The 72089-nt window shown below is 34.6% G+C and overlaps 4 protein-coding genes and 4 pseudogenes across 4 annotated transcripts; 5 read left to right on the top strand and 3 right to left on the bottom strand.

Annotated features, from left to right (window-relative positions):
- Positions 1-2302: 2302 nt before the first annotated feature.
- On the bottom strand, positions 2303-2470 carry LOC136084438 (U2 spliceosomal RNA; annotated as a pseudogene).
- Positions 2471-18540: 16070 nt separating this feature from the next.
- LOC136083101 (uncharacterized) lies at positions 18541-19113 on the bottom strand. The gene has a single exon (XM_065802510.1). The coding sequence runs from the start codon at positions 19111-19113 to the stop codon at positions 18541-18543; it is 573 nt and encodes a 190-aa protein (XP_065658582.1).
- An 8739-nt stretch (positions 19114-27852) lies between these two features.
- On the bottom strand, positions 27853-28006 carry LOC136084456 (U2 spliceosomal RNA; annotated as a pseudogene).
- An 8263-nt stretch (positions 28007-36269) lies between these two features.
- Positions 36270-36423, top strand: LOC136084455 (U2 spliceosomal RNA; annotated as a pseudogene).
- Positions 36424-45162: 8739 nt separating this feature from the next.
- LOC136083100 (uncharacterized) lies at positions 45163-45780 on the top strand. Its single transcript, XM_065802509.1, has one exon. The coding sequence runs from the start codon at positions 45163-45165 to the stop codon at positions 45778-45780; it is 618 nt and encodes a 205-aa protein (XP_065658581.1).
- A 1670-nt stretch (positions 45781-47450) lies between these two features.
- On the top strand, positions 47451-48311 carry LOC136083099 (protein PFC0760c-like). The gene has a single exon (XM_065802508.1). The coding sequence runs from the start codon at positions 47451-47453 to the stop codon at positions 48309-48311; it is 861 nt and encodes a 286-aa protein (XP_065658580.1).
- Positions 48312-49558: 1247 nt separating this feature from the next.
- Positions 49559-50419, top strand: LOC136083098 (protein PFC0760c-like). Its single transcript, XM_065802506.1, has one exon. The coding sequence runs from the start codon at positions 49559-49561 to the stop codon at positions 50417-50419; it is 861 nt and encodes a 286-aa protein (XP_065658578.1).
- A 15693-nt stretch (positions 50420-66112) lies between these two features.
- LOC136084437 (U2 spliceosomal RNA) lies at positions 66113-66280 on the top strand (annotated as a pseudogene).
- Positions 66281-72089: the final 5809 nt, after the last annotated feature.

Here is a 72089-nt window from a genome sequence, read left to right as displayed (position 1 = left end):
AATTCTCTCTTTTGTTTTTGGTTTTCCTCATCGATTTGTTTTTGTAAAGATTTTTGTTTTAGATTTATTTCGCGCTTTTTGGATTTTGACGCCTCAATAGCAATCAATTTTATGCGGGATTTTGTGATGTCCCACCATTGATTGCTACTGGAGTAACTATGTTTGTTAGTTTTTGCCAATTCAAAATCCTTTTTTAGTTTCGCTTTAAAAGCGCAATCGCTTATTAGACTAACATTTAAGTGCCAGTAGCCTGGGCCTCTCTCATTCACTTTCTCAAGTTTTAGAGTACAGCCGAAGGCTTTGTGGTCACTTATTTTGTTTTCTATTAAAGCGCATTCGCAATTTCTTGAGATTGTCAAAGGTACATAAATTCTGTTTATCCTGCTTTTGAAAGTTTTGTCCTGTTTTTCATAGGTGAAATCACTTTTATTCGGGTTTACATATCTATAAATATCAACCAACTCGAACTTTTGGCAAAAAAAATTCAAGTTGGCTTTGCCTAAAGTATTGCTTTTACTATGTAGATCACCCCCCTTCTCTGTCTAACAGAGGGTTTTCAACCATATTGAAATCTCCCGTAAGGATCATATATTCTGATCCGCGCGCATGTTTTCTTATTTGGTTAAAAAAGTTTTCTTTTTGTTGTGGGTCATTTGGCCCGTATATATTAATTACTCTTAGATTACAGTTTTTCAAAGTAAATGTGGCTGCAAGAATTCTCCCACAGTCGTCTTGAGTGACTTCTTCGAAAATAGTGTTGTCTTTTGTTAGAATGGAAACACCTCGCTCTCTTTGGTTTCCGTTATTCCAAAGAGAGCAACCGTTAGTGTGGTGTTTCCATTCATTTGTCCAAGTGTTGTTATTTTTCTCGGTACTATGCGTTTCTTGCAAGCATATAACGTCATAGTCCGAGTTTTTGAGAAATCGAAATATTTTGTTTCTTTTGGTCTCAGTTTGGAGACCGTTCACATTTAAGGTGAGAATTCTTACATTGATTTTTATTTAAAATAAAACTTTTCAAAAATAAAATTTCCTTTTGTTTATTGTAAAGAAATGAAAAATTAAACTTATTTTTGTTTCAAAATGCGCGAAGTCGATAAATTAATGTAGTTGAAAAAAAAATAAAATAAAAAATTAAAGGTATTTTACAGTTGTTTTGTTCATTCTTTGGTAGATCTTTTTATGTTGTCGGTTTTTCAGTCGTTCGGATCGGTTTTTCTTTTTTTTTTAAATTTAATATCGGGTGTTTGGTGGTCCTCTTCCATTTGCGAATCGTCGTTTTCTTCGTCTTCTATACTATTTTTCATTTCGCGGTCTTCATATGTTCCGATAGTTTGTTGTTCTTTTGGGTTGGTGATTACTTGGCTTAAGGTATCTTCGGTTTCGTTAGGGGTATCAATTTCGGGATTCGTATTCGGTTGTTCTAATGTATTTGCATCGATTTCTATGTTCGGTTTGACTTCTGTTGGTATCGTATTAAAAACTATAGGTTCAGGTGTACTTTGACTTTCGGAGGTTGTTGGTGGTGACTGAGGGATTTTTTCTGGCGCTTGGTTTGCGTTTTCTTGAGTCGGGTTTTCAACAGAAATATTTGGTACAGCTTGCGCTGTTTGTTGGCCATTGTGCTTTGTTCTTATAGCATAACTCATAATATTCATGATGACCGGCATCGGGCTCGGCATGTTTTCCATAACCGCCACGAGGATACCTGTGTAGTACTCAGTTTCACTCACAGGCGTTTTCCTCACAACAGGCTTTGTATACACATGTCGGCTGTAGCCCAGCTGTTCAAAAACGTTGCCAATGTGAAGGTTTTTATGTTCGATAGGTAGGCCAAACACTGACACGTGAGTAACTTGGCTCGGCTCCCAATCGGGGTTTGACTGTTGAAAGATGTGATGAAGGCCGCCCACATCGAGTCCCCTCTCCAACAAGACGTTCTTCGCGGTGTCAGTCTTCATCACAATCTCCAAGACAGTGTTTCCACGAATTAATTGGACGCCTTCTAGTTCTCGTCCTAAGTTTACTGCCTCGAGGGCACTTATAACTTGATCGATGTCAACTCGTTTCCTTAATCTTGATATTAGAGTTTTTGGGAGGTTTTTTTTGTAAATTCGTTGTGTTGCTACTGTTGCGTAGGACATTTTTGAAAATTTTGGTAGGGCTTCCGCGTCCCTTCTATCTTTGGTCTTCTGTCGGTCCGGGTCAACTTCGATTTCGTCGTCGGAGCTGTATGGAGATAAAATAGATAAAATTTCGCTGCCATTTCCGGTTGCGGTTCTCTTCATTCTTTCAATAACAATTTCGGCGGTCTCTTTGATCTTTGAAACCATATCATAAAATCCAAAAGTACACAAAACTCCTAATTAAACCACTACAAAATATATTTTTCTACTTTTAAAATTGCTGTCTCGGCTAAAATCAGGAACAGATACTACACTTGATCTTAGCCATTAGGCCGAAAAGCGATCAGATAGAGCAGATACTTTTTTTTTTTTCATTGTAGTTACATATATTTCAATTAATAAATATTTACAACAGGGGACAATTTATAATGAGGGGGGAAAGATTTATTTTGATATCATCAATTTTTCCTTTATTTCTTAGACAGTATTTTTTTTATTTAATTTTTATTTATGAGAATATATAATTTTTTTTTTTTTTTTTTTAAATTATTTATTTAAAACTGTTGTGGTTATAAAAAACAAAACGAAAATCGAAAAGTCGAAAAACGAAAAAATAAATCGAAATGAAACCACAACAAGTTTTTAATAAAAATAAATAGAAAAAAATATTTCCGAGTTTAAAAAATATATGCCTGGCTATTACCCCAGGCTGTAATAAAAAATACACACACCCATCATTGCCACCGGGCTTTGCAGGACATGTTCGTGTTTTTTCCGTGAGGTTTAAAATATATAGTGCTGGCCATTAAGCCTCGCATTTATAAAATATACGCATGTCCGTCGCACCCACAGGGGCTGCAGGGGACATGCTTTTTCGTATAAAAAAAAAAAAAAATTAGTTTGTTTTTTTAAAGTATAGTTGAAAACCCTTTTTTTATAACAAGAAATTTACATTTCCGTTATTGTTTTCACTGATGGCACCGTTTATTGAAAACATTTCGTGAAATTTTTCCACATGATTTTCTCTTTCGTGTTTGTTATACATTGTTTTCCATATGGCTTTAATTTCCGCTTTTATACCCTCTACAATTCTTGCAGAGGGTATAATTTTGTTTTCTTTAACCTTCATGTTTCTTGCCCACCATAACCGTGAAGTTATTACGTGGGCAAGAGTGGTTGCAATTTTTGCGGTGTTGTCTTTCTTTGGCAAATGTTCCGTATTTGTTTAAAAGACAGCCCGAACAATGTTAAAATTTTCTTGCGGAATTAGTTTTTCATAGGTATTTTTAAAAGCCTTCCACAATGATCTAGCTTTCTTGCAATGGATAAAAGGGTGAAGTGTGTTTTCAAGTAATCCGCATGTTTTACAATTTGCGTTTCCGCGCCCTCTGTTTTTCCTCCAACTCTGTAATTTTTCCAGAGTTGGGAGTGAGTTTGTTAGTACTCTCCACAGGGTGTTTTTATTAGGGCCGTTGGCATAGGACACGAAGCTTCTCTCCCATATTTTTTTCCATGGAAGAGATTTTTGAAGTTTTGTATCCCATGCCGTTTGGATTTTCAACAAGTTTGGGTTTTCGTTTGCTTTAACGAGATGCGCGCGAAGATTTTTGGCGCTTTTAGATTTAATTTCAAAGGTTTGCTCGTTCGCTTTATTTGGTTTAATCACGTCTTTATAGTAAAAAGGAATTTTGCCTATTGATTTTGGGAAGTTGTTACTCGTGAGGAACAACCATTGTGGGCATTTGATTCGCGCGTGTTTCGCCAGATGATGCGCCAGATAGTATTTTTGGATGAAACATGACTCGTGGCAGTTTTCTTGTTCTTTAATTTTGAATAAGTGTTTTGTTAGGAGGACTAGGCATTGCATTTTAGTGTCAAGGATGCCTAGTCCTCCTTTATCAATTGGTAAATTTAAGATGTCGCTTTTGATGGGTTGCGCGTATTCGCTCTGCCAAAGGTACGCTGATATTTCTTTTTTAATCCGTTTGGCGGTGGTTTCATTAATTGGGAAGCCGTTGGCCACGAACCATACCTTGGAGAGTGCAAGAGTGTTTACATTAACACCCTTGCATCTTAAAGATATGTTCCGGTATCTAAAGCTTTTGATTTTGTTTTTAAAGCTCTCAACGGCTTTCTGCCAATTAATGCTTGCGGTAAAAGCAAGGTCAGTGTGGAAGGTTATTCCTAATACTTTGATACCTGATGCGTTGCACCAGGTTATGTTAAATAGCTTTTGATTTAACACTCTGGCCATGTTTTCATAGTGAATGTAATTGAATCCACCTAACGCCAGAGCCTTGGTTTTGTTTTTATTAATATTTGATCCCGAGGCTTCCTCGAAGTCATCTAGCGTTTTAAAAACGCATTCGATGGACTTCGGGTTCCTCAGGAAAATGGTGGTGTCATCAGCGTATTGCATGACTTTTAGTTTATTTTTTGTTCCTGGCAGAGGAATTCCGTCCACACCAGGATTGTTTCTGATGTCTAGGGCCAGCGATTCCAATGCCAGGCAGTATAGCATGAGGGAGATGGGATCGCCTTGGCGAACTCCTCTGCTGATACTGAAGGGCTTACTCAAATAGCCGTTGTTTATTATAATTGATTGGGAGTTTTTCATGGTTTGCGTTATTGCTGTTATAAAATTTTTGCCGAGGTTAAATTTTTCTAAAGTTTTAAAAAGAAAATTTCTGTCAATTTTGTCAAATGCTTTTTCCTGGTCGATTGTAATCAGTACACTATCTATGTTTTTTTCGTTAGTGTACTGTATTAGGTCTCTGACCAGGAAAAGATTGGAGAAAATATTTCTTTTCGGTACCGAGCATGTTTGCGACAGTCCGAGAATTTTATCTAGTACCTTTGACAAACCTCAATGCGAGGGCTTTTGTGATTATTTTATAATCCGCGCACAGCAGGGATATTGGTCTCCAGTTTTGCAGCGCCGTCAGATCACCCTCTTTTAAAAGGAGACTAATCAGCGCCGTCCTCTGCGACCACGACAGCTCGTTATTTACATCGAAGACATTACCGTTCATAAGATCGGTAAGTTCTTCTCCGTAAATATCCCAGCATTGTTGATAGAACTCTGCCGGGAGGCCATCTATCTCTGGTGTTTTGCCTTTGTTTAGGGACATGGCAGCGCTATAAAGCTCCTCGCTGCTAAAGGAAATGTTTAAAAAAGCATTTTGGTCGTCCGTAAGGGATGTTTTAATGTTTGCCAAAAATTTATTTTGTTTTTCCGTATTGAGATTTTTTGTTTTGTATAGGTATTTATAAAATTTTCTAATTGTTTTTAGTATTTTGACGGTGTCCGTGTGGACGGTGTCACCGTCTTTTATTTCTCTAATAATCTTTTTCTTTTGGTTGTTTTTTTCCATTTGAAAGAGAGTCTTGGAAGGTTTTTCGCCTTCCTCTGCGAGGGTTTGTTTTGTTCTTACGAACACGCCCCCGTCGCAAAGGAGTTCTTGAAGCTCTGATTTTAGTTCTTCAAGTGTTTCCAAGTCTCTCTCCTGTTTTTGATTTTCCTCGTCAATTTATTTTTGCAAATTTATTTGTTTAATTTTTAGTTGGCTTTTTTTTGCTTTTGACGCTTCTATAGCAATCGACTTTATGCGGGACTTTGTGATGTCCTACCATTGATTGCTATTAGAGTAATATAATTTTTTTGTTTTTTCTTCATCAAAATCTTTTTTTAATTTTTCTTTGAAAACGCGGTCGCTTAATAGACTAACATTCAAGTGCCAGTAGCCCGGGCCTCTCTCGTTTATTTTTTCAAGTTTAAGAGTGCAGCCGAAGGCTTTGTGGTCACTGATTTTGTTTTCTATAATCGCGCATTCGCTGTCACTTGAGGTTGTCAAAGGTACATAAATTCTGTCAATTCTACTTTTGAAACTTTGATCTAATTTTTCGTCTGTAAATTCAATTTTATTAGGGTTAATTTTCCTGTATATATTAACCAAATCGAATTTTTCGCAAAAAAAATTCAATTTGGCTTTACCTAGAGTGTTGTTATTATTGAATAGGTCACCCCCTTCCCTGTCTAGTTGTGGGTTTTCAACCATGTCGAAGTCTCCCGTAAGGATCATATAATCGGATCAACGCGCGTGTTTTCCAATTTGTTTAAAAAAATTTTTCTTATGTTGCGGATCATTGGGTCCGTACATATTAATTATTCTGATCACAAAATTTTTCAGTTTTAAATTTGTAGCAAGATTTCTCCCGTTTTCATCTTGTGTAATTTTGTTAAAAATAATTTCTTTTTTGGTTAAAATGGCCACACCGCGCTCTTTTTGGTTCCCATTATTCCAAAGATAACTTCCTTGAGTTTGGTCTTTTCATTCATTCGACCATTTCAAATGATTTTGTTCGGAACTATGCGTTTCTTGTAAGTATATTACGTCATAGTCCGAATGATTTAGAAATCGAAAAATTTTGTTTCTTTTGGTCTCAGTTTGGAGACCATTTACATTTAGCGTGAGAATTCTTACGTACATTTTTTTTAAAAAAGCAAAAAACATTTAAGTTCAAATTTAAAGTTAAAAAGAGTTTTAAAAAGACATAAATTAGGTTTTCAAACGCGCGTATATCAATAAAGTAAAGAAAAAAATCGTAAATAACAAAAAATAAATTACCCTGGTCTCTAGGTACCATCTTTTTCTTTATTAACACGCTTTGTTTTTTCCTTGTTTTCAGCTATTTTATGAGTTTTTCGTTTTTAGTTCTTACCTTTGTTTTTCTTTGTTGAAGAGGGTGTATCGCTTATTACCGTGAAGTCGTCCGAGTCATGGGTGCTCTGCATATCGTCGGGGTCTTCGTTTGTTTCTTGGGGATTCTTCGTTGGTTCTTGTGGGTTTATTTCGAGTATACTTGTTGCTGGGGTTGGTGGTGTTGGTTCAAAATTATTCGGAGGAGCTGTTGTTTGGGGAGTTTCCATTGGAGTTTTGACTTGTGGTGGTGGTGGTGACGGTGCTGCTGTGTTTTTCTTGGCTTCCGTCGAAGTAGATGGTGTTTCGGGGGGTTGCGCGTTTGGTGTTTCTTTTCGCGGTTGTTTTCTTTCTTGTCCGTTATGGAGCAGTCTTTTCTTGTACCCCATAACTTCCATGCTGGTGGGCAATGGTTTTGGCATGTTCTCCATGACTGCCACGAGAATTCCGGTGAAGTAAAGTTTTCCCTTCAGCGTACTTCTCATGACAGGTTTGGTTAAAACTAGACGATAATTCGTCTGACTTTTTTTCCCGTGAACTTCGGGAAGTCAGACGAGAAAACTTTGGTTATTTAAAAAAATTAATAATGGCGAAAAATATTTACGCTTAGCAGATTTAAAGACGGGGGTAATAAACGTTTTAAAAACCAACTATCAACTATTTTCAACAAATTATCAACAATTTTATCAAATTCGAGATACGTCAAATATATCTTGTTAACCCGTATTTTTAACTTTCAAACTAAAAAAAGACACATTATTAAAGTTTTCTCTTATTGCAGATATATAAAAATTATAATAAATTCATTTTTTTTTTCTTACTCATAAGTAGTGGCCAAATTAAGTCGGATTAACTTCAAATTTAATTTATTCAATTCAAACATTTTGTTTTGCTTTTTATATACTCATAAGTTTCGGTGAATTCTTTTATTGCAATATGGTACCCAATTTTTAATAAATGGATGATAAGTTGTTTGATTTTCAATGCAATGAATCTCAATGTTATATTGCTTTAAAAAAAAAAAAGCATACCATTAACGAAAAAAAGGTCACAACCTTCGGAGGTTTTCTTACCTCCTTCATTAAACGTGTGGATTTTATATCTTCATGATATCACACAAAAGTATTCATCCTATGATGATGAAAATTAATCTATGGGATAATAAGGGAAAAAAAACAGAGGCTGACCTAAATATAGAAAAAATCATAAATGAAAAGCTAACTTCTTCAAAAAACTATCATTGTATTTGTAAAACATGCTATACAAATGTAAAAAGAATATTGGCAAAAATACAAAAAAAATATAAATGCCATATCAAGAGGTTGTGAAATTCTTAAAGAAAACTCACAAAGAATATAGATATCTATACCAAAAGCAGAAAAAACGGATTGTAGAATATTTTCGAACTAACAAATGAAGCTTGATCAAAAAATATTTTTGAACAAACAAATTGAAGCTTGATCTTTGTATTATTATATTTTTCATCATTAAAATCATCATCTGTTTTGGAATGAAATTGACCATATGGTCTATCAAGATAGTTTTTATATTTTTCTCCTAGTTCTTTGAGAAAATACCAATAAATTGATCTCACATTAGTCATTGTTGTAGAAAAGACTAAAGTTCTTTTAGCTGAATAAGTATTCAAAAGAATATGTTGAACAACTGGGTAGAAAAATTTCTCTGGATCTCTAGAGTCAATATGTATTAGGCTGTATTTAATATTTCTTCTTTCTGGTGTAGATTATATAATAACCAAATTATGCATACAAAGATTATCAATAATAAAGTCAGCAGTACTTTTAGCTACAGTTGCTGTTGATGCCAATACTGGAATTCTTTTAGGGACAAGTGATAGCAATTCAAGAGTCTATTATAATGAGATCAAAATGCATCTGATTGTGTACTTGAACATCTATAACAATCACAGACAAATAAGGTATAAATAAAATCATGTAAATCACAAGATTTTACTTATATAATGCTATAGGTAATGTATTTATCTTTTCTTTCAATGAGTAAAATTTTATTAATTTTAATTTAATTTAATGTATTACAAGAAGTTCTGACATTAAAGTTGTAAATATCAATGTTTACTTTACATAGAAAATTTATCTATATAACAAAATCACTTACCACTTTTTCGCACAATGACTTTCATCAATTGCAACTGCAACAAGTTTCTGATTAAAGGCAGAGTCATTGACAATTGATCTATAAGTTGTTAGAATGGCTTCAGGTGAACAAAATATTACATTTGCTTCATTGTAATTTATCTAAAAAAAACAGTATACTTTTAAACAATAAACAACACTCCATAATTCAAAAAAAAATTTTACTTGAAGCATGTGTTCAAATAAAATTCAATTCAATATCAAATTCGATTCAATATCATATATCTAAATTCAATATCAGAATAATATAATATTTCATAATAAATGCTTAACACATTTAGAATTAATGAAATATAATAATGCATTTCTAATCTTCAATGCAATTTCAATCTAAATGCATTTAGCATTAAAAATTTCTCAATAAATGATTAATTATTTTCATTCACTAAAAAATATTTTACATGTTTTCTACAGAAAAATGAAATCAAAATTCCAAAATTTATGAACAATAATTCAGAAAAAAATGTACAATTTCTCAGGGTAATTTCCAAGCAAAAACTAGACCTTCTCTAGAGAAATGAAAAACTTTATTTGGTAACTAAAATAATGTATAATAATGATAATTATTACCTCTGTTTGATCATCTTCAATATTTTTCTTTGTTGATTATGCTTTATAGAAGCTACTTTGATTCCCTTTTTACTAAGTGTGTATATGTAACCTTAAATTATCTATCCCAAATCATTCTTCAGTTAAGTACGGTCATAAATCAATCACAAACCAATGCGTAAAATCTTGGAATAAATTACCTCTTCGCCTTAAATTACTTAACTCTATTACACAATTTAAAACCCGTCTTCATGCTTTTTTTTTGGAGAGATACTGTTTGTAAAATGTTGGAAATATTGTGGATCATTATTATCACTGCTTTTGTATTGTTATATATTTATTATTATAACATTATTCTATATGTGTATGTATATGTGTATGTATGTATATGTGTGTGTACATATGTATGTATGTGTCTATTTGTATATATGTATGTGAGTGTGTGTGTATATGTATGTATGTATGTATGTATGTATATATGTGTGTATGTGTATGTATTTATGTATGTGTATATAGGTATGTATTTTGTATGTATATGTGTGTTTATATGTATATGTGTATGTGTGTGTGTATATGTATATGTGTATGTGTGTGTATATGTATGTATGTATATGTGTATATATGTATACATATGTATATGTATACATATGTATATGTATGTGCGTGTATGTATATATATATATGTGTGTGTGTGTTTTTTTTGTGTGTATGTGTGTGTGTATATATATGTATATGCGTGTATGCATGTATGTGTGTATATGTATATGTTTGTGTGTATGCACACACACACACACACACACACACATATATATATATATATATATATGCATGTGTATGTATGTGTATGTATATATATATATATATATATATATATATATATATATATATATATATATGTGTGTGTGAGTGTATGTGTGTATGTGTATGTATTTATGTATATGTGTGCATGTATTTATATATGTATGTATGTGTTCATGTTTGCGTATACATATATATATTTATATATGTTATACATTTTTTGTAACAATGACTTTTATTATTATCATTACTCTTATTGTTAAATTTTGATAAATTCTAGTAATGTTCCTTATTATTATTGTTTTATATCATTATATAAATATATTTCTAATAATTACTACTATCATTTATATTTTATTATTATTAATATCAATTTAATTTGTATTTACTTTGTATTATTATAATATCAGTTATTACTAATATTATTTTTATACTATTACTAATATTATTATTAACCTGTTATTACTACTGAAATTATTTTTATTTATAGTTATTATTTATATTATTGTTGTTGGTATTATTTTTGTGGTTAACATCGTTTTATAATTTTTACAGTTACTATTATTTCTTCCTTTTCTTACAATTATCACCTTTTATCTGACTTTACTTTTCTTTTTATTATTACTATTAATTATAATTAAATTTGATAGGTGTTAACTTGATATTAGTATCATTACTATTTGTAAATATCCTTGATGTAAGATCTTTTATTCAGAATAAATTTGATTTTATTTGAATTAATTTGTTTTCTTGATCTTTCATTCAACTCAAAAGCGGAGAAACAACTAAAACTTTATTATTGCACATCTTAATAAATATTCATATCGAATAATATCAGGTGCTTGTCTTTCTCTTAACAAGTTTAAAGTGAAGGTAAAAAAGGGTAGACATTGAAACACAATTGATTTTTCATTGCCTGTTGTTTGGCAAACGAAACAATCTACGCAATTGCAGAGAGCTATTAAAGATTATTTTTGGTAATCCTTCAAAGATTTAATACAAAATAACTCACAAACTATTTAAAAGCATACTCTAAGTTATCTTTTTCGCTTGTCATATGGCTTCTGAATATCACTGATAATTTAATAAAATAAATTTTTGCGCATTTTTAAAATAAAACCCCCCGAAACATTACGATATTTCATAAAGATCAAAGCAAAGCCGCAGGAACATATTTGTTCCGGTAGATGATAAATTGCATTAGCGCAAAAACCAAAGTTTTCTCGTCTGACTTCCCAAAGTTCACGGGAAAAAAAGTCAGACGAAACATCGTCTAGGTTAAAACATGCCGTCCATAGCCCAACTGTTCGAAAATATTCCCGACTTTGAGTTCTTTACTCTCAATTGGGAGTCCGAACACAGAAACATGCATTAGTGTGCTCTGTTCCCTTTCGGGGTTAGACTTTTGGAACAAGTGATGTGTACCGCCAATAGCAAGGCCCTTCTCAAGTAGGAAGTTTCTCGCTTGGTCGGTTTTCATCACAATTTCCATAACTCTGTTGTTACGAATAAACTGAAAACCTTCGAGATAGTCATCAAGGTTTGCTTCCTCTAATGCCGCTAACACATCGTAAGAAGAGATTCGTTTTCCAAGTACGGTAAGAAGGGTTTTTGATAATTGCTTTTTGAAGGGGTTAGTTATATTTTGGGTCGTTACGCTTGCGTATGATTTTTTCGAAATTTCGGGCAGGGCTTCCGCGTCCCTTACTTTTTGGTGGTCCTGCTGGTCCGCATCATCTTCATCGTCATCGGTGCTGTAGATAGGCTCGAATTCGTCGTGAAACGGTACGACGCCAGTTTGAACTTCTTCCATTTTCTCTAATAAATCTTTGACTTGTTCCTGTAACTTCATAATCCAGTACGAAACAATCAAAAACTATTATCTAAATTAAAAAAACCAACCAAAACACTATAATCACTTTAAAAATCGCTGCCTCGGCCAAAATCAAAAGCAGATACATTTTTTTTTTTTTTTTTTTTTTTTTTTGTGATAATTACATATATTTCAATATAAAGTATATACAACAGGAGTATATTTACATGGTGGGGGGAAAAATCTTGTAAAATATTATGTATTTTATTAAGTTTCGTTTGATTGTAATTGTTAATTTCATGCTCTTTTCTTTATTTATTTATATTTTTGTTGTGGGTATTACTAAAACGAAAAGCGAAAATGAAAAAAAGCAAATTCGAAATAATACCACAACAAGTCTTAGGAAAGTATAAACAAAATAAAACATATTGTCATTTAAAATATATATGTCTGGTTATTAACCCAGGCTGTTAAAAAAAATTCACACATCCATTAAAACCACCGGGTTTTGCAGGACATGTTTGTACATCGTGTGTTTATAATAAATATTGCTGGCCATTAAGCCTGGCACTTAAAAAATATTGGCATGTCCGTCACACCGCAACGGCTGCTGGGGACATGCGTTTTCGTTTGGTTGATATTTAAAAAGAATTTACAAATATACAGATTAATCAAAACATGGTTGAAATTTCTTCCTTAAACTAGGAACACAAGGTTTTGGGTATTCTTATCGCTTATCGCGTTGTTGATTGAAAACTCCTCGTGAAACATTTCCACGGTGTTTTTCCTTAAATATATGTTGTAATTTATCTTCCAGATGTTTCTAATTTCTTTTTTAATAACCTCTACAACTCTTGCAGAGGGTATAATTTTGTTTTCTTTTAATTTCATGTTTCTGGCCCACCATAACTTTGAAGTTATTACGTTGGCCAGGGTTAAAGCTATTTTAGCAGTGAGGTCCTTCTTTGACAAGTGGTCTATATTTGTCAGAAAGACCGCACGAACTATGTTAAAGTTTTGCTCTGTTATGAGCTTTTCATAAACGTTTTTGAAAGCCTTCCATACCGATCTAGCTATCTTGCAGTGGATAAACGGGTGTAACGTGTTTTCCACTGCACCGCAGGTTTTGCAGTTAGCGTTTCCCCGTCCTCTGTTTTTCCTCCAACTCTGAATCTTTTCAAGAGTCGGAAGCGAGTTTGTTAGTATTCTCCAGAGGACGTTTTTGCTAGGTCCGCTGGCATAGGATTTAAAACTTCTCTCCCATATTTTTTTCCACGGAAGTGATTTTTGAAGCTTTGCGTCCCATGCCATTTGTATTTTTTGGATGTGTATGTTTTCGCCAAATTTGCTGACAATCGCATATATGTTTTTAGAGTTTTTAGTTTTTATTTCAAAAATTTGATCGTTGATTTTAATTATCTCAACAACATCTTTGTAGTAAAAGGGAAGGTCATTAATTGATTTTGGAAAGTTGTTTCTGGTTAGAAACAACCATTGGGGGTAATTGGTTTTTGCTCTTCTAGTTAGGTGGTGGGCTAAATAGTAGTTTTGGATGAAACAAGACTCGTTAGAGTTTTCTTGTTCCTTTATTAAAAAAATATTTTTGGTTCGGAGGGCTAAGCACTGATTTTTGGTATCAAGGATGCCTAGTCCTCCTTTATCAATGGGTATATTTAAGATGTCATATTTTAATGGTTGCGCGTAATTGCTTTGTCAGAGGTACGCGGATATTTCTTTTTTTATTTGTTTGGAAATTGTTTCGCTGATTGGGAAGCCGTTGGCCACGAACCATACCTTTGAGAGTGCAAGAGTGTTTACAAAAACACCCTTGCATCTCAAAGATATGTTCCGGTATTTAAAGCTTTTGATTTTTTTCCTAAAGCTTTCAACGGCTTTCTTCCAATTCACGCTAGCGGTGTAAGCTAGGTCGGTGTGGGAAGTAATTCCTAAAATTTTGATGCCGGTGGCGTTGCACCAGTTGATGTTGAAACATTTTTGTTTCAACACTCTGGCTGTGTTTTCGTAGTGGATGTGATTGAAGTCACCCAACGCCAGGCCTTTGGTTTTATTTTTGTTTATGTTTGAGCCTGAGGCTTCCTCGAAGTCGTCTAGCGTTTTAAAAACGCATTCGATCGACATCGGGTTCCTCAGGAACATCGTGGTGTCATCTGCATATTGGGAGACTTTTAATTTGTTTTTAGTTCCTGGAAGAGGAATGCCGTCCACATCAGGATTGTTTCTGATGCCTAGGGCCAGCGACTCCACAACCAGGCAATAAAGCATAATGGATATTGGGTCGCCTTGGCGAACTCCTCTGCTTATACTGAACGGCTTGCTCATGTATCCGTTATTCAAAATAATAGATTGGGTGTTTTTCATTGTTTGTTCAATGGCGCTAATAAATTTTTTGCCTAGATTGAATTTCTGAAGTGTTTTGACCAGGAAGCTCCTGTCGATTTTGTCGAAGGCTTTTTCCTGGTCAATTGTAATCAGGACACCATCGATATTTTTCTCGTTAGTATATTGTATTAAATCTCTAACCAGACAAATGTTGGAGAATATGTTTCTTCCCGGTACCGAGCACGTTTGCGACGGTCCGAGGATAGTGTTGAGTACCTTTGATAGCCTCAAGGCGAGGGCTTTTGTGGCTATTTTATAGTCCGCGCACAGCAGGGATATCGGTCGCCAGTTCTGCAGCGCAGTTAGGTCTCCTTCTTTAGGAAGAAGACTTATCAGCGCCGTTCTTTGGGACCATGACAGCTCGTTGTTTACTTCGAAGACGTTAGCGTTCATGAGAACGGTTAGTTCTTCTCCGTAAACATCCCAGCATTCTTGATAGAATTCTACTGGGAGGCCGTCTATCCCTGGTGTTTTGCCTTTGTTTAAAGACATGGCCGCGTTTAAAAGCTCCTCACTGCTAAACGGGATGTTTAAAAACGCATTTTGATTATCCGAGAGCGAACTCGTAATGTTTTTTAAAAATTGGTTTTGCTTTTCTGTATTCAGCTTTTTTTCTTTGTATAAGTTTTTGTAAAATTTTCTGATTGTTTCTATTATATGAACGGTGTCCGTTTGCATGACATCGCCATCTTTAATTTGGTTTATAACTTTTTTCTTTTGGTTATTTTTTTCCATATGAAAGAGAGCTTTGGAAGGTTTTTCGCCCTCCTCTGCCAGGGTTTGCTTCGTTCTGACGAAAACGCCCCCGTCGCAGTAGAGTTCTTGAAGCTCAGATTTTAGGTCTTCAAGTGTTTCCAAGTCTCTTTCTGGTTTTTGGTTTTCAATTTCAATTTGTTTTCGAATGTTATTTTGTTTGCCTTTTAGTTCGCGCTTTTTTCTTTTAGATGTTTCAATAGCAATTAACTTTATGCGGGATTTTGTAATATCCCACCATTGATTGCTATTGATGTAATTGTTTTTATTATTTTTTTCTTGTTCAAAATCGCTTTTCAATTTCGCTTTAAAAGCGTGGTCGCTTAATAGAGAAACATTTAGGTGCCAAAAGCCCGGGCCTCTCTCACTCTTGTTATCGAGTACAAGATTACAGCCAAAGGCTCTGTGGTCACTCAGTTTGTTCTCTATTATGGCGCATTCACAGTTCCTCGAGGTCGTCAAAGGAACATAGATTCTATCGATTCTACTTTTGAAACTTTTGTCTGGCTTTTCATAGGTAAAGTCAACTTTGTTTGGATTACTCTTGCGAAATACGTCAACTAAATCAAACTTTTCGCAAAAGTATCCCAAATTAACTCTACCCAGAGTATTATTTTTGTTAAAGAGGTCACCTCCCTCCCTGTCTAAATGGGGGTTTTCAACCATGTTAAAGTCACCCGCGAGGATCATATAATCCGATCCTCGCGCGTGCTTTTTAACCTGTTTAAAAATATTTTTTTTATGTTGCGGATCATTAGGTCCGTATAAGTTAATTATTCTTATTATTGTGTGTTTTAAAGAGAAATTGGCAGCAAGAATTCTCCCGCTGTCGTCTTGGCTAATTTCGTTAAATATATGTTTATTTTTAGATAGAATGGCAACACCCCGCTCTTTTTGGTTTCCGTTATTCCAAATAGAGCTACCATTTGTTTGGTGTTTCCATTCTAAACTCCATTTGTTGTTGCTTTCTTCGGTACTATGCGTTTCTTGCAAGCATATCACGTCATAGTCCGAATTATTGAGGAATCGAAATATTTTGTTACGTTTGGTCTCGGTTTGGAGACCATTCACGTTCAGCGTTAAAATTCTTACTTCCATTTTTCATGACAAAGTTTTTTTATGAGATCGAATTAAAAAAAGAGAAATTCTTATTGAAATATAAAATCAAAAACATAGGTTGGCTATTAGTAAATCAAATTTCGTAAAGAAGTAAAAAAATAAAAAAAATTAAAAGACTCTCACCGCAGCCCAAGCTGGTGTTTTACATTTCCGTGTGCTGTTCTCCTTTTCGCTCTTGCTTCTCTTTTCGTTTTTCGTTGCGTTTTTCTTTTTCTGTTCTGTTCCTGGCATGTTCCGTCGTCATTGCCAGCTTTGTCTTCTTCGATAGTCTCAGCTCCACTGCTCGATGATCCGTCAGTCATACCTTGGTCGCTATGGGTTTCTTGGATATCGATGGGAAGGACTTCAGAGGACTCCTCTTTGGTTGGTGAATAAGGTGAGTCAGGAGTTACGGTAGAGGTAGCTATCGGTTGGGTGGTGCAGGGTGTTTCAGACGATAGCGGTGCTGTCAAGGTATTTGTTGATAGTTCTTCAACTATGTGGTCGGCCGGATTTAAGGCCATTGCTTGGGTCGGTTGATCTTTGTTAATCGAGGTTATAGGCAGTGCTACTGTGGCTGTTGGAAACTGCCCAGTCTGGTTGTTGTGCTGAATTCTGACGTTGTATCCGTCTATGTTCAAATGAGTTGGAATGGGACCAGGCATGTCTTCCATCACCGCCACAAGGATTCCCGAGTAGTAGAGTAATCCACTCACGGGAGTTTTCCTCATGACAGGTTTTGTATACACATGCCTGCCATAACCCAAACGCTCAAAGGTTTTTCCGACGATCAAGTTTTTGTCCTCAATGGGAAGGCCAAACACAGATACATGAATTCTGGAGGTTGGCGCCCTTTCAGGGTTTGATTTATAGAAGATGTGATGGAGACGGTTAATAACAAGTCCCCTCTCTAATAAGAGGTTCCTTGTTGTCTCCGTCCTCATCACGATTTCCAAAATAGAGTTGCCATGAATTAATTGCAAACCTTCGAGGTCGGCTGCCATTCCTTCTTTTTCTAGTGACATCAAAATTTCTAAAATGGTTGTTTTTTTTTGAAGCCTGCATAACAGGGTTTTTGGTAACATCTTTTTCGTTTCTGAAACATCATAATTCTTTGCTTTTTCCGAAAAAGATTTAGCTGCGCTAGCGTAACTTTTCGTTAAGGTTGGTCCGTTAAGGTCCGCAGATTTCAAATTTTTGGGCAGGGCTTCCGCCTGCTTTGTTTTCGGATGGTTCCCATCGTCCGCATCGCTGTGTGGATCGTCTGAAGAACTGTATCCAATGTTGACGTCAACAACCAGCTTTCCTTCCGCAACCAATTTCATTCGCTCTAATGATCTTTTTGCAATTTCATCGGTATTTGCAGCCATTGAAAAATGCCAATGCAAAATCCTCCTTTTTAAAAATAATATTTCCAAAAAACCACTAAAATATAAATTCCACTTTAAATATCGCTGTCTCGGCTAAAATCAAGAACAGATACTTTTTTTTTTTTTTTTTTTTAAACCGTTTAACGGGTTACAGTTTTTATATTTTTTATTTATTTATATGAAGTTTTATATTTTTATTTTATTTTGTTTTTTTATTATTCTGATTACGTTTAAGTCTGTTTATATCGTTGTTTATACTTTTTTTAGGATTTATATATTTTTTATTTTTATTTTAAGTGAGTTTTTGTTCTTCTGTTATTGGCGTTAATTTAAGCTTTTTTGAGTGATAGGCTTCTTTTTTTAGATCACGCTCTTTTTGTTTCTTTTCATGGTAAGTGTGAAACTGCGAATGCTCTTTTTTTCGCTGTTCCCACTCTGCTTTTCTACAAGCTGTATATCTATACCTTTCAGTTCTTTCAGCAGTCATTTTATCAAAGTTCTGGAATTCTTTTATGTTGTAAGCATACATTTCTCCGGAATCCATTTGTTGAAATCCAGCTGGTATAACAATTTTATTAAGATTTACTATTTCGTCTAGTGCTTTATACTTCGTGTTAGCTCTTTCATACTGTAGCCATTCAAGTTTTTTATACGTTTTAAATTCTTTAAGGTCTTCATAACTGCAATTTAGACGATCAAAGTTCTTGAATCGTCTCCAGTTAAAATCTACTCTTTCGATATGGCGCATTTTAAGAAATTCTACGGAACTTCACACTCTTCTTCACTACTATCTTCATCACTATCGTCATCATAACTACCATCGTCACCGCTACTATCATCGTCATCTCTACTGTCACTGTCCTCACTACTATCATATTCATCATTACTATTATCGTCATCTCCTTTAACATTCTTAACACTATCCTCTTTTTTACTATCCTGTTTGTTATCTATATTTGCTACCTTTTTGTTTTCATTGGTTTTAATGCTATCATTTTCGTTCATTATTATACTTTCGAGGGTTGTTTTCAGTTGGGATTCTATGGCTGTTTCTAATGGTTGTGCTTGAGTTTTCTCTTTATATTCCTTTACATCGTTTAATTTATCCATGCTTTCGGTTATTTTAACATGATTTTCATTTTTTATTAGCATCAAAGTTGTGTCTAAGGGACTATTACTAGTTGGTTTGTTACAATCGTATTGTTCATTTTGCTGATTTGTCGTGCAATTTTTATGCGGTCTTCCAGCATCTTCTTGTCCGTTATAAATTGCCCTAACTTCATATCCATTTAAATGAATGAATCTAGGGATTGGCTTTTGAAGGTTGTCCATAATTACAACTATAATACCGGAGTAATATGGGGTTTTGTTTTTAGGTGTACTTCTAAATAAAGGTTTAGTACGTAGGTGCTTTCCATATCCCAGCTCTTCAAGATACTTTCCAGCTGGGAAACTGCTTTTTTCTATTGGTAGACCGAGTATTGAAATCGTCACTCTTTTACTTGTATTTCTACTTGGAGTGGAAGTGTAAAATTGATGGTGAATGCCGTTTATTTATAGACCTTTTTCAAGAATTTTATGTTTGGCTAAATCATTTTTCATTACAATCTCAATAAAGGAGCCATTACGAAACTGTTGGTACCCAAATAGGTGTTTATCGTATCCGGCCTCTTCAATAGCTAATAAAAACTCGTTGTCACTGATTTTAGTATTGACTTTACACAGAATGGTATTTTTAAAGGAATTATACTCGTTTATAGAGTTGTTGTTTGTTGTAACTTGTGCATAGGTTCTATGATGAGCCTGTGCATGAGCATTAGTAGGGCTGAAATAGCACCAATATCAGTAACTACCTCCATAGACGTTTTTGGGTCGATTTGTAACATGGTAAATAGTACTAACTATATATAATACACTCTTAGCCACTCGGACGCTCTGAGGCCAGTAGACCTCTAGGGAGGTCTAACTAACCTCTTTATACTCACACACACTCCTTTTAACTCACTGGGATCTACGATCCTTATAGCCTCTCAGTCACTCAATACTCTAAATAAAACAAATTACACTCTTATACCACTTGTCCTTGCAACCCGTGGAAGGGCAAGGTAATACTCACTAAACACTCAGAAGGCCAGTAGACCTTCTTTATACTAGTTAGGATCACTAGCTCGCCTAATTAAACTAAGAATCAAGAACAGATACTTTTTTTTTTTTTTTTTTTTTTTTTTTTTTTTTTTTTTTTTTTTTTACCAACCAACTAGAGTGACCTGAAGCTGAAACCAGACTTATACAGGGCCCTAGAAGGCGGTGTTATTTGGGAGCCGAGACTCCGTATTTTGGCCCATTTAAGGGTTTTTTGGCCCATTTAAGGGTTTGTTTAGGCCCATTTAAGGGTTTAGTTGCCACTCAGCTGAAACTGAGCAGCGCCAACTTAATGGTTTATCTCCATTTCACGTCCGGAGTGGACGGATCACCTTGAGATTTCCGTACGTAGAAGTAGACACTGAAAAAGCGACTACGCCAAGAACCTCTATCGACTGTCACTGTTTTAATCTTGTGCTGTTTCTGCTTTCTAACAACACCGAAACCAATTGAGAGATGGTTCGGAGCCGAAATAAGAACAGATACTTTTTTTTTTTTTTTTTTTTTTTTTAAACCGTTTTACGGGTTATAATTTTTATATTTTTTATTTGTTTATTTGAAGTTTTATATTTTTATTTTATTATGTTTTTTTATTATTCTGAATAGGTTTAAGTCTGTTGATATCGTTGTTTATACTTTTTTAAGATTTTTATATTTTTTGTTTTTATTTTATTTTTAAGTGGGTTTTTGATCTTCAGTTAGTGGCGTTAATTTGAGCTTTTTTGAGTGATAGACTTCTTTTTTTAGATCACGCTCTTTTTGTTTCTTTTCATGGGCACGGTGAAACTGCGAATGTTCTTTTTTTCGTTGTTCCCACTCTGCTTTTCTACAGGCTGTATATCTAATCCTTTCAGTTCTTTCAGCAGTCTTTCTATTAAAGTTCTTGAATTCTTTTATGTTGTAAGCATACATTTCTCCCGAATCCATTTGTTAAAATGCAGCTGGTAAAAGATTTTTATTAAGGTTTCCTTTTTCGTCTATTGCTTTGTACTTCATGTTAGCTTTTTTGTACTGTAACCATTCAAGTTTTTTATATGTTTTAAATTCTTTTAGGTCTTCATTACTGCAATTTAGTCGATCAAAGTTCTTAAATCGTCTCCAATTAAAATCCACTTTTTCTATGTGGTGCATTTTATGAAATTCTGCAGGAACTTCACACTCTTCTTCACTACTTTCTTCATCACTATCGTCGTCATTACTACCATTATTGTCGTTACTAAAATCGTCATCGCTACTGTCATCGTCATCTTTACTACCACCGTCATCACTATCATCTTCTTTAACATCTTTATCACTCTTTACATTGTTTTCAGTAGATAACTCCTTTTCGGTTACTAATAAAAGTTCTTTACATGTTTTTAGTTGGGGTTCTAATGTTGTTTCTGTTGTTTGACTCCCAATCTTATCCTCTTGATCTTCTGCTTGATTCCCGTTTATCTTCTCCTCATTTGTTATAGCGTCGATTACCACTGATAAAACTGACGCTGTATGGTTAGCCGGTTCGCTTATACAATTATTTACGTTCTCCTGATTTGTTATTACTTTTTTTTGGTTTCCCACATCTTTTTGTCCGGTATAGATTGCCCTAACTTCATAACCTTTAAGGTTAATGAATCTAGGGATTGGTTTAGTTAGGTTGTCCATTATTACGACTATTATACCCGAGTAATAGGGCGTATTGTATTTTGGTGTTCTTTTAAGAATGGGGTAGGTCCGAACATGTTTTCCGAAACCTAGCTCTTCTAAAACCTTACCGGCAGGAAAGCTACATTTTTCTATAGGTAGTCCAAGAATAGATATTGTAACCCTTTTACTGATATTTCTACTAGGGGTTGATTGGTAAAAATGATGCATTACTCCATTGATGATTAGCCCTTTTTCGAGGATTGTATTCTTGACTTTGTCATTCTTCATAACAAGCTCTATAAGTGAACCGTTACGAATTTGTTGAAAACCGTATAGAAATTTATCATATCCTGCGTCTTCAACAGCTGATAGAATCTCATTATCGCTTAGTTTCGTATTTACTTTACTTAAGATGGTATTTTTGAGAGAACTATACTCAATTGAATTGGTATTATTTGTTGCAGCTTGCCTATTGGTATTGCTGGCAGCTTGCGCATAACTTTTAGTTTGAGCTGTAGAAACATCTATTTTAGTAGTATCTATTTCCATGGTTGTTTTAGGATCTATTAGTAGCATTGTATGTAGTACTAACAGTATATTTTTAATACTCAGTCACTCAAAGGCCAGTAGACCTCTAGAAGAGGTCTAACCAACCTCTTTACACTCGCACTCACTATATTACACTCGTTGAGATCTACGATCTCTATAAAAACTCTCTGTCACTCAGTGCTCACAAAAAGCCAGTAGACTTTGAAAACACTCGCCTTTGCAACCCGTGGACGGGGCAAGGTAAAACCAACAAGCAACTCAGAAGGCCTGTAGACCTTTACTATACTAGTTATGATCACTAGCTCGCCTTAATAAACTAAGAATCAAGAACAGATACTTTTTTTTTTTTTTTTTTTTTTTTTTTTTTATAATTAAATATATTTAATTAAAAAAAATTTACAAAAGGGGACAATTTAAAAAAATGGGGGGAAAGATTTTTAATGATATCATTTATTTTTTCTTTGCTTTTCTGAGACAGTATTTTGTTTCTTTATTATTTATTTATAGAAGTTTAGCAAAAATCTATTTATTTATTTAAAATTGTTGTGGTTATATATAAAAAACGAAAATCGAAAAGTCGAAAAACGAAAAAATAAATCGAAATGAAACCACAACAGGATTTTAATAAAATTTAATAGAACAAAATATTAACGAGTTTAAAATAAATATGCCTGGCTATTACCCCAGGCTGTTATAAAAAATACACACATCCGTCATTGCCACCGGGCTTTGCAGGACATGTTCGTGTTTTTCTTGTTTAAAGTATATAGTGCTGGCCATTAAGCCTCGCATTTATAAAATATACGCATGTCCGTCGCACCCACAGGGGCTGCTGGGGACATGCTTTTCGTTTATAAATAAAAATAAAAATAATGTTACTTGTTTGGTTGAAAACCGACAATTATAAGAGAAGAGTTAGATTTGGATTATTTTTATCGCTAATTGCATTGTTTATAGAAAACATGTTGTGGAATTTTTCCACGTTGTTTTCTCTTAAGTATTTTTTATAGTTTATTTTCCATATATTTCTAATATCTTTTTTGATTCTCTCTGCAATTCTTGCCGAGGGTATATTTTTGTTTTCTTTAAGTTTCATGTTTCTGGCCCACCATAACCGCGACGTTATTAAGTGAGCCAGAGTCATTGCTATTTTCGCAGTGTGGTCTTTCTTTGACAAGTGCTCGATGTTTGTTAGAAAGATCGCATGAACAGTATTAAACTTTTTTGTTGGTAAAAGTCTTTCGTACGTTGGTATAAAGGCCTTCCACACAGACCTAGCCTTTTTGCAGTTGATAAAAGGGTGCATTGTTTTTTCCACTGCGCCGCATGATTTACAATTATTGTTTCCGCGGCCTCTGTTTTTCCTCCAACTCCGAATTTTTTCAAGAGTCGGAAGTGAGTTAGTTAAGGCTCTCCAGAGGGTGTTTTTGCTGGGACCGATGGCGTGAGATACAAAGCTTTTCTCCCATATTTTTTGCCATGGAAGATTTTTTTGTAGCATTGTATCCCATGCCCTTTGTATTTTTATTAAATTGAAGTTTTCGTCAGCTTTGGTGAGAAACGCGCGGTTATTTTTTGCGCTTTTAGGTTTAATTTCTAAAATTTTGTCATCGCACTTAATGTTCTTAATGACGTCTTTATAGTAAAATGGGAGTTCGTTTAAAGATTTGGGAAAGTTGTTTTTTGTAAGAAACAACCATTGCGGGTAGTTTGTTCGCGCGTGTTTAGCTAGATGGTGCGCCAAATAATAGTTTTAAATAAAGCATGACTCGTGATTGTTTTCTTGTTCATTTATTTGGAGTATATGTTTTGTTCGGAGGGCTAAACCTTGCTTTTTTGTGTCAAGAATGCCCAGTCCTCCTTTATTTATTGGTAGATTTAAGATATCGCTTTTTATGGGCTGCGCGTATTCGCTCTGCCATAGGTACGCTGATATTTCTTTTTTAATTTGCTTGGCGGTAAATTCGTTAATTGGAAAGCCGTTGGCCACGAACCACACCTTAGAGAGTGCAAGAGTATTAACAAAAATACCCTTGCACCTCAGAGATATGTTTCTGTATCTGAAACTTTTGATTTTTTTTCTAAAGTTTTCAACGGCTCTCATCCAATTTGCGCTAGCGGTGTAGGCTAGATCGGTGTGGAAGGTAATACCTAAAATTTTAATGCCTGAGGCGTTGCACCAGTTAATATTAAACAGCTTTTGGTTTAGTATTCTGGTCGCGTTTTTATAGTGGATGTGGTTAAATCCACCTAACGCCAGACCTTTGGTTTTGCTTTTGTTAATATTTGATCATGAGGCTTCCTCGAAATTGTCTAGCGTTTTGAAAACGCATTCGATCGATTTCGGGTTCCTCAGGAATATTGTGGTGTCGTCAGCGTACTGCATTACTTTTAAATTGTTTTTTGTGCCAGGCAGGGGAATGCCATCTATGTCAGGGTTGTTTCTGACTTCTAGAGCGAGGGTTTCCACTGCCAGGCAATAAAGCATGAGTGAAATAGGGTCGCCTTGACGAACACCTCTGTTTATACTAAAAGGTTCACTCATGTATCCGTTGTTAATTATTATCGATTTAGAATTTTTCATTGTTTGCATAATTGCTGTTATAAATTTTTCACCTAAGTTGAATTTTTTAGTGTTTCAAACAAGAAATTTCTGTCAATTTTATCAAATGCTTTTTCCTGGTTGATTGTAATCAGTACACTATCTATGTTTTTTTCGTTAGTGTACTGTATTAGGTCTCTGACCAGGAAAATGTTGGAGAAAATATTTCTTTCCGGTACCGAGCAAGTTTGCAACGGTCCGAGAATTTTATCTAGTACCTTTGACAACCTCAATGCGAGGGCTTTAGTGATTATTTTATAATCCGCGCACAGCAGGGATATTGGTCTCCAGTTTTGCAGCGCCGTCAGGTCACCCTCTTTTGGAAGGAGACTAATCAGCGCCGTTCTCTGTGACCACGACAGCTCGTTATTTGCATCGAAGACATTACCGTTCATAAGATCGGTAAGTTCTTCTCCGTAAATATCCCAGCATTCTTGATAGAATTCTGCCGGGAGGCCGTCTATCCCTGGTGTTTTGCCTTTGTTTAGGGACATTGCAGCGTTATAAAGCTCCTCGCTGCTAAAGGGTATATTTAAAGATGCGTTTTGGTCATTCGTGAGGGATGTTTTTATATTTGCTAAAAATTTGCTTTGTTTTTCTTTATTGAGATTTTTTGTTTCGTAAAGGTTTTTATAGAAATTTCGAATTGTTTTTAATATTTTGACGGTGTCCGTGTGAACGGTGTCACCGTCTCTTATTTCTCTTATAACTTTTTTCTTTTGGTTATTCTTTTCCATATGAAAGAGAGCCTTGGAAGGTTTTTCGCCCTCCTCTGCAAGGGTTTGTTTAGTTCTTACGAACACGCCCCCGTCGCAGAGTAGTTCTTGAAGCTCTGATCTCAGATCCTCAAGCTTTTCCAAGTCTCTCATTTGTTTTTGGTTTTCCTCATCGATTTGTTTTTGTAAAGATATCTGTTTTAGCTTTATTTCGCGCTTTTTGGATTTTGACGCCTCAATAGCAATCAATTTTATGCGGGATTTTGTGATGTCCCACCATTGATTGCTACTGGAGTAACTATGTTTGTTAATTTTTGCCAATTCAAAATCCTTTTTTAGTTTAGCTTTAAAGGCGCAATCGCTTAATAGACTAACATTTAAGTGCCAGTAGCCCGGGCCTCTCTCATTCACCTTCTCAAGTTTTAGAGTACAGCCGAAGGCTTTATGGTCACTTACTTTGTTTTCTATTAAAGCGCATTCGCAATTTCTTGAGATTGTCAAAGGTACATAAATTCTATCTATTCTACTTTTAAAAGTTTTGTCCTGTTTTTCATAGGTGAAATCACTTTTATTCGGGTTTACATATCTATAAATATCAACCAACTCGAACTTTTGGCAAAAAAAATTCAAGTTGGCTTTGCCTAAAGTATTGCTTTTACTATGTAGATCACCCCCCTTCTCTGTCTAACAGAGGGTTTTCAACCATATTGAAATCTCCCGTAAGGATCATATATTCTGATCCGCGCGCATGTTTTCTTATTTGGTTAAAAAAGTTTTCTTTTTGTTGTGGGTCATTTGGCCCGTATATATTAATTACTCTTAGATTACAGTTTTTCAAAGTAAATGTGGCTGCAAGAATTCTCCCACAGTCGTCTTGAGTGACTTCTTCGAAAATAGTGTTGTCTTTTGTTAGAATGGAAACACCTCGCTCTCTTTGGTTTCCGTTATTCCAAAGAGAGCAACCGTTAGTGTGGTGTTTCCATTCATTTGTCCAAGTGTTGTTATTTTTCTCGGTACTATGCGTTTCTTGCAAGCATATAACGTCATAGTCCGAGTTTTTGAGAAATCGAAATATTTTGTTTCTTTTGGTCTCAGTTTGGAGACCGTTCACATTTAAGGTGAGAATTCTTACATCCATTTATAATCAAAATTAAAAAGTGAAAGAAAGGTAGAAATTAGTTTAAAAATGCGCGCATTTGTTCAAAATATATAGTAAAATGACAGATAAATATAAAAAATATATTACCTTTATTATGTTCAGTCTTTTGTAGATCTTTTGATGTTTTTGTTTTTTTGATTGTTCTGCGCAGTTTTTCTTTTTTTTTGTAATTTAATATCTTGCTGGTCGTCTTCCATTTGGGACTCTTCGTTTTCTTCTTCCGCGATGTTCTTCATTTCACTGTCTTTATGTATTTCGATAGTTAGGTTTTCATTGGTAATGGGGTTTATTTTCGTTATATCATTTTCAATTAGGTTCGAGGTTTCATTTGTTGGATTTGGTATAGGTTGTTCAATGGTGGTTTTTGCGGTTTCATTAGTTGGCTCGGTTGTATCAAATATTGGCTGTTCAATTACAGGTATCAGTTGTTCGGACGTATTAACCATAGGTTGAACAGAACTTTGGCTTACGGAGGTTGTTGGTGGAGCTTGCGGATTATCTTTTGGTGTAGGGTTTACATTTTCTTGAGGGGGTATTTGGGCAGATTTAGGTTGTACAGGTTGTGATGACGGTTGACCGTTGTGCTTCGTTCTGATAGGATACCCCATTACGTTCATGCTGACCGGCGTCGGGCAAGGCATGTTTTCCATAACCGCCACGAGAATACCTGTATAGTATTCCGTTCCGCTAACAGGTGTTTTTCTCATGACAGGTTTTGTGTAAACATGCCTGCCGTAGCCCAACTGTTCAAGAACGGTGCCAATCTTTAGGTTTTTATGTTCAATCGGGAGGCCGAACACAGAAACGTGAGTGACTTCGCTCGGCTCTCGATCGGGGTTTGATTGTTGAAAAATATGATGAAGGCCGCACACATTGAGTCCCCTCTCTAACAAAAGGTTCTTCGCAGTGTCCGTCTTCATCACAATCTCCAAAAGGGTGTTTCCACGAATTAGTTGAACTCCTTCGAGTTCACGTGCCAAGTTCACAGCTTCAAGAGCACTAATGATTTGGTCAATATCAATACGCTTTCGCAGTCTAGCAATTAGGGTTTTCGGGAGGTTCTTCTTGTAAGCGCATTGGGTTGTTACGTTGGTGTAGGTTTTTTTGATAATTTTGGGTCGGGCTTCCGCGTCCCTTAATTCTTGGTTCCTCTTTCGGTCCGATTCGTTATCGGATTCGTCGTCGGTGCTGTAGGGTGAGAGAATCGATACAATTTCATCGCCATTTCCATTTGCTGTTTTCGTCATCCTTTCGATAAGGCATTCAGCGGTACTTTTGATGTTTGAGACCATTTCGTTAAAAAACCAATAATCACAAAACTCCTAAAAAAACCACTAAAAAAATAACTTTATCCACTTTAAAAATCGCTGTCTCGGCTAAAATCACGAACAGATACTACACTTGATCTTAGCCATTAGGCCGAGAAGCGTTAAAATCGCGAATTGGTTTTGTGGTTTATCCTCCTCCGGCTAATTGCCATACAGAGGCCACATTACCAAGGACCGCAGAGTAAAGTTCGGCTCCTAAAGGAGCGTCATAACCCGGCTCTACGGACCAAGAGTAAAGTGATTTTAGGAAGAACGAAGATATGTTAGAGTGAAAGATAGAAGTAGTAGATTTAGAAAGATAGCATAGAGACAGCGGACAGGATTGCACGCGGTGTTAGAAGGTGCAATTAAAAATTTGTTCGCGAACTAATTTTTAATTAATACGTAACGTCACGAACCTCATCGATACAGTAAAAATCATATATATAAGGAATTAGATTGCTTGTGGGTTAGTTTTTTTTAAATAAACTTTTTTTATTACAATGCACAGTGGGCCAGAATGCACTTTTACTGGACAAAATTCATAACTAATTTAATATTAGAGCTATATTCAGTAAAATTAGTATGAGTACTAATATGATGTCTGCGCTTTTTATGAAGGTAATATTTTTTTATTTCGTTGCTATGGATTTCTTTATTTTGCTTAGCAACAACCTACTTTTGTTATCTGCAGATATTTTATAAGTGCTTTATTCACTAAATTTGGCATGAGTACCAATACGAGATCACACTTCTTACAAAAGTGATAATTTTTTAAATTTAGTTGTTATGGATACTTATATTGCTTAGTTACCGGATACTTTCCTTAGTTACAAAGTGGTAAATTGATATTTGAATATCTTATCGGATTTTTGACCCACCTATATTGAATAGAAATTGAGTACTTAGGTAAATAATGTTTTAGGAATAATAAAAGCAAAAAATAGTGCAAGAAAACGTTATCAATTTTAAATTACATCAAAAAATTATAAAACAATAATATCGTTTGAAGATTGTTTAAGTAATTGTAAAACATCTTGTGCCTTAGCACAGGTTCCTGAACTGCACAGATTCTTTGCAAAGTATGAGTCATTAAATCTTTTAAAGGAACTAAAGCTGAATAGTCCTCCACTGTTATGTTTGCAGGATAACATTTCAATTTTGCATCTCTGACATCATTGTAAGCGGGGTAGATGTTATATTCTTTCTCCAAGGCTCCGCTTCTAATCAATTGATATGAAGCTTTTGTCAGACTTGCATCAATTATTAAAGCCAGTGCTTCGTCTGCTGAATATTTAGTTGCTTTATCTGTATTTGATATATTTAAAACATTCTTGGCAGCAATAACAACAGGTTCATCTCTAAATTTTTTATTAGCAGCAAAAAATAATTCATTGGATGAATGAGATTCAATTAATTAAGATACACGCCGTTTTTTAGTTGTATTAGAACTATTATCAAATGCAACTGGTTTTCGACCACGTCTACTTGCAGTTGGTTCATTGTCTTTTTTTCTGACAATTAAATATTCATTAAGCCAGTTCACAAACTTCTTTTCAAAACTTTTCACAGTATAGTTTGCAGATTTCCACTTTTTTTTATACAAGTAAACAAATCGTTGAACAGCATGTCTAAAATCAACGTCTTTAAAGTCAGCAAATTTCGGCTGAATAAATTTTTATATATCTTCAGTAATATTTTGTTTTGAAATACTAAGATTGTTTTTTTGGAGAAAATTATGAATGTCTAAGTTTAACAAAACCATATCTAAATAATTATTGTAACAAGTATTTTGTATTTAAAAGTAAAATGTTATAGTATATATGCCGCCTGGACTACTAATACTTGTTAGTAATTAAGTTACTACAAGTGTTAGTAATTAAAATTAAAAGTAATTAAATTACTGTCGGTGTTAGTAATTAAATTACTAACAACTACCGAAAATGTGTTGTTGCTATGTTATGCAAAGTAAGGTATCCATAGTAACCAAAAAAAGTTAACCTCATAAGAATTCTGAATCTCATTTTAATACATACCCCCAATATTGTGTATTCAGCGCAAATAAAATACTGTTAAAACAACGTTAATGTAAAAGGTTCGCGCTTTTTTGTGGAATGTTATGGTCCAGCGAATCCTATTGTTCGTATTACGTCAGTTCAAACGAAAACTCGTGCTATAAGGTTAAGGTTTTTATGTTTGTGTTTTTTATATCAGGTTGTAAAATTATTATATTCATGTTTAAGGTACACGAGTTTTCAAATTAGGAAACCTGATCCTCTCCATCATGGCTATTAATATTTTAACGTGCAACTTAAATGGTCTAAACGATCAAGAAAAACGCAATAATTTTTTTGGGTTTCTCAAAAAATCCACCTTCGATCTTATCCTCCTTCAGGAAACAAAATCCGGACCGTCCACTATTAAACAGTGGAGTGACGAATGGACTGGCGAGTCTATTTGGAACTCAGGTCCGAGTCATAACTGTTGTGGGGTGGCGATACTCTCCAAATCCAATGTGTCTTTGCACGAACTAAAAAGGGACAACAACGGAAGAATATTAAATGTCATGATAAAAATTGATGAACACGAAATGCAGGTGCTGAATATTTACGCGCCCAATGTGCCGAGAGAAAGGCGCCTCTTTTTTGGCGACCTTGGAGATTTCTTGCAGGACACAGGACTACCCGTCCTGATGGCCGGGGATTTCAACATGGTCGAAAGCCTGCCTCTTGACACAGAGGGCACAAACAACGCTAAATATCACACCTACGGCATTGCTGAACTCGGGGTCCTCCAAGGTAAGTATAACCTCGTAGATGTTTATCGTTACAAATTTCCCAACAAAAGAGAATTCACATGGCGCAATCAGACGGTCAAATGTAGACTCGACAGATTCTACTGCCCTGATAAAATCGCCAAAAAAACAACATACAATAAAATTCTCACCAACCCTTTTTCCGACCACGAGTTCGTGTCAACAACTGTCGATTTTAGTAAAACCAGGAGAGGACCAGGATACTGGAAATTAAACTGCTCTCTTTTGGAAATAGAGGTACATAGGCAAAAAATTGAGCTCTTAATTCGAGATTGGCAAACAAGAAAACGGTCCTATACGTCAATTTTAAAATGGTGGGACGACTGCAAACTTTTTGTTAGGGCTGAATTACAACACATATCGATACAGGAAAGTGCGAAAAACAAAAAAAATATCAAAAGGATTGAAAACGAAATCCAACGGGAGCGACAAAACGCTAACCCGAATTTAGATAGCATCAAAGAAAAACGCGATGCTCTTTTCTTGCTCCAGTTTCACGGAGCGTTTATTCGCACGAAACAAAAACTAATCGAAGAAGGAGAAAAACCTTCAAAATTTTTGTATAATTTGGAAAAAGTTCAACAGCGGAACAAGTCAATTACCGAAATTCGCAAGAATGACGGCACATTGACGAGTGAACCTGGTGAAATACTAAACTCCCTAGTTTCGCATTACAAAAACATTTACACCAAAACTAGTTTATGCAAAGACAGCCAAAACTATGTCTTGTCACACATCACTAAACGTTTAAGTGATGATGAAAATCAATTTTTAAACACCCGCCTGTCCGTCGCCGAACTAAAAGAAGCCCTTTGTAAACTTGAAAACGGAAAATCTCCGGGCTTTGACGGACTTCCAGCTGAATTTTATAAAACCTTTTGGCACATTTTAGAAAAAGATTTTGAAGAACTTGCCTACGAAATACTTTTCGTAGAAAAAAACACTAGCAAATCTATGAAAAAATCTATTATTTCACTGATCCCCAAACAAGGAGATCTTACCGAATGCAAAAACTGGAGGCCCATATCCCTAATCGGCGCTGATTACAAAATAATCACAAAAGCGCTGGCCCTAAGACTTGCAAAAGTAATGGGGAAAATTATAGAACCAAATCAAACTTGCGGAATCCCAGGTAGAACAATATTCTCAAATATACATTTAGTCCGTGATCTTATAGATTACGCGCAATTTAAAAATCTACCTTGTTTCATTTTGTCAATAGACCAAGAAAAGGCGTTTGATAAAGTCGATCGTGCTTTTCTGCTTCAGATTCTCCGAAAAATCAATCTCGGAGAAAATTTTGTATCTTTTGTTAACACCTTATATTCGGAAGTTTCGGCATCTGTTCTGAATTGCGGTTTCCTGTCAGCATCCTTCCCTACGGAAAGGGGAGTTAGACAGGGTGATCCCCTCTCTCTCTTGCTGTATGTTTTTGTCGCCGATGCTCTCGCTTTGGTGATCAGAGCAGACGGCAGAATAGAGGGTTTCCCGCTACCAGGTACATCTAAACCCCTTAAAATACAGCAGTACGCAGACGATTTGAACTTTTTTGCCGGGGACGTAAAATCAGTCCGTTGTTTCTTCGAAAAAGTAAAACTGTTTGAAAAAGCTGTTTGAAAAAGTGGTTCAGTGATCAATGCCTCAAAAACCAAGGGTCTCGCCCTTGGGGGTTTTGATCCTAAAATGTACCCGGAATTGGACGGCATAGAGTGGAACAACAACACCGGTTTCAAATTTTTAGGTGTTACTTTTTACACCAGACTGAGCGATACTACCAATTTCAACTGGTTAGTAACTCTAAACAAAATAGAGAAAAAACTCAAGTTTCTGGGACTACGTACTTTGTCACTTAGGGGAAAGACTATGTTGATAAATACGTTAGCAATGTCAAAAGTATGGTTTCTGGCAAACGTGCTGCCCGTTCCCGAATGGGTAATAGAACGTCTGCACAGAGCCATTTTCGAAAATCTGTGGCAAAAGACCAATTACAATCCGGTCAAGAGAGAGACACTTTTCTTACCCGTCAAAAGCGAGGGCCTCGAAATTTTATCACCGAAGGAGCAAAGTCTTGCACTTCGCCTCAAAACACTCTTTCAACTGAAAGAATGCGAAGAGGACAAAGCTCACGATTATTACTACTTTTCAAAGTATTGGTTGGCGAGTTCACTTATAAAACTTACGAATCAAAACCTAAGCTGGAACTTTTTAAAGCAGAACAATTTTCCGAAACACTGGGACAACAAAACGTCTCAGTACTACAAAACAACAATAGAAATATTAGGCAAAAACGGGTCCCTTTTTAACATCCCCCTAAAAACAACAAAAAATTTTTACTTAGAAGTGGCAAAACACAAAAAGACAGTCGTGCCAGCAGAACTTTTTTGGAACAGTTCAACAAAAACAACAATGCCGTGGACCCAAATTTGGAAAAAAAACTTTACCTCCCACGCATGCGGACCGACTCAAAACATCCTCTTTCGTTTCTTACACAACAGTTTACCTTCTGCGGCCTTGCTAGATAAAAGCACAAGGCAACAGATCGTCAAAAATAACAAATGCAAAACTTGTGGTAAAATCGAGGACAACATGCATATCTTTGCCTACTGTCCTTCTTCTGTTGAAATTTGGGAATATTTTAAACATGTATATAACTCCTTGACATCCCGAAACAACTTCTCTCCGATAAATTCGATTTTCTCGATTGAAACAGCGAGTTTATCGGAGAAAAGCCCCACTTCGCAGCTGCTGTTGACACTCACTCAAACCATCATGAGTGCAATATGGAACAGTAGATGCCACCACATGTTTAGTAACAAAAAAATTGACCCAATGGCAGTGATCAGGGTAATAATCAGGAACATCAGAAATATTATTACCTTAAAATATAATTATCATGTCCGTAGAAACACCGCGGACATTTTCTGTGAGAATTTTTCTATAAAAAATGTTTTCTGTCAAGTAGAGAATGGAAGTCTGAAACTAAACATATGAGCTGAAATAAAACAACGGCTCATGGTATGTTTAGTAAAGACTTTCTTCCCTCTTGCTTTTTTTCTTTTTTTTCTATGTTATACAACAAACTTATTGTTATATAAAATTAGCAAATCACTGCCAGACCTTATTATATGAAATGTTTTTTTAAAACATATTTTTTTTATCAATAGTGTTCGTAACGTAATGTTTATGTTAAAGTCCTGTAATTCCTTTTTTTAAATTTTTTTGGATATAAATCTTACTTTTACCTTATAAACCTCTCCTTAACCTATTTTGAAATTTCTTCTTTCCTTTTACCTAATCTAAACTCTTGATTTCTTTCCGCACAACGGCAAAAAAAATAAAAAACAAAAAAATATAAAACCAAAAAACACAAAAAAATATAAAATTAAAAAACACAAAAAAATAAAAAATTAAAAATACAAAATTATGTAATAAAACTTAAAAAAACAAAAAATGTATATATTTACGCTATATTGTAACAACATATATTGTAAAAACATAAAAAACTTAGTTAATGTTATTAAAAAATTGTATATATTTATTAATTTTGTAATAAAAGAAAAAAAAAAAAAAAAAAAAAAAAGTAGTATCTATATACTATTCATTTTTACATTAACGTTGTTTTAACAGTATTTTACTTGCGCTGAATACACAATATTGGGGGTATGTATTAAAATGAGATTCAGAATTCTTATGAGGTTAACTTTTTTTGGTTACTATGGATACCTTACTTTGCATAACATAGCAACAACACATTTTCGGTAGTTGTTAGTAATTTAATTACTAACACCGACAGTAATTTAATTACTTTTAATTTTAATTACTAACACTTGTAGTAACTTAATTACTAACAAGTATTAGTAGTCCAGGCGGCAAATATACTATAACATTTTACTTTTAAATACAAAATACTTGTTACAATAATTATTTAGATATGGTTTTGTTAAACTTAGACATTCATAATTTTCTCCAAAAAAACAATCTTAGTATTTCAAAACAAAATATTACTGAAGATATATAAAAATTTATTCAGCCGAAATTTGCTGACTTTAAAGACGTTGATTTTAGACATGCTGTTCAACGATTTGTTTACTTGTATAAAAAAAAGTGGAAATCTGCAAACTATACTGTGAAAAGTTTTGAAAAGAAGTTTGTGAACTGGCTTAATGAATATTTAATTGTCAGAAAAAAAGACAATGAACCAACTGCAAGTAGACGTGGTCGAAAACCAGTTGCATTTGATAATAGTTCTAATACAACTAAAAAACGGCGTGTATCTTAATTAATTGAATCTCATTCATCCAATGAATTATTTTTTGCTGCTAATAAAAAATTTAGAGATGAACCTGTTGTTATTGCTGCCAAGAATGTTTTAAATATATCAAATACAGATAAAGCAACTAAATATTCAGCAGACGAAGCACTGGCTTTAATAATTGATGCAAGTCTGACAAAAGCTTCATATCAATTGATTAGAAGCGGAGCCTTGGAGAAAGAATATAACATCTACCCCGCTTACAATGATGTCAGAGATGCAAAATTGAAATGTTATCCTGCAAACATAACAGTGGAGGACTATTCAGCTTTAGTTCCTTTAAAAGATTTAATGACTCATACTTTGCAAAGAATCTGTGCAGTTCAGGAACCTGTGCTAAGGCACAAGATGTTTTACAATTACTTAAACAATCTTCAAACGATATTATTGTTTTATAATTTTTTGATGTAATTTAAAATTGATAACGTTTTCTTGCACTATTTTTTGCTTTTATTATTCCTAAAACATTATTTACCTAAGTACTCAATTTCTATTCAATATAGGTGGGTCAAAAATCCGATAAGATATTCAAATATCAATTTACCACTTTGTAACTAAGGAAAGTATCCGGTAACTAAGCAATATAAGTATCCATAACAACTAAATTTAAAAAATTATCACTTTTGTAAGAAGTGTGATCTCGTATTGGTACTCATGCCAAATTTAGTGAATAAAGCACTTATAAAATATCTGCAGATAACAAAAGTAGGTTGTTGCTAAGCAAAATAAAGAAATCCATAGCAACGAAATAAAAAAATATTACCTTCATAAAAAGCGCAGACATCATATTAGTACTCATACTAATTTTACTGAATATAGCTCTAATATTAAATTAGTTATGAATTTTGTCCAGTAAAAGTGCATTCTGGCCCACTGTGCATTGTAATAAAAAAAGTTTATTTAAAAAAAACTAACCCACAAGCAATCTAATTCCTTATATATATGATTTTTACTGTATCGATGAGGTTCGTGACGTTACGTATTAATTAAAAATTAGTTCGCGAACAAATTTTTAATTGCACCTTCTAACACCGCGTGCAATCCTGTCCGCTGTCTCTATGCTATCTTTCTAAATCTACTACTTCTATCTTTCACTCTAACATATCTTCGTTCTTCCTAAAATCACTTTACTCTTGGTCCGTAGAGCCGGGTTATGACGCTCCTTTAGGAGCCGAACTTTACTCTGCGGTCCTTGGTAATGTGGCCTCTGTATGGCAATTAGCCGGAGGAGGATAAACCACAAAACCAATTCGCGATTTTAACGCTTCTCGGCCTAATGGCTAAGATCAAGTGTAGTATCTGTTCGTGATTTTAGCCGAGACAGCGATTTTTAAAGTGGATAAAGTTATTTTTTTAGTGGTTTTTTTAGGAGTTTTGTGATTATTGGTTTTTTAACGAAATGGTCTCAAACATCAAAAGTACCGCTGAATGCCTTATCGAAAGGATGACGAAAACAGCAAATGGAAATGGCGATGAAATTGTATCGATTCTCTCACCCTACAGCACCGACGACGAATCCGATAACGAATCGGACCGAAAGAGGAACCAAGAATTAAGGGACGCGGAAGCCCGACCCAAAATTATCAAAAAAACCTACACCAACGTAACAACCCAATGCGCTTACAAGAAGAACCTCCCGAAAACCCTAATTGCTAGACTGCGAAAGCGTATTGATATTGACCAAATCATTAGTGCTCTTGAAGCTGTGAACTTGGCACGTGAACTCGAAGGAGTTCAACTAATTCGTGGAAACACCCTTTTGGAGATTGTGATGAAGACGGACACTGCGAAGAACCTTTTGTTAGAGAGGGGACTCAATGTGTGCGGCCTTCATCATATTTTTCAACAATCAAACCCCGATCGAGAGCCGAGCGAAGTCACTCACGTTTCTGTGTTCGGCCTCCCGATTGAACATAAAAACCTAAAGATTGGCACCGTTCTTGAACAGTTGGGCTACGGCAGGCATGTTTACACAAAACCTGTCATGAGAAAAACACCTGTTAGCGGAACGGAATACTATACAGGTATTCTCGTGGCGGTTATGGAAAACATGCCTTGCCCGACGCCGGTCAGCATGAACGTAATGGGGTATCCTATCAGAACGAAGCACAACGGTCAACCGTCATCACAACCTGTACAACCTAAATCTGCCCAAATACCCCCTCAAGAAAATGTAAACCCTACACCAAAAGATAATCCGCAAGCTCCACCAACAACCTCCGTAAGCCAAAGTTCTGTTCAACCTATGGTTAATACGTCCGAACAACTGATACCTGTAATTGAACAGCCAATATTTGATACAACCGAGCCAACTAATGAAACCGCAAAAACCACCATTGAACAACCTATACCAAATCCAACAAATGAAACCTCGAACCTAATTGAAAATGATATAACGAAAATAAACCCCATTACCAATGAAAACCTAACTATCGAAATACATAAAGACAGTGAAATGAAGAACATCGCGGAAGAAGAAAACGAAGAGTCCCAAATGGAAGACGACCAGCAAGATATTAAATTACAAAAAAAAAGAAAAACTGCGCAGAACAATCAAAAAAACAAAAACATCAAAAGATCTACAAAAGACTGAACATAATAAAGGTAATATATTTTTTATATTTATCTGTCATTTTACTATATATTTTGAACAAATGCGCGCATTTTTAAACTAATTTCTACCTTTCTTTCACTTTTTAATTTTGATTATAAATGGATGTAAGAATTCTCACCTTAAATGTGAACGGTCTCCAAACTGAGACCAAAAGAAACAAAATATTTCGATTTCTCAAAAACTCGGACTATGACGTTATATGCTTGCAAGAAACGCATAGTACCGAGAAAAATAACAACACTTGGACAAATGAATGGAAACACCACACTAACGGTTGCTCTCTTTGGAATAACGGAAACCAAAGAGAGCGAGGTGTTTCCATTCTAACAAAAGACAACACTATTTTCGAAGAAGTCACTCAAGACGACTGTGGGAGAATTCTTGCAGCCACATTTACTTTGAAAAACTGTAATCTAAGAGTAATTAATATATACGGGCCAAATGACCCACAACAAAAAGAAAACTTTTTTAACCAAATAAGAAAACATGCGCGCGGATCAGAATATATGATCCTTACGGGAGATTTCAATATGGTTGAAAACCCTCTGTTAGACAGAGAAGGGGGGTGATCTACATAGTAAAAGCAATACTTTAGGCAAAGCCAACTTGAATTTTTTTTGCCAAAAGTTCGAGTTGGTTGATATTTATAGATATGTAAACCCGAATAAAAGTGATTTCACCTATGAAAAACAGGACAAAACTTTTAAAAGTAGAATAGATAGAATTTATGTACCTTTGACAATCTCAAGAAATTGCGAATGCGCTTTAATAGAAAACAAAGTAAGTGACCATAAAGCCTTCGGCTGTACTCTAAAACTTGAGAAGGTGAATGAGAGAGGCCCGGGCTACTGGCACTTAAATGTTAGTCTATTAAGCGATTGCGCCTTTAAAGCTAAACTAAAAAAGGATTTTGAATTGGCAAAAATTAACAAACATAGTTACTCCAGTAGCAATCAATGGTGGGACATCACAAAATCCCGCATAAAATTGATTGCTATTGAGGCGTCAAAATCCAAAAAGCGCGAAATAAAGCTAAAACAGATATCTTTACAAAAACAAATCGATGAGGAAAACCAAAAACAAATGAGAGACTTGGAAAAGCTTGAGGATCTGAGATCAGAGCTTCAAGAACTACTCTGCGACGGGGGCGTGTTCGTAAGAACTAAACAAACCCTTGCAGAGGAGGGCGAAAAACCTTCCAAGGCTCTCTTTCATATGGAAAAGAATAACCAAAAGAAAAAAGTTATAAGAGAAATAAGAGACGGTGACACCGTTCACACGGACACCGTCAAAATATTAAAAACAATTCGAAATTTCTATAAAAACCTTTACGAAACAAAAAATCTCAATAAAGAAAAACAAAGCAAATTTTTAGCAAATATAAAAACATCCCTCACGAATGACCAAAACGCATCTTTAAATATACCCTTTAGCAGCGAGGAGCTTTATAACGCTGCAATGTCCCTAAACAAAGGCAAAACACCAGGGATAGACGGCCTCCCGGCAGAATTCTATCAAGAATGCTGGGATATTTACGGAGAAGAACTTACCGATCTTATGAACGGTAATGTCTTCGATGCAAATAACGAGCTGTCGTGGTCACAGAGAACGGCGCTGATTAGTCTCCTTCCAAAAGAGGGTGACCTGACGGCGCTGCAAAACTGGAGACCAATATCCCTGCTGTGCGCGGATTATAAAATAATCACTAAAGCCCTCGCATTGAGGTTGTCAAAGGTACTAGATAAAATTCTCGGACCGTTGCAAACTTGCTCGGTACCGGAAAGAAATATTTTCTCCAACATTTTCCTGGTCAGAGACCTAATACAGTACACTAACGAAAAAAACATAGATAGTGTACTGATTACAATCAACCAGGAAAAAGCATTTGATAAAATTGACAGAAATTTCTTGTTTGAAACACTAAAAAATTCAACTTAGGTGAAAAATTTATAACAGCAATTATGCAAACAATGAAAAATTCTAAATCGATAATAATTAACAACGGATACATGAGTGAACCTTTTAGTATAAACAGAGGTGTTCGTCAAGGCGACCCTATTTCACTCATGCTTTATTGCCTGGCAGTGGAAACCCTCGCTCTAGAAGTCAGAAACAACCCTGACATAGATGGCATTCCCCTGCCTGGCACAAAAAACAATTTAAAAGTAATGCAGTACGCTGACGACACCACAATATTCCTGAGGAACCCGAAATCGATCGAATGCGTTTTCAAAACGCTAGACAATTTCGAGGAAGCCTCATGATCAAATATTAACAAAAGCAAAACCAAAGGTCTGGCGTTAGGTGGATTTAACCACATCCACTATAAAAACGCGACCAGAATACTAAACCAAAAGCTGTTTAATATTAACTGGTGCAACGCCTCAGGCATTAAAATTTTAGGTATTACCTTCCACACCGATCTAGCCTACACCGCTAGCGCAAATTGGATGAGAGCCGTTGAAAACTTTAGAAAAAAAATCAAAAGTTTCAGATACAGAAACATATCTCTGAGGTGCAAGGGTATTTTTGTTAATACTCTTGCACTCTCTAAGGTGTGGTTCGTGGCCAACGGCTTTCCAATTAACGAATTTACCGCCAAGCAAATTAAAAAAGAAATATCAGCGTACCTATGGCAGAGCGAATACGCGCAGCCCATAAAAAGCGATATCTTAAATCTACCAATAAATAAAGGAGGACTGGGCATTCTTGACACAAAAAAGCAAGGTTTAGCCCTCCGAACAAAACATATACTCCAAATAAATGAACAAGAAAACAATCACGAGTCATGCTTTATTTAAAACTATTATTTGGCGCACCATCTAGCTAAACACGCGCGAACAAACTACCCGCAATGGTTGTTTCTTACAAAAAACAACTTTCCCAAATCTTTAAACGAACTCCCATTTTACTATAAAGACGTCATTAAGAACATTAAGTGCGATGACAAAATTTTAGAAATTAAACCTAAAAGCGCAAAAAATAACCGCGCGTTTCTCACCAAAGCTGACGAAAACTTCAATTTAATAAAAATACAAAGGGCATGGGATACAATGCTACAAAAAAATCTTCCATGGCAAAAAATATGGGAGAAAAGCTTTGTATCTCACGCCATCGGTCCCAGCAAAAACACCCTCTGGAGAGCCTTAACTAACTCACTTCCGACTCTTGAAAAAATTCGGAGTTGGAGGAAAAACAGAGGCCGCGGAAACAATAATTGTAAATCATGCGGCGCAGTGGAAAAAACAATGCACCCTTTTATCAACTGCAAAAAGGCTAGGTCTGTGTGGAAGGCCTTTATACCAACGTACGAAAGACTTTTACCAACAAAAAAGTTTAATACTGTTCATGCGATCTTTCTAACAAACATCGAGCACTTGTCAAAGAAAGACCACACTGCGAAAATAGCAATGACTCTGGCTCACTTAATAACGTCGCGGTTATGGTGGGCCAGAAACATGAAACTTAAAGAAAACAAAAATATACCCTCGGCAAGAATTGCAGAGAGAATCAAAAAAGATATTAGAAATATATGGAAAATAAACTATAAAAAATACTTAAGAGAAAACAACGTGGAAAAATTCCACAACATGTTTTCTATAAACAATGCAATTAGCGATAAAAATAATCCAAATCTAACTCTTCTCTTATAATTGTCGGTTTTCAACCAAACAAGTAACATTATTTTTATTTTTATTTATAAACGAAAAGCATGTCCCCAGCAGCCCCTGTGGGTGCGACGGACATGCGTATATTTTATAAATGCGAGGCTTAATGGCCAGCACTATATACTTTAAACAAGAAAAACACGAACATGTCCTGCAAAGCCCGGTGGCAATGACGGATGTGTGTATTTTTTATAACAGCCTGGGGTAATAGCCAGGCATATTTATTTTAAACTCGTTAATATTTTGTTCTATTAAATTTTATTAAAATCCTGTTGTGGTTTCATTTCGATTTATTTTTTCGTTTTTCGACTTTTCGATTTTCGTTTTTTATATATAACCACAACAATTTTAAATAAATAAATAGATTTTTGCTAAACTTCTATAAATAAATAATAAAGAAACAAAATACTGTCTCAGAAAAGCAAAGAAAAAATAAATGATATCATTAAAAATCTTTCCCCCCCTTATTGTAAATAGTCCCCTGATGTAAATATTTATTAATGAAATATATGTAATTAGAAAAAAAAAAAAAAAAAAAAAAAAAAAAAAGTATCTGTTCTTGATTCTTAGTTTATTTAGGCGAGCTAGTGATCATAACTAGTATAGTAAAGGTCTACTGGCCTTCTGAGTTGTTTGTTGGTTTTACCTTGCTCCGTCCACGGGTTGCAAAGGCGAGTGTTTTAAAAGTCTACTGGCTTTTTGTGAGCACTGAGTGACAGAGAGTTTTTATAGAGATCGTAGATCTCAACAAGTGTAATATAGTGAGTGCGAGTGTAAAGAGGTTGGTTAGACCTCTTTTAGAGGTCTACTGGCCTTTGAGTGACTGAGTATTAAAAATATACTGTTAGTACTACATACAATGTTACTAATAGATCCTAAATCAACCATGGAAATAGATACTACTAAAATAGATGTTTCTACAGCTCAAACTAAAAGTTACGCGCAAGCTGCCAGCAATACCATTAGGCAAGCTGCAACAAATAATACCAATTCAATTGAGTATAGTTCTCTCAAAAATACCATCTTAAGTAAAGTAAATACGAAACTAAGCGATAATGAGATTTTATCAGCTGTTGAAGACGCAGGATATGACAAATTTCTCTACGGTTTTCAACAAATTCGTAACGGTTCACTAATAGAGCTTGTTATGAAGAATGACAAAGTCAAGAATACAATCCTCGAAAAAGGGCTAAACATCAATGGCGTAATGCATCATTTGTACCAATCAACCCCTAGTAGAAATATCAGTAAAAGGGTAACAATATCTATCCTTGGACTACCTATAGAAAAATGTAGCTTTCCTGCCGGTAAGTTTTTAGAGGAGCTAGGTTTCGGAAAACATGTTCGGACCTACCCCATTCTTAAAAGAACACCAAAATACAATACGCCCTATTACTCGGGTATAATAGTCGTAATAATGGACAACCTAACTAAACCAATCCCTAGATTCATTAACCTTAAAGGTTATGAAGTTAGGGCAATCTATACCGGACAAAAAGATGTGGGAAACCAAAAAAAAGTAATAACAAACCAGGAGAAAGTAAATAATTGTACAAGCGAACCAACTAACGATACAGCGTCAGTTTTACCATTGGTCATCGACGATATAACAAATGAGGATAAGATAAAAGGGAATCAAGCAGAAGATCAAGAGGATAAGATTGGGAGTCAAACAACAGAAACATCATTAAAACCCCAACTAAAAACATGTAAAGACTTATTATTAGTAACCGAAAAGGAAATATCCACTGAAATCAAAATAAAGAGTGCTAAAGATGTTAAAGAAAATCATAGCGATGAGGGTGATAGTAGAGATGACGGTAACAGTAGCGATGACGATTTTAGTAGTGACGACGATGGTAGTTATGATGACGATAGTGATGACGATAGTAGTGACAAAGAGTGTGAAGTTTCAGCAGAATTTCTTGATATGCACCATATAGAAAAAGTGGATTTTAACTGGAGACGATTTAAGAACTTTGATCGACTAAATTGCAGTTTTGACGACCTAAAAGATTTTAAAACCTATAAAAAACTTGAATGGATACAATACGAAAAAGCTAACACGAAGTATAAATCAATAGAAGAAAAAGTAAAACTTAATAAAAATCTTTTACCAGCTGCATTTCAACAAATGGATTCCGGAGAAATGTATGCTCACAACATAAAAGAATTCAAGTGTTTTGATAAAAAGACTGCTAAAAGAACTGAAAGGCATAGATATACAGCTTGTAGAAAAGCAGAGTGGGAACAACGAAAAAAAGAACATTCGCAGTTTGACCGAACCCATGAAAAGAAACAAAAAGAGCGTGATCTAAAAAAAGAAATCTATCACTCAAAAAAGCTCAAATTAACGCCACTAACTGAAAATCAAAAACTCACTTAAATCTAAAATAAAAACAAAAAATATAAAAATCTTAAAAAAAGTATAAGCAATGATAAACAGACTTAAACCTATTCAGAATAATAAAAAAACATAATAAAATAAAAATATAAAACTTCAAATAAACAAATAAAAAATATAAAAATTATAACCCGTAAAACGGTTTAAAAAAAAAAAAAAAAAAAAAAAAAGTATCTGTTCTTATTTCGGCTCCGAACCATCTCTCAATTGGTTTCGGTGTTGTTAGAAAGCAGAAACAGCACAAGATTAAAACAGTGACAGTCGATAGAGGTTCTTGGCGTAGTCGCTTTTTCAGTGTCTACTTCTACGTACGGAAATCTCAAGGTGATCCGTCCACTCCGGACGTGAAATGGAGATAAACCATTAAGTTGGCGCTGCTCAGTTTCAGCTGAGTGGCAACTAAACCCTTAAATGGGCCTAAACAAACCCTTAAATGGGCCAAAAAACCCTTAAATGGGCCAAAATACGGAGTCTCGGCTCCCAAATAACACCGCCTTCTAGGGCCCTGTATAAGTCTGGTTTCAGCTTCAGGTCACTCTAGTTGGTTGGTAAAAAAAAAAAAAAAAAAAAAAAAAAAAAAACAAAAAAAAAAAAAAAGTATCTGTTCTTGATTCTTAGTTTAATTAGGCGAGCTAGTGATCCTAACTAGTATAAAGAAGGTCTACTGGCCTTCTGAGTGTTTAGTGAGTATTACCTTGCCCTTCCACGGGTTGCAAGGACAAGTGGTATAAGAGTGTAATTTGTTTTATTTAGAGTATTGAGTGACTGAGAGGCTATAAGGATCGTAGATCCCAGTGAGTTAAAAGGAGTGTGTGTGAGTATAAAGAGGTTAGTTAGACCTCCCTAGAGGTCTACTGGCCTCAGAGCGTCCGAGTGGCTAAGAGTGTATTATATATAGTTAGTACTATTTACCATGTTACAAATCGACCCAAAAACGTCTATGGAGGTAGTTACTGATATTGGTGCTATTTCAGCCCTACTAATGCTCATGCACAGGCTCATCATAGAACCTATGCACAAGTTACAACAAACAACAACTCTATAAACGAGTATAATTCCTTTAAAAATACCATTCTGTGTAAAGTCAATACTAAAATCAGTGACAACGAGTTTTTATTAGCTATTGAAGAGGCCGGATACGATAAACACCTATTTGGGTACCAACAGTTTCGTAATGGCTCCTTTATTGAGATTGTAATGAAAAATGATTTAGCCAAACATAAAATTCTTGAAAAAGGTCTATAAATAAACGGCATTCACCATCAATTTTACACTTCCACTCCAAGTAGAAATACAAGTAAAAGAGTGACGATTTCAATACTCGGTCTACCAATAGAAAAAAGCAGTTTCCCAGCTGGAAAGTATCTTGAAGAGCTGGGATATGGAAAGCACCTACGTACTAAACCTTTATTTAGAAGTACACCTAAAAACAAAACCCCATATTACTCCGGTATTATAGTTGTAATTATGGACAACCTTCAAAAGCCAATCCCTAGATTCATTCATTTAAATGGATATGAAGTTAGGGCAATTTATAACGGACAAGAAGATGCTGGAAGACCGCATAAAAATTGCACGACAAATCAGCAAAATGAACAATACGATTGTAACAAACCAACTAGTAATAGTCCCTTAGACACAACTTTGATGCTAATAAAAAATGAAAATCATGTTAAAATAACCGAAAGCATGGATAAATTAAACGATGTAAAGGAATATAAAGAGAAAACTCAAGCACAACCATTAGAAACAGCCATAGAATCCCAACTGAAAACAACCCTCGAAAGTATAATAATGAACGAAAATGATAGCATTAAAACCAATGAAAACAAAAAGGTAGCAAATATAGATAACAAACAGGATAGTAAAAAAGAGGATAGTGTTAAGAATGTTAAAGGAGATGACGATAATAGTAATGATGAATATGATAGTAGTGAGGACAGTGACAGTAGAGATGACGATGATAGTAGCGGTGACGATGGTAGTTATGATGACGATAGTGATGAAGATAGTAGTGAAGAAGAGTGTGAAGTTCCCGTAGAATTTCTTAAAATGCATCATATCGAAAAAGTGGATTTTAACTAGAGACGATTCAAGAACTTTGATCGTCTAAATTGCAGTAAAAAAGAACTAAAAGAATTTAAAACGTATAAAAAACTTGAATGGTTAGAGTACGAAAAAGCTAACATGAAGTATAAAGCAATAGACGAAAAAGTAAAACTTAATAAAAATCTTTTACCAGCTGCATTTCAACAAATGGATTCCGGTGAAATGTATGCTTACAACATAAAAGAATTCCAGAACTTTAATAGAATGACTGCTTAAAGAACTGAAAGGAATAGATACACAGCCTGTAAAAAAGCAGAGTGGGAACAGCGAAAAAAAGAGCATTCGCAGTTTCACCCTTACCATGAAAAGAAACAAAAATAGCGTAATCTAAAAAAAGAAGTTTATCACTCAAAAAAGCTCAAATTAACACCACTAACAGAAGATCAAAAACTCAATTAAAATCAAAATAAAAATAAAAAATATATAAATCCTAAAAAAAGTATAAACAACGATATAAACAGACTTAAACCTATTTAGAAAATCAAAAAAATAAACTAAAATAAAAATATAAAACTTTCTATAAACAAATAAAAAATATAAAAATTGTAACCCGTTAAACGGTTTCAAAAAAAAAAAAAAAAAAAAAAAAAAAAAGTATCTGTTCTTGATTCTTAGTTTAATTAGACGAGCTAGTGATCCTAACTAGTATAAAGAAGGTTTACTGGCCTTCTTAGTGTTTAGTGAGTATTACTTTGCCCCTTCCACGGGTTGCAAGGACAAGTGATTTAGAGTGTAATTTGGTTTTTTTTTAGAGTATTGAGTGACTGAGAGGCTATAAGGATCGTAGATCCCAGTGAGTTAAAAAGAGTGTGTGTGAGTATAAAGAGGTTAGTTAGACCTCCCTAGAGGTCTACTGGCCTCAGAGCGTCCGAGTGGCTAAGAGTGTATTATATATAGTTAGTACTATTTACCATGTTACAAATCGACCCAAAAACGTCTATGGAGGTATTTACTGATATTGGTGCTATTTCAGCCCTACTAATGCTCATGCACAGGCTCATCATAGAACCTATGCACAAGTTACAACAAACAACAACTCTATAAACGAGTATAATTCCTTTAAAAATACCATTCTGTGTAAAGTCAATACTAAAATCAGTGACAACGAGTTTTTATTAGCTATTGAAGAGGCCGGTTACGATAAACACCTATTTGGGTACCAACAATTTCGTAAGGGCTCGTTTATTGAGATTGTAATGAAAAATGATTTAGCCAAACATAAAATTCTTAAAAAAAATCTAAAAATAAACGGCATACACCATCAATTTTACACTTCTACTCCAAGTAGAAATATAAGTAAAAGAGTGACGATTTCAATACTCGGTCTACCAATAGAAAAAAGCAGTTTCCCAGCTGGAAAGTATCTTGAAGAGCTGGGATATGGAAAGCACCTACGTACTAAACCTTTATTTAGAAGTACACCTAAAAACAAAACCCCATATTACTCCGGTATTTTAGTTGTGAATATGGACAACCTTCAAAAGCCAATCCCTAGATTCATTCATTTAAATGGATATGAAGTTAGGGCAATTTATAACGGACAAGAAGATGTTGGAAGACCACATTAAAATTATACGACAAATCAGCAAAATGAACAAAACGATTGTAACAAACCAACTAGTAATAGTCCCTTAGACACAACTTTGATGCAAATACAAAATGAAAATCATGTTAAAATAACCGAAAGCATAGATAAAATAAACGAAGTAAAGGAATATAAAGAGAAAGCACAAGCACAACCATTAGAAACAGCCATAGAATCACAACTGAAAACAACCCTCGAAAGTATAATAATGAACGAAAATGATAGCATTAAAACCAATGAAAACAAAAAGGTAGCAAATGGAGATAACAAACAGGATAGTAAAAAAGAGGATAGTGTTAAGAATGATAAAGGAGATGACGATAATAGTAATGATGAATATGATAGTAGTAATGACGTTGACAGTAGAGATGACAATGATAGTAGTGGTGACGATGGTAGTTATGATGACGACAACGATGATGATAGTAGTGAAGAAGAGTGTGAAGTTCCTGTAGAATTTCTTAAAATGCACCATATCGAAAGAGTAGATTATAACTGGAGACGATTCAAGAACTTTGATCGTCTAAATTGCAGTAATGAAGACCTTAAAGAATTTAAAACGTTTAAAAAACTTGAATGGCTACAGTACGAAAAAGCTAACACGAAGTATGAAGCAATAGACGAAAAAGTAAATCTTAATAAAATTGTTATACCAGCTGGATTTCAACAAATGGATTCCGGAGAAATGTATGCTTACAACATAAAAGAATTCCAGAACTTTGATAAAATGACTGCTGAAAGAACTGAAAGGTATAGATATACAGCTTGTAGAAAAGCAGAGTGGGAACAGCGAAAAAAAGAGCATTCGCAGTTTCACACTTACCATGAAAAGAAACAAAAAGAGCGTGATCTAAAAAAAGAAGCCTATCACTCAAAAAAGCTCAAATTAACGCCAATAACAGAAGATCAAAAACTCAATTAAAATCAAAATAAAAATAAAAAATATATAAATCCTAAAAAAAGTATAAACAACGATATAAACAGACTTAAACCTATTTAGAAAATCAAAAAAATAAACTAAAATAAAAATATAAAACTTTCTATAAACAAATAAAAAATATAAAAAATGTAACCCGTTAAACGGTTTCCAAAAAAAAAAAAAAAAAAAAAAAAAAAAGTATCTGTTCTTGATTCTTAGTTTAATTAGACGAGCTAGTGATCCTAACTAGTATAAAGAAGGTTTACTGGCCTTCTTAGTGTTTAGTGAGTATTACTTTGCCCCTTCCACGGGTTGCAAGGACAAGTGATTTAGAGTGTAATTTGGTTTTTTTTTAGAGTATTGAGTGACTGAGAGGCTATAAGGATCGTAGATCCCAGTGAGTTAAAAAGAGTGTGTGTGAGTATAAAGAGGTTAGTTAGACCTCCCTAGAGGTCTACTGGCCTCAGAGCGTCCGAGTGGCTAAGAGTGTATTATATATAGTTAGTACTATTTACCATGTTACAAATCGACCCAAAAACGTCTATGGAGGTATTTACTGATATTGGTGCTATTTCAGCCCTACTAATGCTCATGCACAGGCTCATCATAGAACCTATGCACAAGTTACAACAAACAACAACTCTATAAACGAGTATAATTCCTTTAAAAATACCATTCTGTGTAAAGTCAATACTAAAATCAGTGACAACGAGTTTTTATTAGCTATTGAAGAGGCCGGTTACGATAAACACCTATTTGGGTACCAACAATTTCGTAAGGGCTCGTTTATTGAGATTGTAATGAAAAATGATTTAGCCAAACATAAAATTCTTAAAAAAAATCTAAAAATAAACGGCATACACCATCAATTTTACACTTCTACTCCAAGTAGAAATATAAGTAAAAGAGTGACGATTTCAATACTCGGTCTACCAATAGAAAAAAGCAGTTTCCCAGCTGGAAAGTATCTTGAAGAGCTGGGATATGGAAAGCACCTACGTACTAAACCTTTATTTAGAAGTACACCTAAAAACAAAACCCCATATTACTCCGGTATTTTAGTTGTGAATATGGACAACCTTCAAAAGCCAATCCCTAGATTCATTCATTTAAATGGATATGAAGTTAGGGCAATTTATAACGGACAAGAAGATGTTGGAAGACCACATTAAAATTATACGACAAATCAGCAAAATGAACAAAACGATTGTAACAAACCAACTAGTAATAGTCCCTTAGACACAACTTTGATGCAAATACAAAATGAAAATCATGTTAAAATAACCGAAAGCATAGATAAAATAAACGAAGTAAAGGAATATAAAGAGAAAGCACAAGCACAACCATTAGAAACAGCCATAGAATCACAACTGAAAACAACCCTCGAAAGTATAATAATGAACGAAAATGATAGCATTAAAACCAATGAAAACAAAAAGGTAGCAAATGGAGATAACAAACAGGATAGTAAAAAAGAGGATAGTGTTAAGAATGATAAAGGAGATGACGATAATAGTAATGATGAATATGATAGTAGTAATGACGTTGACAGTAGAGATGACAATGATAGTAGTGGTGACGATGGTAGTTATGATGACGACAACGATGATGATAGTAGTGAAGAAGAGTGTGAAGTTCCTGTAGAATTTCTTAAAATGCACCATATCGAAAGAGTAGATTATAACTGGAGACGATTCAAGAACTTTGATCGTCTAAATTGCAGTAATGAAGACCTTAAAGAATTTAAAACGTTTAAAAAACTTGAATGGCTACAGTACGAAAAAGCTAACACGAAGTATGAAGCAATAGACGAAAAAGTAAATCTTAATAAAATTGTTATACCAGCTGGATTTCAACAAATGGATTCCGGAGAAATGTATGCTTACAACATAAAAGAATTCCAGAACTTTGATAAAATGACTGCTGAAAGAACTGAAAGGTATAGATATACAGCTTGTAGAAAAGCAGAGTGGGAACAGCGAAAAAAAGAGCATTCGCAGTTTCACACTTACCATGAAAAGAAACAAAAAGAGCGTGATCTAAAAAAAGAAGCCTATCACTCAAAAAAGCTCAAATTAACGCCAATAACAGAAGAACAAAAACTCACTTAAAATAAAAATAAAAAATATATAAATCCTAAAAAAAGTATAAACAACGATATAAACAGACTTAAACGTAATCAGAATAATAAAAAAACAAAATAAAATAAAAATATAAAACTTCATATAAATAAATAAAAAATATAAAAACTGTAACCCGTTAAACGGTTTAAAAAAAAAAAAAAAAAAAAGTATCTGTTCGTGATTTTAGCCGAGACAGCGATATTTTAAGTGGAATTTATATTCTAGTGGTGTTTTGGAAATATTATTTTTAAAAAGGAGTTTTTTTGCATTGGCATTTTTCAATGGCTGCAAATACCGATGAAATTGCGAAAAGATCATTAGAACGAATGAAATTGGTTGCGGAAGGAAAGCTGGTTGTTGACGTCAACATGGGATACAGTTCTTCAGACGATCCACACAGCGATGCGGACGATGGGAACCATCCGAAAACAAAGGAGGCGGAAGCCCTGCCCAAAAATTTGAAATCTGCGGACCTTAACGGACCAACCTAACGAAAAGTTACGCTAGCGCAGCTAAATCTTCTTCGGAAAAAACAAAGAATAATGATGTTTTAGAAAGGAAAAAGATGTTACCGAAAACCCTGTTATGCAGGCTTCAAAAAAAAACAACGATTTTAGAAATTTTGATGTCACTAGAAAAAGAAGGAATGGCAGCCGACCTCGAAGGTTTGCAATTAATTCATAGCAATTCTATTTTGGAAATCGTGATGAGGACGGAGACTACAAGGAACCTCTTATTAGAGAGGGGACTTGTTAATAACCGTCTCCATCACATCTTTTATAAATCAAACCCTGAAAGGGCGCCAACCTCCAGAATTCATGTTTCTGTGTGTCCGGCCTTCCCATTGAGGACAAAAACCTGATCGTCGGAAAAACCTTTGAGCGTTTGGGTTATGGCAGGCATGTGTATACAAAGCCTGTCATGAGGAAAACTCCCGTGAGTTACTCTACTACTCGTGAATTACTCTACTACTCGGGAATCCTTGTGGCGGTGATGGAAGACATGCCGGGACCCATTCCAACTCATCTGAAAATAGACGGCTACAACGTCAGAATTCAGCATAACAACCAGACTGGGCAATTTCCAACAGCCACAGTAGCACAGCCTATAACCTCGATTAACAAAGATCAACCGACCCAAGCAATGGCCTTAATTGCGGCCGACCACATAGTTGAAGAACTATCAACAAAAATCTTGACAGCACCGCAATCGTCTGAAACACCCTGCACCACCCAACCGATAGCTACCTCTACCGTAACTCCTGACTCACCTTACTCACCAACCAAAGAGGAGTCCTCTGAAGTCCTTCCCATCTATATCCAAGAAACCCATAGCGACCAAGATATGACTGACGGATCACCGAGCAGTGGAGCTGAAACGATCGAAGAAGACAAAGCTGGCAATGACGACGGAACATGCCAGGAACTGAATAGAAAAAGAAAAACGCAACGAAAAACGGAAAGAGAAGCACGAGCGAAAAGGAGAACAGCGCAAGGAAATGTAAAACACCAGCTTGGGCTGCGGTGAGAGTATTTTAATTTTTTTATTTTATTTACTTCTTCACGAAATTTGATTTACTAATAGCCAACCTAAGTTTTTGATTTTATATTTTCAACAAGAATTTCTTTTTTTTAACTTAATCTCATAAAAAAACTTTGTCATGAAAAATGGAAGTAAGAATTCTAACGCTGAACGTGAATGGTCTCCAAACCGAGACCAAACGTAACAAAATATTTCGATTCCTCAAAAATTTGGACTATGACGTGATATGCTTGCAAGAAACGCATAGTACCGAAGAAAGCAACAACAAATGGAGTTTAGAATGGAATCACCAAACAAATGGTAGCTCTATTTGGAATAACGGAAACCAAAAAGAGCGGGGTGTTGCCATTCTATTAAAAAATGAACATATATTTCACGAAATTAGCCAAGACGACAGCGGGAGAATTCTTGCTGCCAATTTCTCCTTAAAACAAACAATAATAAGAATAATAAACTTATACGGACCTAATGATCCGCAACATAAGGAAAACTTTTTTAAACAGGTTAAAAAGCACGCGCGAGGATCGGATTATATGATCCTCGCGGGTGACTTTAACATGGTTGAAAACCCCCATTTAGACAGGGAGGGAGGGGACCTCTTTAACAAAAATAATACTCAGGGTAGAGTCAATCTGGGATACTTTTGCGAAAAGTTTGATTTAGTTGACGTATTTCGCAAGAGTAATCCAAACAAAGTTGACTTTACCTATGAAAAGCCAGACAAAAGTTTCAAAAGTAGAATCGATAGAATCTATGTTCCTTTGACGACCTCGAGGAACTGTGAATGCGCCATAATAGAGAACAAACTGAGTGACCACAGAGCCTTTGGCTGTAATCTTGTACTCGATAACAAGAGTGAGAGAGGCCCGGGCTTTTGGCACCTAAATGTTTCTCTATTAAGCGACCACGCTTTTAAAGCGAAATTGAAAAGCGATTTTGAACAAGAAAAAAATAATAAAAACAATTACATCAATAGCAATCAATGGTGGGATATTACAAAATCCCGCATAAAGTTAATTGCTATTGAAACATCTAAAAGAAAAAAGCGCGAACTAAAAGGCAAACAAAATAACATTCGAAAACAAATTGAAATTGAAAACCAAAAACCAGAAAGAGACTTGGAAACACTTGAAGACCTAAAATCTGAGCTTCAAGAACTCTACTGCGACGGGGGCGTTTTCGTCAGAACGAAGCAAACCCTGGCAGAGGAGGGCGAAAAACCTTCCAAAGCTCTCTTTCATATGGAAAAAAATAACCAAAAGAAAAAAGTTATAAACCAAATTAAAGATGGCGATGTCATGCAAACGGACACCGTTCATATAATAGAAACAATCAGAAAATTTTACAAAAACTTATACAAAGAAAAAAAGCTGAATACAGAAAAGCAAAACCAATTTTTAAAAAACATTACGAGTTCGCTCTCGGATAATCAAAATGCGTTTTTAAACATCCCGTTTAGCAGTGAGGAGCTTTTAAACGCGGCCATGTCTTTAAACAAAGGCAAAACACCAGGGATAGACGGCCTCCCAGTAGAATTCTATCAAGAATGCTGGGATGTTTACGGAGAAGAACTAACCGTTCTCATGAACGCTAACGTCTTCGAAGTAAACAACGAGCTGTCATGGTCCCAAAGAACGGCGCTGATAAGTCTTCTTCCTAAAGAAGGAGACCTAACTGCGCTGCAGAACTGGCGACCGATATCCCTGCTGTGCGCGGACTATAAAATAGCCACAAAAGCCCTCGCCTTGAGGCTATCAAAGGTACTCAACACTATCCTCGGACCGTCGCAAACGTGCTCGGTACCGGGAAGAAACATATTCTCCAACATTTGTCTGGTTAGAGATTTAATACAATATACTAACGAGAAAAATATCGATGGTGTCCTGATTACAATTGACCAGGAAAAAGCCTTCGACAAAATCGACAGGAGCTTCCTGGTCAAAACACTTCAGAAATTCAATCTAGGCAAAAAATTTATTAGCGCCATTGAACAAACAATGAAAAACACCCAATCTATTATTTTGAATAACGGATACATGAGCAAGCCGTTCAGTATAAGCAGAGGAGTTCGCCAAGGCGACCCAATATCCATTATGCTTTATTGCCTGGTTGTGGAGTCGCTGGCCCTAGGCATCAGAAACAATCCTGATGTGGACGGCATTCCTCTTCCAGGAACTAAAAACAAATTAAAAGTCTCCCAATATGCAGATGACACCACGATGTTCCTGAGGAACCCGATGTCGATCGAATGCGTTTTTAAAACGCTAGACGACTTCGAGGAAGCCTCAGGCTCAAACATAAACAAAAATAAAACCAAAGGCCTGGCGTTGGGTGACTTCAATCACATCCACTACGAAAACACAGCCAGAGTGTTGAAACAAAAATGTTTCAACATCAACTGGTGCAACGCCACCGGCATCAAAATTTTAGGAATTACTTCCCACACCGACCTAGCTTACACCGCTAGCGTGAATTGGAAGAAAGCCGTTGAAAGCTTTAGGAAAAAAATCAAAAGCTTTAAATACCGGAACATATCTTTGAGATGCAAGGGTGTTTTTGTAAACACTCTTGCACTCTCAAAGGTATGGTTCGTGGCCAACGGCTTCCCAATCAGCGAAACAATTTCCAAACAAATAAAAAAAGAAATATCCGCGTACCTCTGACAAAGCAATTACGCGCAACCATTAAAATATGACATCTTAAATATACCCATTGATAAAGGAGGACTAGGCATCCTTGATACCAAAAATCAGTGCTTAGCCCTCCGAACCAAAAATATTTTTTTAATAAAGGAACAAGAAAACTCTAACGAGTCTTGTTTCATCCAAAACTACTATTTAGCCCACCACCTAACTAGAAGAGCAAAAACCAATTACCCCCAATGGTTGTTTCTAACCAGAAACAACTTTCCAAAATCAATTAATGACCTTCCCTTTTACTACAAAGATGTTGTTGAGATAATTAAAATCAACGATCAAATTTTTGAAATAAAAACTAAAAACTCTAAAAACATATATGCGATTGTCAGCAAATTTGGCGAAAACATACACATCCAAAAAATACAAATGGCATGGGACGCAAAGCTTCAAAAATCACTTCCGTGGAAAAAAATATGGGAGAGAAGTTTTAAATCCTATGCCAGCGGACCTAGCAAAAACGTCCTCTGGAGAATACTAACAAACTCGCTTCCGACTCTTGAAAAGATTCAGAGTTGGAGGAAAAACAGAGGACGGGGAAACGCTAACTGCAAAACCTGCGGTGCAGTGGAAAACACGTTACACCCGTTTATCCACTGCAAGATAGCTAGATCGGTATGGAAGGCTTTCAAAAACGTTTATGAAAAGCTCATAACAGAGCAAAACTTTAACATAGTTCGTGCGGTCTTTCTGACAAATATAGACCACTTGTCAAAGAAGGACCTCACTGCTAAAATAGCTTTAACCCTGGCCAACGTAATAACTTCAAAGTTATGGTGGGCCAGAAACATGAAATTAAAAGAAAACAAAATTATACCCTCTGCAAGAGTTGTAGAGGTTATTAAAAAAGAAATTAGAAACATCTGGAAGATAAATTACAACATATATTTAAGGAAAAACAACGTGGAAATGTTTCACGAGGAGTTTTCAATCAACAACGCGATAAGCGATAAGAATACCCAAAACCTTGTGTTCCTAGTTTAAGGAAGAAATTTCAACCATGTTTTGATTAATCTGTATATTTGTAAATTCTTTTTAAATATCAACCAAACGAAAACGCATGTCCCCAGCAGCCGTTGCGGTGTGACGGACATGCCAATATTTTTTAAGTGCCAGGCTTAATGGCCAGCAATATTTATTATAAACACACGATGTACAAACATGTCCTGCAAAACCCGGTGGTTTTAATGGATGTGTGAATTTTTTTTAACAGCCTGGGTTAATAACCAGACATATATATTTTAAATGACAATATGTTTTATTTTGTTTATACTTTCCTAAGACTTGTTGTGGTATTATTTCGAATTTGCTTTTTTTCATTTTCGCTTTTCGTTTTAGTAATACCCACAACAAAAATATAAATAAATAAAGAAAAGAGCATGAAATTAACAATTACAATCAAACGAAACTTAATAAAATACATAATATTTTACAAGATTTTTCCCCCCACCATGTAAATATACTCCTGTTGTATATACTTTATATTGAAATATATGTAATTATCACAAAAAAAAAAAAAAAAAAAAAAAAAAAAATGTATCTGCTTTTGATTTTGGCCGAGGCAGCGATTTTTAAAGTGATTATAGTGTTTTGGTTGGTTTTTTTAATTTAGATAATAGTTTTTGATTGTTTCGTACTGGATTATGAAGTTACAGGAACAAGTCAAAGATTTATTAGAGAAAATGGAAGAAGTTCAAACTGGCGTCGTACCGTTTCACGACGAATTCGAGCCTATCTACAGCACCGATGACGATGAAGATGATGCGGACCAGCAGGACCACCAAAAAGTAAGGGACGCGGAAGCCCTGCCCGAAATTTCGAAAAAATCATACGCAAGCGTAACGACCCAAAATATAACTAACCCCTTCAAAAAGCAATTATCAAAAACCCTTCTTACCGTACTTGGAAAACGAATCTCTTCTTACGATGTGTTAGCGGCATTAGAGGAAGCAAACCTTGATGACTATCTCGAAGGTTTTCAGTTTATTCGTAACAACAGAGTTATGGAAATTGTGATGAAAACCGACCAAGCGAGAAACTTCCTACTTGAGAAGGGCCTTGCTATTGGCGGTACACATCACTTGTTCCAAAAGTCTAACCCCGAAAGGGAACAGAGCACACTAATGCATGTTTCTGTGTTCGGACTCCCAATTGAGAGTAAAGAACTCAAAGTCGGGAATATTTTCGAACAGTTGGGCTATGGACGGCATGTTTTAACCTAGACGATGTTTCGTCTGACTTTTTTTCCCGTGAACTTTGGGAAGTCAGACGAGAAAACTTTGGTTTTTGCGCTAATGCAATTTATCATCTACCGGAACAAATATGTTCCTGCGGCTTTGCTTTGATCTTTATGAAATATCGTAATGTTTCGGGGGGTTTTATTTTAAAAATGCGCAAAAATTTATTTTATTAAATTATCAGTGATATTCAGAAGCCATATGACAAGCGAAAAAGATAACTTAGAGTATGCTTTTAAATAGTTTGTGAGTTATTTTGTATTAAATCTTTGAAGGATTACCAAAAATAATCTTTAATAGCTCTCTGCAATTGCGTAGATTGTTTCGTTTGCCAAACAACAGGCAATGAAAAATCAATTGTGTTTCAATGTCTACCCTTTTTTACCTTCACTTTAAACTTGTTAAGAGAAAGACAAGCACCTGATATTATTCGATATGAATATTTATTAAGATGTGCAATAATAAAGTTTTAGTTGTTTCTCCGCTTTTGAGTTGAATGAAAGATCAAGAAAACAAATTAATTCAAATAAAATCAAATTTATTCTGAATAAAAGATCTTACATCAAGGATATTTACAAATAGTAATGATACTAATATCAAGTTAACACCTATCAAATTTAATTATAATTAATAGTAATAATAAAAAGAAAAGTAAAGTCAGATAAAAGGTGATAATTGTAAGAAAAGGAAGAAATAATAGTAACTGTAAAAATTATAAAACGATGTTAACCACAAAAATAATACCAACAACAATAATATAAATAATAACTATAAATAAAAATAATTTCAGTAGTAATAACAGGTTAATAATAATATTAGTAATAGTATAAAAATAATATTAGTAATAACTGATATTATAATAATACAAAGTAAATACAAATTAAATTGATATTAATAATAATAAAATATAAATGATAGTAGTAATTATTAGAAATATATTTATATAATGATATAAAACAATAATAATAAGGAACAACACTAGTATTTATCAAAATTTAACAATAAGAGTAATGATAATAATAAAAGTCATTGTTACAAAAAATGTATAACATATATAAATATATATATGTATACGCAAACATGAACACATACATACATATATAAATACATGCACACATATACATAAATACATACACATACACACATACACTCACACACACATATATATATATATATATATATATATATATATATATATATATATATATATATATATATATACATACACATACATACACATGCATATATATATATATATATATATATGTGTGTGTGTGTGTGTGTGTGTGTGCATACACACAAACATATACATATACACACATACATGCATACACGCATATACATATATATACACACACACATACACACAAAAAAAACACACACACACATATATATATATACATACACGCACATACATATACATATGTATACATATACATATGTATACATATATACACATATACATACATACATATACACACACATACACATATACATATACACACACACATACACATATACATATAAACACACATATACATACAAAATACATACCTATATACACATACATAAATACATACACATACACACATATATACATACATACATACATACATACATATACACACACACTCACATACATATATACAAATAGACACATACATACATATGTACACACACATATACATACATACACATATACATACACATATAGAATAATGTTATAATAATAAATATATAACAATACAAAAGCAGTGATAATAATGATCCACAATATTTCCAACATTTTACAAACAGTATCTCCTCAAAAAAAAAGCATGAAGACGGGTTTTAAATTGTGTAATAGAGTTAAGTGATTTAAGGCGAAGAGGTAATTTATTCCAAGATTTTACGCATTGGTTTGTGATTGATTTATGACCGTACTTAACTGAAGAATGATTTGGGATAGATAATTTAAGGTTACATATACACACTTAGTAAAAAGGGAATCAAAGTAGCTTCTATAAAGCATAATCAACAAAGAAAAATATTGAAGATGATCAAACAGAGGTAATAATTATCATTATTATACATTATTTTAGTTACCAAATAAAGTTTTTCATTTCTCTAGAGAAGGTCTAGTTTTTGCTTGGTAATTACCCTGAGAAATTGTACATTTTTTTCTGAATTATTGTTCATAAATTTTGGAATTTTGATTTCATTTTTCTGTAGAAAACATGTAAAATATTTTTTAGTGAATGAAAATAATTAATCATTTATTGAGAAATTTTTAATGCTAAATGCATTTAGATTGAAATTGCATTGAAGATTAGAAATGCATTATTATATTTCATTAATTCTAAATGTGTTAAGCATTTATTATGAAATATTATATTATTCTGATATTGAATTTAGATATATGATATTGAATCGAATTTGATATTGAATTAAAATTTTTTTTTGAATTATGGAGTAATTAATTTTACTTTTTTCAAAAAAAAGTAAAAAAATTTTACTTTTTTATGAAAAAAGTAAAATTTTTTTTTGAATTATGGAGTGTTGTTTATTGTTTAAAAGTATACTGTTTTTTTTAGATAAATTACAATGAAGCAAATGTAATATTTTGTTCACCTGAAGCCATTCTAACAACTTATAGATCAATTGTCAATGACTCTGCCTTTAATCAGAAACTTGTTGCAGTTGCAATTGATGAAAGTCATTGTGCGAAAAAGTGGTAAGTGATTTTGTTATATAGATAAATTTTCTATGTAAAGTAAACATTGATATTTACAACTTTAATGTCAGAACTTCTTGTAATACATTAAATTAAATTAAAATTAATAAAATTTTACTCATTGAAAGAAAAGATAAATACATTACCTATAGCATTATATAAGTAAAATCTTGTGATTTACATGATTTTATTTATACCTTATTTGTCTGTGATTGTTATAGATGTTCAAGTACACAATCAGATGCATTTTGATCTCATTATAATAGACTCTTGAATTGCTATCACTTGTCCCTAAAAGAATTCCAGTATTGGCATCAACAGCAACTGTAGCTAAAAGTACTGCTGACTTTATTATTGATAATCTTTGTATGCATAATTTGGTTATTATATAATCTACACCAGAAAGAAGAAATATTAAATACAGCCTAATACATATTGACTCTAGAGATCCAGAGAAATTTTTCTACCCAGTTGTTCAACATATTCTTTTGAATACTTATTCAGCTAAAAGAACTTTAGTCTTTTCTACAACAATGACTAATGTGAGATCAATTTATTGGTATTTTCTCAAAGAACTAGGAGAAAAATATAAAAACTATCTTGATAGACCATATGGTCAATTTCATTCCAAAACAGATGATGATTTTAATGATGAAAAATATAATAATACAAAGATCAAGCTTCAATTTGTTTGTTCAAAAATATTTTTTGATCAAGCTTCATTTGTTAGTTCGAAAATATTCTACAATCCGTTTTTTCTGCTTTTGGTATAGATATCTATATTCTTTGTGAGTTTTCTTTAAGAATTTCACAACCTCTTGATATGGCATTTATATTTTTTTTGTATTTTTGCCAATATTCTTTTTACATTTGTATAGCATGTTTTACAAATACAATGATAGTTTTTTGAAGAAGTTAGCTTTTCATTTATGATTTTTTCTATATTTAGGTCAGCCTCTGTTTTTTTTCCCTTATTATCCCATAGATTAATTTTCATCATCATAGGATGAATACTTTTGTGTGATATCATGAAGATATAAAATCCACACGTTTAATGAAGGAGGTAAGAAAACCTCCGAAGGTTGTGACCTTTTTTTCGTTAATGGTATGCTTTTTTTTTTTTAAAGCAATATAACATTGAGATTCATTGCATTGAAAATCAAACAACTTATCATCCATTTATTAAAAATTGGGTACCATATTGCAATAAAAGAATTCACCGAAACTTATGAGTATATAAAAAGCAAAACAAAATGTTTGAATTGAATAAATTAAATTTGAAGTTAATCCGACTTAATTTGGCCACTACTTATGAGTAAGAAAAAAAAAATGAATTTATTATAATTTTTATATATCTGCAATAAGAGAAAACTTTAATAATGTGTCTTTTTTTAGTTTGAAAGTTAAAAATACGGGTTAACAAGATATATTTGACGTATCTCGAATTTGATAAAATTGTTGATAATTTGTTGAAAATAGTTGATAGTTGGTTTTTAAAACGTTTATTACCCCCGTCTTTAAATCTGCTAAGCGTAAATATTTTTCGCCATTATTAATTTTTTTAAATAACCAAAGTTTTCTCGTCTGACTTCCCGAAGTTCACGGGAAAAAAAGTCAGACGAATTATCGTCTAGTTTTAACCAAACCTGTCATGAGAAGTACGCTGAAGGGAAAACTTTACTTCACCGGAATTCTCGTGGCAGTCATGGAGAACATGCCAAAACCATTGCCCACCAGCATGGAAGTTATGGGGTACAAGAAAAGACTGCTCCATAACGGACAAGAAAGAAAACAACCGCGAAAAGAAACACCAAACGCGCAACCCCCCGAAACACCATCTACTTCGACGGAAGCCAAGAAAAACACAGCAGCACCGTCACCACCACCACCACAAGTCAAAACTCCAATGGAAACTCCCCAAACAACAGCTCCTCCGAATAATTTTGAACCAACACCACCAACCCCAGCAACAAGTATACTCGAAATAAACCCACAAGAACCAACGAAGAATCCCCAAGAAACAAACGAAGACCCCGACGATATGCAGAGCACCCATGACTCGGACGACTTCACGGTAATAAGCGATACACCCTCTTCAACAAAGAAAAACAAAGGTAAGAACTAAAAACGAAAAACTCATAAAATAGCTGAAAACAAGGAAAAAACAAAGCGTGTTAATAAAGAAAAAGATGGTACCTAGAGACCAGGGTAATTTATTTTTTGTTATTTACGATTTTTTTCTTTACTTTATTGATATACGCGCGTTTGAAAACCTAATTTATGTCTTTTTAAAACTCTTTTTAACTTTAAATTTGAACTTAAATGTTTTTTGCTTTTTTAAAAAAAATGTACGTAAGAATTCTCACGCTAAATGTAAATGGTCTCCAAACTGAGACCAAAAGAAACAAAATTTTTCGATTTCTAAATCATTCGGACTATGACGTAATATACTTACAAGAAACGCATAGTTCCGAACAAAATCATTTGAAATGGTCGAATGAATGAAAAGACCAAACTCAAGGAAGTTATCTTTGGAATAATGGGAACCAAAAAGAGCGCGGTGTGGCCATTTTAACCAAAAAAGAAATTATTTTTAACAAAATTACACAAGATGAAAACGGGAGAAATCTTGCTACAAATTTAAAACTGAAAAATTTTGTGATCAGAATAATTAATATGTACGGACCCAATGATCCGCAACATAAGAAAAATTTTTTTAAACAAATTGGAAAACACGCGCGTTGATCCGATTATATGATCCTTACGGGAGACTTCGACATGGTTGAAAACCCACAACTAGACAGGGAAGGGGGTGACCTATTCAATAATAACAACACTCTAGGTAAAGCCAAATTGAATTTTTTTTGCGAAAAATTCGATTTGGTTAATATATACAGGAAAATTAACCCTAATAAAATTGAATTTACAGACGAAAAATTAGATCAAAGTTTCAAAAGTAGAATTGACAGAATTTATGTACCTTTGACAACCTCAAGTGACAGCGAATGCGCGATTATAGAAAACAAAATCAGTGACCACAAAGCCTTCGGCTGCACTCTTAAACTTGAAAAAATAAACGAGAGAGGCCCGGGCTACTGGCACTTGAATGTTAGTCTATTAAGCGACCGCGTTTTCAAAGAAAAATTAAAAAAAGATTTTGATGAAGAAAAAACAAAAAAATTATATTACTCTAATAGCAATCAATGGTAGGACATCACAAAGTCCCGCATAAAGTCGATTGCTATAGAAGCGTCAAAAGCAAAAAAAAGCCAACTAAAAATTAAACAAATAAATTTGCAAAAATAAATTGACGAGGAAAATCAAAAACAGGAGAGAGACTTGGAAACACTTGAAGAACTAAAATCAGAGCTTCAAGAACTCCTTTGCGACGGGGGCGTGTTCGTAAGAACAAAACAAACCCTCGCAGAGGAAGGCGAAAAACCTTCCAAGACTCTCTTTCAAATGGAAAAAAACAACCAAAAGAAAAAGATTATTAGAGAAATAAAAGACGGTGACACCGTCCACACGGACACCGTCAAAATACTAAAAACAATTAGAAAATTTTATAAATACCTATACAAAACAAAAAATCTCAATACGGAAAAACAAAATAAATTTTTGGCAAACATTAAAACATCCCTTACGGACGACCAAAATGCTTTTTTAAACATTTCCTTTAGCAGCGAGGAGCTTTATAGCGCTGCCATGTCCCTAAACAAAGGCAAAACACCAGAGATAGATGGCCTCCCGGCAGAGTTCTATCAACAATGCTGGGATATTTACGGAGAAGAACTTACCGATCTTATGAACGGTAATGTCTTCGATGTAAATAACGAGCTGTCGTGGTCGCAGAGGACGGCGCTGATTAGTCTCCTTTTAAAAGAGGGTGATCTGACGGCGCTGCAAAACTGGAGACCAATATCCCTGCTGTGCGCGGATTATAAAATAATCACAAAAGCCCTCGCATTGAGGTTTGTCAAAGGTACTAGATAAAATTCTCGGACTGTCGCAAACATGCTCGGTACCGAAAAGAAATATTTTCTCCAATCTTTTCCTGGTCAGAGACCTAATACAGTACACTAACGAAAAAAACATAGATAGTGTACTGATTACAATCGACCAGGAAAAAGCATTTGACAAAATTGACAGAAATTTTCTTTTTAAAACTTTAGAAAAATTTAACCTCGGCAAAAATTTTATAACAGCAATAACGCAAACCATGAAAAACTCCCAATCAATTATAATAAACAACGGCTATTTGAGTAAGCCCTTCAGTATCAGCAGAGGAGTTCGCCAAGGCGATCCCATCTCCCTCATGCTATACTGCCTGGCATTGGAATCGCTGGCCCTAGACATCAGAAACAATCCTGGTGTGGACGGAATTCCTCTGCCAGGAACAAAAAATAAACTAAAAGTCATGCAATACGCTGATGACACCACCATTTTCCTGAGGAACCCGAAGTCCATCGAATGCGTTTTTAAAACGCTAGATGACTTCGAGGAAGCCTCGGGATCAAATATTAATAAAAACAAAACCAAGGCTCTGGCGTTAGGTGGATTCAATTACATTCACTATGAAAACATGGCCAGAGTGTTAAATCAAAAGCTATTTAACATAACCTGGTGCAACGCATCAGGTATCAAAGTATTAGGAATAACCTTCCACACTGACCTTGCTTTTACCGCAAGCATTAATTGGCAGAAAGCCGTTGAGAGCTTTAAAAACAAAATCAAAAGCTTTAGATACCGGAACATATCTTTAAGATGCAAGGGTGTTAATGTAAACACTCTTGCACTCTCCAAGGTATGGTTCGTGGCCAACGGCTTCCCAATTAATGAAACCACCGCCAAACGGATTAAAAAAGAAATATCAGCGTACCTTTGGCAGAGCGAATACGCGCAACCCATCAAAAGCGACATCTTAAATTTACCAATTGATAAAGGAGGACTAGGCATCCTTGACACTAAAATGCAATGCCTAGTCCTCCTAACAAAACACTTATTCAAAATTAAAGAACAAGAAAACTGCCACGAGTCATGTTTCATCCAAAAATACTATCTGGCGCATCATCTGGCGAAACACGCGCGAATCAAATGCCCACAATGGTTGTTCCTCACGAGTAACAACTTCCCAAAATCAATAGGCAAAATTCCTTTTTACTATAAAGACGTGATTAAACCAAATAAAGCGAACGAGCAAACCTTTGAAATTAAATCTAAAAGCGCCAAAAATCTTCGCGCGCATCTCGTTAAAGCAAACGAAAACCCAAACTTGTTGAAAATCCAAACGGCATGGGATACAAAACTTCAAAAATCTCTTCCATGGAAAAAAATATGGGAGAGAAGCTTCGTGTCCTATGCCAACGGCCCTAATAAAAACACCCTGTGGAGAGTACTAACAAACTCACTCCCAACTCTGGAAAAATTACAGAGTTGGAGGAAAAACAGAGGGCGCGGAAACGCAAATTGTAAAACATGCGGATTACTTGAAAACACACTTCACCCTTTTATCCATTGCAAGAAAGCTAGATCATTGTGGAAGGCTTTTAAAAATACCTATGAAAAACTAATTCCGCAAGAAAATTTTAACATTGTTCGGGCTGTCTTTTAAACAAATACGGAACATTTGCCAAAGAAAGACAACACCGCAAAAATTGCAACCACTCTTGCCCACGTAATAACTTCACGGTTATGGTGGGCAAGAAACATGAAGGTTAAAGAAAACAAAATTATACCCTCTGCAAGAATTGTAGAGGGTATAAAAGCGGAAATTAAAGCCATATGGAAAACAATGTATAACAAACACGAAAGAGAAAATCATGTGGAAAAATTTCACGAAATGTTTTCAATAAACGGTGCCATCAGTGAAAACAATAACGGAAATGTAAATTTCTTGTTATAAAAAAAGGGTTTTCAACTATACTTTAAAAAAACAAACTAATTTTTTTTTTTTTTTATACGAAAAAGCATGTCCCCTGCAGCCCCTGTGGGTGCGACGGACATGCGTATATTTTATAAATGCGAGGCTTAATGGCCAGCACTATATATTTTAAACCTCACGGAAAAAACACGAACATGTCCTGCAAAGCCCGGTGGCAATGATGGGTGTGTGTATTTTTTATTACAGCCTGGGGTAATAGCCAGGCATATATTTTTTAAACTCGGAAATATTTTTTTCTATTTATTTTTATTAAAAACTTGTTGTGGTTTCATTTCGATTTATTTTTTCGTTTTTCGACTTTTCGATTTTCGTTTTGTTTTTTATAACCACAACAGTTTTAAATAAATAATTTAAAAAAAAAAAAAAAAAAATTATATATTCTCATAAATAAAAATTAAATAAAAAAAATACTGTCTAAGAAATAAAGGAAAAATTGATGATATCAAAATAAATCTTTCCCCCCTCATTATAAATTGTCCCCTGTTGTAAATATTTATTAATTGAAATATATGTAACTACAATGAAAAAAAAAAAAAGTATCTGCTCTATCTGATCGCTTTTCGGCCTAATGGCTAAGATCAAGTGTAGTATCTGTTCCTGATTTTAGCCGAGACAGCAATTTTAAAAGTAGAAAAATATATTTTGTAGTGGTTTAATTAGGAGTTTTGTGTACTTTTGGATTTTATGATATGGTTTCAAAGATCAAAGAGACCGCCGAAATTGTTATTGAAAGAATGAAGAGAACCGCAACCGGAAATGGCAGCGAAATTTTATCTATTTTATCTCCATACAGCTCCGACGACGAAATCGAAGTTGACCCGGACCGACAGAAGACCAAAGATAGAAGGGACGCGGAAGCCCTACCAAAATTTTCAAAAATGTCCTACGCAACAGTAGCAACACAACGAATTTACAAAAAAAACCTCCCAAAAACTCTAATATCAAGATTAAGGAAACGAGTTGACATCGATCAAGTTATAAGTGCCCTCGAGGCAGTAAACTTAGGACGAGAACTAGAAGGCGTCCAATTAATTCGTGGAAACACTGTCTTGGAGATTGTGATGAAGACTGACACCGCGAAGAACGTCTTGTTGGAGAGGGGACTCGATGTGGGCGGCCTTCATCACATCTTTCAACAGTCAAACCCCGATTGGGAGCCGAGCCAAGTTACTCACGTGTCAGTGTTTGGCCTACCTATCGAACATAAAAACCTTCACATTGGCAACGTTTTTGAACAGCTGGGCTACAGCCGACATGTGTATACAAAGCCTGTTGTGAGGAAAACGCCTGTGAGTGAAACTGAGTACTACACAGGTATCCTCGTGGCGGTTATGGAAAACATGCCGAGCCCGATGCCGGTCATCATGAATATTATGAGTTATGCTATAAGAACAAAGCACAATGGCCAACAAACAGCGCAAGCTGTACCAAATATTTCTGTTGAAAACCCGACTCAAGAAAACGCAAACCAAGCGCCAGAAAAAATCCCTCAGTCACCACCAACAACCTCCGAAAGTCAAAGTACACCTGAACCTATAGTTTTTAATACGATACCAACAGAAGTCAAACCGAACATAGAAATCGATGCAAATACATTAGAACAACCGAATACGAATCCCGAAATTGATACCCCTAACGAAACCGAAGATACCTTAAGCCAAGTAATCACCAACCCAAAAGAACAACAAACTATCGGAACATATGAAGACCGCGAAATGAAAAATAGTATAGAAGACGAAGAAAACGACGATTCGCAAATGGAAGAGGACCACCAAACACCCGATATTAAATTTAAAAAAAAAAGAAAAACCGATCCGAACGACTGAAAAACCGACAACATAAAAAGATCTACCAAAGAATGAACAAAACAACTGTAAAATACCTTTAATTTTTTATTTTATTTTTTTTTCAACTACATTAATTTATCGACTTCGCGCATTTTGAAACAAAAATAAGTTTAATTTTTCATTTCTTTACAATAAACAAAAGGAAATTTTATTTTTGAAAAGTTTTATTTTAAATAAAAATGGATGTAAGAATTCTCACCTTAAATGTGAACGGTCTCCAAACTGAGACCAAAAGAAACAAAATATTTCGATTTCTCAAAAACTCGGACAATGACGTTATATGCTTGCAAGAAACGCATAGTACCGAAGAAAATAACAACACTTGGAAAAATGAATGGAAACACCACACTAACGGTAGCTCCCTATGGAATAATGGAAACCAAAAAGAGCGAGGTGTTTCCATTCTAACAAAAGATAAAACTGTTTTCAACGAAGTCACTCAAGACGACTGTGGGAGAATTCTTGCAGCCACATTTACTTTGAAACACTGTAATCTAAGAGTAATTAATATATACGGGCCAAATGACCCACAACAAAAAGAAAACTTTTTTAAGCAAATAAGAAAACATGCGCGCAGATCAAAATATATGATCCTTACGGGAGATTTTAATATGGTTGAAAACGCTCTGTTAGACAGAGAAGGGGGTGATCTACATAATAAAAGCAATACTATAGGCAAAACCAACTTGAATTTATTTTGCCAAAAGTTCGAGTTGGTTGATATTTATAGATATGTTAACCCGAATAAAAGTGATTTCACCTATGAAAAACAGGACAAAACTTTTAAAAGTAGAATAGATAGAATTTATGTACCTTTGACAATCTCAAGAAATTGCGAATGCGCTTTAATAGAAAACAAAATAAGTGACCACAAAGCCTTCGGCTGTACTCTAAAACTTGAGAAAGTGAATGAGAGAGGCCCAGGCTACTGGCACTTAAATGTTAGTCTAATAAGCGATTGCGCTTTTAAAGCGAAACTAAAAAAGGATTTTGAATTGGCAAAAACTAACAAACATAGTTACTCCAGTAGCAATCAATGGTGGGACATCACAAAATCCCGCATAAAATTGATTGCTATTGAGGCGTCAAAATCCAAAAAGCGCGAAATAAATCTAAAACAAAAATCTTTACAAAAACAAATCGATGAGGAAAACCAAACACAAAAGAGAGACTTGGAAAAGCTTGAGGATCTAAGATCAGAGCTTCAAGAACTTCTTTGCGATGGGGGCGTGTTCGTAAGAACTAAACAAACCCTTGCAGAGGAGGGCGAAAAACCTTCCAAGGCTCTCTTCCATATGGAAAAGAATAACCAAAAGAAAAAAATTATAAGAGAAATAAAAGACGGTGACACCGTTCACCCGGACACCGTCAAAATATTAAAAACAATTCGAAATTTCTATAAAAACCTTTATGAAAAAAAAAATCTCAATAAAGAAAAACAATGCAAATTTTTAGCAAATATAAAAACATTCCTCACGAATGACCAAAATGCGTCTTTAAATATTTCCATTAGCAGCGAGGAGCTTTATAACGCTGCAAAGTCCCTAAACAAAGGCAAAACACCAGGGATAGACGGCCTCCCGGCAGAATTCTATCAAGAATGCTGGGATATTTACGGAGAAGAACTTACCGATCTTATGAACGGTAATGTCTTCGATGTAAATAACGAGCTGTCGTGGTCGCAGAGGACGGTGCTGATTAGTCTCCTTCCAAAAGAGGGTGATCTGACGGCGCTGCAAAACTGGAGACCAATATCCCTGCTGTGCGCGGATTATAAAATAATCACTAAAGCCCTCGCATTGAGGTTGTCAAAGGTACTAGATAAAATTCTCGGACCGTTGCAAACTTGCTCGGTACCGGAAAGAAATATTTTCTCCAACATTTTCCTGGTCAGAGACCTAATACAGTACACTAACGAAAAAAACATAGATAGTGTACTGATTACAATCAACCAGGAAAAAGCATTTGATAAAATTGACAGAAATTTCTTGTTTGAAACACTAAAAAATTCAACTTAGGTGAAAAATTTATAACAGCAATTATGCAAACAATGAAAAATTCTAAATCGATAATAATTAACAACGGATACATGAGTGAACCTTTTAATATAAACAGAGGTGTTCGTTAAGGCGACCCTATTTCACTCATGCTTTATTGCCTGGCAGTGGAAACCCTCGCTCTAAACGTCAGAAACAACCCTGACATAGACGGCATTCTCCTGCCTGGCACAAAAAACAATTTAAAATTAATGCAGTACGCTGACGACACCACAATATTCCTGAGGAACCCGAAATCGATCGAATGCGTTTTCAAAACGCTAGACAATTTCGAGGAAGCCTCATGATCAAATATTAACAAAAGCAAAACCAAAGGTCTGGCGTTAGGTGGATTTAACCACATCCACTATAAAAACGCGACCAGAATACTAAACCAAAAGCTGTTTAATATTAACTGGTGCAACGCCTCAGGCATTAAAATTTTAGGTATTACCTTCCACACCGATCTAGCCTACACCGCTAGCGCAAATTGGATGAGAGCCGTTGAAAACTTTAGAAAAAAAATCAAAAGTTTCAGATACAGAAACATATCTCTGAGGTGCAAGGGTATTTTTGTTAATACTCTTGCACTCTCTAAGGTGTGGTTCGTGGCCAACGGCTTTCCAATTAACGAATTTACCGCCAAGCAAATTAAAAAAGAAATATCAGCGTACCTATGGCAGAGCGAATACGCGCAGCCCATAAAAAGCGATATCTTAAATCTACCAATAAATAAAGGAGGACTGGGCATTCTTGACACAAAAAAGCAAGGTTTAGCCCTCCGAACAAAACATATACTCCAAATAAATGAACAAGAAAACAATCACGAGTCATGCTTTATTTAAAACTATTATTTGGCGCACCATCTAGCTAAACACGCGCGAACAAACTACCCGCAATGGTTGTTTCTTACAAGAAACAACTTCCCAAAATCTTTAAACGAACTCCCATTTTACTATAAAGACGTCATTAAGAACATTAAATGCGATGACAAAATTTTAGAAATTAAACCTAGAAGCGCAAAAAATATCCGCGCGTTTCTCACCAAAGCTGACGAAAACTTCAATTTAATAAAAATACAAAGGGCATGGGATACAATGCTTCAAAAAAATCTTCCATGGCAAAAAATATGGGAGAAAAGCTTCGTATCTCACGCCAACGGTCCCAGTAAAAACACCCTCTGGAGAGCCTTAACTAACTCATTTCCAACTCTTGAAAAAATTCAGAGTTGGAGGAAAAACAGAGGCCGCCGAAACAACATTTGTAAATCATGCGGAGCAGTGAAAAAAACAATGCACCCTTTTATCAACTGCAAAAAGGCTAGGTCTGTGTGGAAGGCCTTTATACCAACGTACGAAAGACTTTTACCAACAAAAAAATTTAATACTGTCCATGCGGTCTTTCTAACAAATATCGAGCACTTGTCAAAGAAAGACTACACTTCGAAATTAGCAATGACTCTGGCTCACTAGATAACGTCGCGGTTATGGTGGGCCAGAAACATGAAACTTAAGGAAAACAAAAATATACCCTCGGCAAAAATCGCAGAGAGGATCAAAAAAGATATTAGAAATATATGGAAAATAAACTATAACAAATACTTAAGAGAAAACAACGTGGAAAAATTCCACAACATGTTTTCTATAAACCATGCAATTAGCGATAAAAATAATCCGAATCTAACTCTTCTCTTATAATTAACGGTTTTCAACCAAACAATTAACATTATTTTTATTTATAAACGAAAAGCATGTCCCCAGCAGCCCCTGTGGGTGCGACGGACATGCGTATATTTTATAAATGCGAGGCTTAATGGCCAACACTATATATTTTAAACATGACGGAAAAAACACGAACATGTCCTGCAAAGCCCGGTGGCAATGATGGATGTGTGTATTTTTTATAACAGTCTGGGGTAATAGCCAGGCATATTTATTTTAAACTTGTAAAAATTTTGTTCTATTTACTTTTATTAAAAACCTGTTGTGGTTTCATTTCGATTTACTTTTTCGTTTTTCGACTTTTCGATTTTTGTTTTGTTTTCTATAACCACAACAGTTTTAAATAAATAAATTAATAAAAAAAAAAAAAAAAAAAAAAATTATATATTCTCATAAATAAAAATTTGAGAAACAAAGTACTGTCTAAAAAATAAAGGAAAAGTTGATGATATCAAAATAAATCTTTCCCCCCTCATTGTAAGTTGTCCCCTGTTGTAAATTTTTATTAATGAAATATATGTAATTACAATAAAAAAAAAAAAAAAAAGTCTACTCTTGATTCTTGATCTTAGGCATACAACTGAGCTAGTGATCATCTTTAGTGAGGTCTACGTGCCTCATTAGTGATTGCTAAGGGTTTACCTTACCCTTTCAACGGGTTGCCGGTACGGCAACTTTAGCTTGTAGAGGTTTAGGAGAGATTGATTTTTAGTGAGATTTGAGTGTTTTATGAGTGATAAGAGGTCTATTGGCCTTTAGAGTGACAGAGAGTTTATTTATACATTTAGTATAAACTAATCATGGCTTTAAAAAGTCCATCAACTATAAACTTACCGGACAGTAATGTCCAAATTAAAAGCTATGCTCAAGCAACAGCTTCTAAAACGAATGAGTTCAGTAGCTTAAAAAATACCCTGCTGAGTAA

This window comes from Hydra vulgaris, chromosome 08, assembly GCF_038396675.1.
Source record: "Hydra vulgaris chromosome 08, alternate assembly HydraT2T_AEP".
In the NCBI taxonomy this organism is placed as follows: domain Eukaryota; kingdom Metazoa; phylum Cnidaria; class Hydrozoa; order Anthoathecata; family Hydridae; genus Hydra; species Hydra vulgaris.
Note: the sequence above shows the minus strand (reverse complement) of the source record. Positions and strands in the feature narration are given on the sequence as shown.

Coding starts and splice junctions, on each gene's coding strand:
- LOC136083098 (XM_065802506.1), top strand. CDS start 49,559: ATGCAAATACAAAATGAAAATCATGTTAAAATAACCGAAAGCATAGAT.
- LOC136083100 (XM_065802509.1), top strand. CDS start 45,163: ATGGACAACCTTCAAAAGCCAATCCCTAGATTCATTCATTTAAATGGA.
- LOC136083099 (XM_065802508.1), top strand. CDS start 47,451: ATGCAAATACAAAATGAAAATCATGTTAAAATAACCGAAAGCATAGAT.
- LOC136083101 (XM_065802510.1), bottom strand. CDS start 19,113: ATGGACAACCTTCAAAAGCCAATCCCTAGATTCATTCATTTAAATGGA.